Source organism: Solanum dulcamara, chromosome 4, assembly GCF_947179165.1.
Source record: "Solanum dulcamara chromosome 4, daSolDulc1.2, whole genome shotgun sequence".
In the NCBI taxonomy this organism is placed as follows: domain Eukaryota; kingdom Viridiplantae; phylum Streptophyta; class Magnoliopsida; order Solanales; family Solanaceae; genus Solanum; species Solanum dulcamara.
This window is the reverse complement of record NC_077240.1, coordinates 78,982,519-79,052,981: the sequence shown is the minus strand read 5'-3', so window position 1 is coordinate 79,052,981 and position 70,463 is coordinate 78,982,519. Positions and strand designations below refer to the sequence as shown.

The 70,463-nt window shown below is 34.1% G+C and overlaps 7 protein-coding genes and 1 pseudogene across 21 annotated transcripts; 2 read left to right on the top strand and 6 right to left on the bottom strand.

Moving 5' to 3' along the window:
* Positions 1-526: 526 nt before the first annotated feature.
* On the bottom strand, positions 527-4,104 carry LOC129887767 (FT-interacting protein 3-like). 3 transcript variants are annotated; one of them, XM_055962990.1, is made up of 4 exons: positions 4,080-4,096; positions 3,708-3,761; positions 3,392-3,465; positions 527-3,200 (listed from the first exon to the last, which is right to left on the bottom strand). In XM_055962990.1, exon 4 carries the CDS (start codon positions 2,963-2,965, stop codon positions 659-661), a length of 2,307 nt encoding a protein of 768 aa, XP_055818965.1. In that variant the 5' UTR covers positions 2,966-3,200; positions 3,392-3,465; positions 3,708-3,761; positions 4,080-4,096; the 3' UTR covers positions 527-658. The 3 variants fall into 3 exon arrangements, with proteins under 3 accessions (XP_055818965.1, XP_055818964.1, XP_055818963.1); XM_055962989.1 differs by lacking the exon at positions 3,392-3,465 and having other exon boundaries at positions 4,080-4,104; XM_055962988.1 differs by lacking the exons at positions 3,708-3,761; positions 4,080-4,096 and having other exon boundaries at positions 3,392-3,662.
* Positions 4,105-6,486: 2,382 nt separating this feature from the next.
* On the bottom strand, positions 6,487-16,501 carry LOC129887766 (uncharacterized). 2 transcript variants are annotated; one of them, XM_055962987.1, is made up of 12 exons: positions 16,207-16,485; positions 14,132-14,272; positions 12,678-12,726; positions 12,319-12,336; positions 10,968-11,083; positions 10,784-10,897; positions 10,024-10,074; positions 8,280-8,368; positions 8,131-8,191; positions 7,947-8,024; positions 7,721-7,831; positions 6,487-7,030 (listed from the first exon to the last, which is right to left on the bottom strand). In XM_055962987.1, the coding sequence occupies exons 1-12, from the start codon at positions 16,333-16,335 to the stop codon at positions 6,902-6,904; spliced, it is 1,086 nt and encodes a 361-aa protein (XP_055818962.1). In that variant the 5' UTR covers positions 16,336-16,485; the 3' UTR covers positions 6,487-6,901. The 2 variants fall into 2 exon arrangements, 1 of the variants encoding a protein (XP_055818962.1); XR_008766484.1 differs by having other exon boundaries at positions 6,891-7,030; positions 7,916-8,024; positions 16,207-16,501.
* A 14,847-nt stretch (positions 16,502-31,348) lies between these two features.
* On the top strand, positions 31,349-35,137 carry LOC129885164 (uncharacterized). Its single transcript, XM_055959364.1, has 2 exons — positions 31,349-31,910; positions 32,462-35,137. Exons 1-2 carry the CDS (start codon positions 31,365-31,367, stop codon positions 35,054-35,056), a joined length of 3,141 nt encoding a protein of 1,046 aa, XP_055815339.1. The 5' UTR covers positions 31,349-31,364; the 3' UTR covers positions 35,057-35,137.
* A 1,973-nt stretch (positions 35,138-37,110) lies between these two features.
* On the top strand, positions 37,111-43,800 carry LOC129887765 (ETHYLENE INSENSITIVE 3-like 3 protein). Of its 9 annotated transcripts, none has more exons than XR_008766479.1 (4): positions 37,111-37,311; positions 38,463-40,478; positions 40,572-40,641; positions 43,662-43,800. XR_008766479.1 is itself a non-coding variant. In XM_055962986.1 (3 exons), the coding sequence occupies exons 1-2, from the start codon at positions 37,277-37,279 to the stop codon at positions 40,444-40,446; spliced, it is 2,019 nt and encodes a 672-aa protein (XP_055818961.1). In that variant the 5' UTR covers positions 37,111-37,276; the 3' UTR covers positions 40,447-40,478; positions 40,572-40,943. The 9 variants fall into 9 exon arrangements, 2 of the variants coding, with proteins under 2 accessions (XP_055818961.1, XP_055818960.1); XR_008766480.1 differs by having other exon boundaries at positions 43,706-43,795; XR_008766483.1 differs by lacking the exon at positions 43,662-43,800 and adding an exon at positions 42,124-42,932.
* LOC129884397 (CO(2)-response secreted protease-like) lies at positions 42,932-48,200 on the bottom strand (annotated as a pseudogene).
* A 78-nt stretch (positions 48,201-48,278) lies between these two features.
* On the bottom strand, positions 48,279-50,060 carry LOC129887764 (UDP-glycosyltransferase 92A1-like). The gene has a single exon (XM_055962984.1). The coding sequence runs from the start codon at positions 49,968-49,970 to the stop codon at positions 48,507-48,509; it is 1,464 nt and encodes a 487-aa protein (XP_055818959.1). The 5' UTR covers positions 49,971-50,060; the 3' UTR covers positions 48,279-48,506.
* A 6,080-nt stretch (positions 50,061-56,140) lies between these two features.
* LOC129887762 (lysine-specific demethylase JMJ30) lies at positions 56,141-61,804 on the bottom strand. 4 transcript variants are annotated; one of them, XM_055962980.1, is made up of 7 exons: positions 61,246-61,804; positions 59,272-59,481; positions 58,057-58,191; positions 57,809-57,952; positions 57,524-57,616; positions 56,515-56,593; positions 56,141-56,393 (listed from the first exon to the last, which is right to left on the bottom strand). In XM_055962980.1, the coding sequence occupies exons 1-7, from the start codon at positions 61,729-61,731 to the stop codon at positions 56,233-56,235; spliced, it is 1,308 nt and encodes a 435-aa protein (XP_055818955.1). In that variant the 5' UTR covers positions 61,732-61,804; the 3' UTR covers positions 56,141-56,232. The 4 variants fall into 4 exon arrangements, with proteins under 4 accessions (XP_055818955.1, XP_055818956.1, XP_055818957.1 ...); XM_055962981.1 differs by having other exon boundaries at positions 59,272-59,475; XM_055962982.1 differs by having other exon boundaries at positions 59,272-59,472.
* Positions 61,805-65,199: 3,395 nt separating this feature from the next.
* Positions 65,200-69,463, bottom strand: LOC129887761 (IRK-interacting protein). The gene is made up of 2 exons (XM_055962979.1): positions 68,920-69,463; positions 65,200-66,869 (listed from the first exon to the last, which is right to left on the bottom strand). Exons 1-2 carry the CDS (start codon positions 69,190-69,192, stop codon positions 65,301-65,303), a joined length of 1,842 nt encoding a protein of 613 aa, XP_055818954.1. The 5' UTR covers positions 69,193-69,463; the 3' UTR covers positions 65,200-65,300.
* Between the last annotated feature and the right edge of the window lie 1,000 nt (positions 69,464-70,463).

Sequence of the window (70,463 nt, the reverse complement as noted above, 5' to 3'; positions counted from 1 at the left end):
GTCAGTTAGAATTTAATTTAATTAGTGTATAATTTGTACGAAATAATGGACCTGCTTTACCTATGCAACTTAGTTTTAAATTCATATTTTTTAATTTTAATTTATTGCTTCGAATTTTGCTAATATTTATGTAAATTCTGTAATTACTTTGAGTAAAAAATCAACAGTCGATGAAAAAAACTTTTGATTATGGATATCTCAACGAGAGAGATAGAGAGAGAAAGTAAACAAAAGGAAGAAAAAATCCATAAAGGTGATATCTATTAGTTGGAAATAGGTTTTAGAGTTGTTAGAAAACTTCTAATATACACGGCAAGAATTTCTTATTTGGACTGAGGCGTAATTATTGTTGTAATGTTATAGAAAAACAAGAGGCGTAATCGTTGTTGCAAGATAGGGATAAGGTCTGCTTACACTCTACCTCCCCATACCCTACTTGTGAATTTCACTGCGTATTCACTTTCTAAAAGATCATTGATAAAGTTAATCAAATTAATAAATACATTACATATTAGTAGTTTCAAAGAAGTCAAATTACAACAATAAAAAAAAATGCTAAGGTAGAAATAACAGATAACAGGACAATCTTTGTGATCTCAAGTTCATTTTTTGCTGCATTTTCTACCATGTTAAACCAAATATTTACTTAGATATAAGTCTATAACATGCAATCTGCTCTTGCAGGCAGCCTCTTGAAGAAACTAGTAGACAATGAAGGAAGTTTATGACGAAATCTCGGGTGCCTTAACAGGTAGATTCCAGTGAGAAACGCGACAAGTTGGAATGGTGTGACATACATGACTATTGCAGCAACTAAACAGAATGTCACGAACAAAGCCGATGCCCTTGGATCTCTCCAGCTCAACAATGAATGGAACCTTTCCCCTTGAGTCGCCAAGTCCCCTATCACAGTCTGAATCCTGCCTCCAACACTCCTCAAACGATCATATCTCATCCTCACCTTATCCGAGCCTCTTGATGTTGGGAATGTATCGAATTCTTCATCCAAATCATCGGGGAAAACAGCATGAGCATGTGAAATATGGATGTCCATGTGAGGTGGATGTCTTGGTTTCAATCTATAGTGCCAAATACCAATCAAGAATAGGTAAAGAAAGAATGTAGGAACAATCAATTCAGGGTAAAGGACTAATATTACAAAGAGTATGTGGATTAGAATTGTAGTGAGTGGATTCTTCCAATGACATATTTGATCAAACCATTTTCCAATTGCCATTATTGGACTCACAACATAGATTAATCTGAAAAAGTTCGCCTTAGCTCTCCTTACGCTCCATATGTGTGAACCAACATCTAGCATGTAGTCCACAACCTCTTTTTTCAATGGTGGCTCTGCTCGTCCTAGCCTCGTTGACAGTAATTGAATAGTTTGAAACCTGAGGAAATCTTGCTGACTGATAGACAATGGATGAACATAATGCATCTTTGGAAACAAAGGTTGAGAGTATTTAGACAACATATTGACATAAGACGTACACGAAAACCTCACAGCTAGTTGAACTTCTCCCATCTTTTTAACGCCCAATGGATGCAGGACAATAAGAGGGTAGGAATGTGTGTATACCTTCTCTGTTTCAAGGGTCGAGAGCCTAATCCTCACCTTTCCTATGCTCGTACATTTCCCCCCTTGTAGGTACCCGTTATCAAACACCCCTACTGTGATCATGGTACAAGGATCATGTACTTCCCAAGTGTACTGCTCATTCCATTGTGGTGACAAGCTATCAAGGATTGTCCTTGTACGAACCCATTTTGGCCCATACTTAGCTACACAATAAGCATCTGTCGTCCCTCGTCCGTCCTTGGACTTCATAGCTGACAGTCCTGTTGCACTGATTATCCCCAATTCAAGTAGTCCAATGCTGGATTTCCATAAAAGCTTCGACGTTGGCTTGAAATCGCTGCTGTAATGTATCGATTCATCCAACACGTGATATCCGCCATCCAAACTGAGCCTCAAATGAATCTTACTAGCAAACTTAGTCTCCCTTTTTTCCCCTTCTACAATTGTGTATTTCTCAAGATTGTGCCATTTAGAAGGAACAGGTTTGTTGTCAAGCCTTCTAGGGACAGTGCTTAAAGGAAGCACACATTTTCCCAAAACCTCGAACTTTGATCCAACTTTATCCTCAACATTTATAACTAAAGGCTCTTCAAATGGTTCAGCTACAACAAAAACCAAGTCCTCATTCCACATTGGATTGAAACTTTTTATCGGAGAAATTTTCGTTTTCAAGGCCTGATTTCCACATAAAACCTTCACACAGCACTCGGGTTGGCGATTCTTTTCATTTGGAAGCAAATCTTGGCATTCAATGACATTAACTCTTATATACCAAAGTCTAGGGGAAAGATATACCTTTCCTCTAATTCTTGAAATGCCCTCACTTCCCACAGCTGCAGCATCCGAATGCCACGCATCACAAAACGCCTCGTCTGCTTGAGTTCCTTTCCAAACAGCAAGCATGACTTCCCCCTTTTTCAACTTTTCACCTCTTTTATCCTCTAACCTATACCATTGTGGGGCTAATGAACTATCCGGGGGAACTCTTCTCGGTACATCAATGAGATCAAACATGACTCGTCCTATCGTATCATCCAATACAACATCCTTATCTTTCACACAAACTTCAATGTAAGAAGCTTGAAGCCGATCCTGAGAGAACGCAAACACATAATTCCATTCGGGGTTGGTTTTCTTCTCAAAATGCTTCGTGATGCCTTTGTAGTTCCCAACTTTGACTTCAACATAAGGATCACAGCTCCCTGTGACATCCTTTGTTAACTCTTTAGCCTTGACAACACGAACGTAGAGGTATTCCATTTGCTCAACGAGGTCATAGGCAACGGTTACCTTATCTCCTCCAATCATCAACCCTGATCCAACAATTTTTGGAGCTGTTTGCTTTAGAGCAAACTCTTCATGTATTGAACCTTTCTGCATTTTTCTTTTTTTCTATAGAAATATAGACAATTTTTTATCTTTTTCCCTATAGGAATATGAACAAATCCGTTCTAACTAGAAAAATCAAAAATTTTGCTCCACATTTCGTTTCACCTCTTGCTTCAAGGCTCACCTTCTATAGGTTTCCTCTGGACATCAGGCGCGAAATAACTACTCTGATAATCCCATCCACACCTATTATGATGATATAGAACTCCGAAACACCTTTCTGATGCTGCGATCACATAAACACATAAACTTTGAGGCTCAATACCTATAAGTTAACATATTTTTATATAACACAAAACTTAGGTACCACAAGAACAACTAAAAAAGAATTTTAGTAGGAAAAATTCTTGGAGATATAGATGAAAAGCTATTAAAAATTGATCAAACATAGGTACCATAAGAACAACGACAACATACACGGTGAAATCCCATAGGTGGAGTTTAGGGAGGGTAGCAGAGTCTAGGGAAGGTAGCGTGTACAGACTTTATCCCTGCCTCGTGAAGATAGAGAAGTTGTTTCAGAAAGATTATCAAGTAACGCATATCAAAGCAGTTTGAAAAGAGAATTATACAGAAGTAGAGAAAACATAGCAAATGATAGGGAAAACATTATATAGCATTTAACAAAAAAATAGAAACAACAACAAGTAAATAATGCAATAATCGAAGCACAAGAAACTTGTACCATAAGAAGAATTGATCAAGAATAGTAATCCTATTATATTATCAATACCTTTTCAAGATCAAATTGCTTCAATGATTACTGGATAGAAAATTGAGAAAAAATCTGCTAAAGGAAAAAAGGAAATAAAACAATCAACTATAATATTTTGCTTCTGCTTAAAACAAAGGAAAAAAACACAACAAAGCTAAAAAAATAATTGTTTTTTTCACTATTATAAGAAATAATATTGTTAAGTAACAAAAAGCAAATACCATTTGTTTCAAATTTCTTGAAAACCAACTATTGCATAAAGTTCAGAAATGTAAGGAAAATAATAAAAAGATTTGTTTTTTAAAAAAAAAAACTATATTTAGAAAAATAAAAAAAATCACAATTTTTGGTGATTAGGAAAAGAAGAAAATTGAAGAACTGATAACTTACTTCAAGAGGCAGTTGAAGAAAACAAAGTGAGTTGTTTTGGGTAGTTATAACTAAGAGTAGGATAGTAGAAGTTTTAAATTTGTATGGACTAATGTGTAATTAATAGAAAGTTCTGGGGTTGATATGTAAATAAAGAAAATGTACACAAAATATTCGTTGTAGAATAAGTCTTGGATTTGCATTGTTCGTATGATCTTTAGAAGATACAGAAAAAAAACTAACTTGATCCTTAATATTTTGCATATATCACACGTTCTATTTGAGGGAAAAAATTGATTGGTGGCTTCGGATCGGTGTTTTGAATGTTTTGATAGGTTCGTAATGTGTTTTCAGAGTGATTTGCATATTTAGGTTGTATCTCGAGAGAGGCACATGACGGATTTGAATTTCATCAAGAAACAATGATGAGATTGATGAAAAACTATGGATAGACTCTTTGATAATTGTCAATCAGAGGGGTTTTTTTTTATGTATATAAACTTAGATGGTATCTAATAAAAAATAGTCAAAAAATCCAGAAATTTTGACAGAAAATCCGTATTTTAATAAAAGGAACAAAATGTTGTTTTTTCCTAGTAGTAATATTTTCTCTTTTTTTCTTTGATCTAGGATAAAATGACAATTATATTTAGAAATAATAGTTGATATTGGATTAATTATGTGAAAGAAGGTTTAAATTATGTATAAAAGTCATTATCTTATTCAATGATATAGAAAACATTAAAATTTGACTAAAATAATGTTAACACACGCTATAATAATAAAGATATTATTGGTTCATTAGGTATACATATGACCCAAAAATTGAATTTATGATAAAAATAAAAAATAAAAACATCACCTAATTATTACTTTTCTTGGGTTTCACAATTTAACTATCAATTGTTTACTTTTAGAACATTAGATAGTTGGAGTGTGGAACTCATGAAAAAAGTGAAATAGTTTAAATGTGTTTTTCATCATTATCGCTCGTGTTATTAAAGATATTCCTTAAGAAATATCTCGATTTTTTGAGTTTCATACCTAGATTATTAGGTGTGCGAGTTTTCTATCTGAACTATCACCAAATGTTTATCGAAACACATTTCAACTATCAAGTTATTTCCTTTTTCTACCTGAACGGTGGTGATATTTTCGATAAGAAAAGGGAACAACTAATAGTTGAGATATGTTTCGATAAATATTTGGTAATAGTTTAGGTAGAAATCTCATAGACAATAATTCAGAGATAAAACTCAAAAACTTGAAATACTTTAAGTGTATTTTTTATCCTTCACTCTAAAAAGAATTGAGTCTAAAATAAGAATCCCTTGTTCCTAACAACTTTTCTTTTTCTCTATTTCATATCTTTCTTTTCTACCCACAAAAAAAAATGTCCAAACTGAAACTTAATTTTTTGAAGAAAGAATACAATTGGTCCAAACTTCCAATTTTCAACACCAATTTTTTTTTTTAATATGAGAGATTGCTTTCAAAATGGGTCCAAAATAAACTACTTGACTCAATTAGTAATGTGCTATTTGTTCATTTCTCAATAAATATTCTTCAATTTGGTCTGGTAAGAAAATTGTCTATAAGTTTCTCTATATGTCTCCCAAAATCACTTTCAAATACAAATCATAAAAATTATGAGGGAGAATTGATGTTAGGTGTGGTTGGTTTAAAATACTAAGTCATTTTTCTTCCCATCTACTCTCCTTTATTTATTTTCTTCTGGCAAGAAATTTTTTTTTCTCAAAAAAGATATCCTATATTTATTTATTTTCCTGAAATTGAATTTTCCTTTGCCAGTTTCGATAGAAGGAAAAGAGTAAGGTTTAGGCTTTATCTAATAGTTGTTGAACCCGAGGTTGGTAATAAACTGAAGCTGCTCAGTCTTCTAGCATAGCGGAGTGAGATATATAGAAGAATGAACTTAGCCTTCAGCCACAAATAGGGTTTGTTAGGCAGCTGATTGCCCGTTTGCTTCCACTGACTTACGTCATGAAAACTCGTCAATGAAATAATGAAATGAAGAAAAGGGCTTTTCCCATCTTATGAGCCTGCAAGCTCACGAGTCGTCAATCACTCAGAAGATTTAATTGACCGGAACGCAACAACGAAGGGCTTACCCCGACACCTAGCATCGTCAAAGGTCAAGCTTAGGTAACGTATAAAAGGGGGGAAATAAAGAATAAAAACCTAAAATTGAAAGGAAAAAAATAAAGAATAAAACCAATGAATATGGCCAAGTTGGTTTCAGGATCTCTCTCACACACACTCGATAGAAAAAGACCTATAAGAGTGGTCGAGTTGGAGTTCGTTGGGCGGGATCTCCCAAACAAGGGATCTCAGCTTCAAAACCCCTTGTGTGATTTATGAGCTATTATACTTGAACCGAGTTGACCTACACACACCAAAAGGGTAGTGGCTACAAATTTCTCTATCATAAGAAAAAACATTTAGAGAAAGCCATATGTTACACACAAATTGTATAATGAAGCATTTTACCAGACATGTAAAATATGATCAAAATTGTTTTTCATCAGTTTTTCTTCTGCTTCAACCAAGGTTAGGTAACTAAATTTCCAATACAAAAGGATCTCAATGAATTAAAATTCTCAACTTCACTATAGGGTCAAGACTAGTACAATGGTTCTGACCAAGAAATCGTCGAGTTTATAGACAATAAGAGGACGAAATCACTGATCGATCCTTCTCTCTTTCTTTTGTAGCCTCGGGTTATGAATCGTTTATTTCCAGTAGTGTATCCGTTTCATGGTAGAAGACGAAGCCTAATGTGGATCGATGACATATTTAAGGAGAGTAAGGCCTGAATAAAACTAGAACTTTTTTACTTGGACCAGAGCTCCTTGTCTCTTTCCTGATTCGAGCATCGCATCTAAGACAGCAACATCACGAGCACCTTCAGCAAATGAGAGACGAGGATCGATGTGGGAACTGTGGTCCTTCTGCACAAAAAAGGAAATCAATAGGCTGATCATGAAAACAAAAAACTTATAAAAGCTATTCTAGGACGTAAAAAGATTATTTTTTTTAAAGAAAGGCAGCCTGGCGCACGCAGGGTCCGGGGAAGGGCTGCACCCAAGGGGTGTGATGTAGACAGCCTATCCCAACGTAAGCATTAGTGACTGCTTTCATGGATCGAACCCATGACCTATAGGTCACACGCTATAGGTCACACGCAGACAATTTTAGCTCCAAGTAACAATAATTTGGAGTAGCAGTTTTCAGGGGTAAAAAGGGCTTTTTGTCTAATCCATAAAATCCCTAGGGGGGCAGTGGAGCATGGTTTGAAACTCTGTAGATAATCACCATGCCCTCTCTACCCTATCTCCACTTAATTACTATTTTGTCGGCAGCGGGGTTCGAACCCGTGAAGTATGTGGTGCCCCTAACTCACACATCAAGCGTTGCGCTCTAATTAATGGACCAAAGCCCGGAAGGCATGAAGAGTAAAAGGACTACAAGCATGGTTATGAACACAGGAAAATGACTGCTCATTTCCCAAGCCAAATTGGCATATCGAACAACTTGACTTAATAGATATGTATACTTCACAAGGCAGAAATCAATTCGACTAAGCTAATTAGTATGACACTAACAACTAAGCATATGAGAACTTATTGGAAGTGTTTTACCTTCAAGTCGGCCGCTGATATATCTGATAGAAATGCTCTCAGTTCATCAGTGACCCCACTAAATGGATAAAAGAAAGTCTGACTTTGACCATCAGCCATATGTAGGGAAACCTGGGACAGCAATTTAAAGACGAAAGATGGGTGAATTGTCCTTTGTGAAGAGAAAGAAGTTATAAAACATTAAATTTCATTCACATCGGAAATAAGAAGAGAGTATTCCAATTACTGAGTAGCCATGCTTTCCATCCTTGTAACCACGCTCAACTTGCAGCACTCCGTTCAAACCCACAACTCGCCAGATTATCTAGAGATGTGAAAAGCATAAATTAATCAACAATTACCGCTCTACATATATGTTGTCACATAAAATATTTTCTGGAGAAAACAGTTTAGCTAGTATATTTACTTGCCTTTGGTGACTTTGAAGATACCACCATCACAAAAACTCCTGAACACCCATTCTCCAGTTGACTAAATAGAAGAAAAGTTCATTGTGATTACATTCAACTTTGTTCAAATAAAATCCTTAGTATGATGAAGATAACATTTTTGAACTCACAATATCGACGAGATGTTATCCGGAGGCGGCAAAGTCTTATCTACATGAGAATTCATGGATGACAATGATGCAATCTCACATCCAACAAGCTGCTCATTTCGAGAGGACATTAGTTCTTATTAATAATCGAAGAAGCTTTGATTAGTAAGTGATGACTTTTTACAAATAAAATAAATTATTACATCGTGGGCAGGGGAAGGGGAAATGGCAGAGGGGATTACAGTGAAGAATCAAAACCCTCACCAACAAGGTGAAAGTTCAGGTAGCCAAGCCAACCAACTGAGCTACTAAGATCCCCGTAAGAGATGACCAAAATGTGAAGAATATACTTTTTTTAAAAGCTAAGATACGTAGACAGTATGAACCTTAATTGACAAAGGTACAAACAAAATGCAGACTGAATTCAATTGCTTTAAGGTTTGCATTAGCATTCTATTACTGGTTTAATCCTCACTGGGTGGATTGAGAGTGATTTTTTACCTGTGCCATCCCTTGGCTACAGTACAGGTGAAAGAAAGACATTATTACACAGAAGAAAATAAGATTGCCGTTTTTTGCTAAAACTGGTTCTGGAACCAATATCTTCTAAAATATTTGATTACTCTTAGTGTTTTTCTTTATAACCGTGGTGTCGGGGTCATCTTGTGCGTACCTCAACTAATTCCATATTGCACCTGTTGTTACCTCCCACCAGCACAAGCTGCATACCCCTTCGCACTAAAGCTTGGACAGATGGAAGAAATCACCTAGTGTTTTTGCCTCCGCAAGGATTTGAACCTGAGACCTCATAGTTCTCAACCCACTTCATTGACCACTAGGACACAGCCTCAGGTGCCAATACTCCTTGTATTTTTGACGTACCAGTAATACATTGATGAACAAAAATTTCCAGTATTTAGAAGATGGGGCACTATTCATTTTTTGTTCCCTTTGTGGTTTACATTTGGCTGATATGTTATCATGGAGCTCTATGGTAGCCTTTTCTCATGAACATGAAAGCTTCCGGCCAAGAGGAATGGATGGAAATTTACAGCACCTACCTATTTAGTCTTTGTTTTATAGGTCAAGAATCCTTGCTTTATTGTATTAGAAGTACATATTACACTATCAACAAGGATTAAGTGGTTGATTCACTATGTCCCTCTCCCCGTGTAATATCTTTTCATTATGAATAAGATATTCTACCAAGAGCTTATGAGGATTAGACATAGGTGGTTATTGAAAAATTGAAAAAGAACAAGCGCAAACATCAAAATATTAAGGGATCCTTAGAGTCGAAGGCCTATTGGTACTTTAGATATATGAAAGATACAATGTGTTTCAATTGAGATAATTGTGGCAAATCCGGATGGTTAGGCAACCATATTCTTCTTCGCCAGCTGAGCAATAACGGATGAATGATTCATTCCCTTGAGTGAAAGAAAGGCCTTATGTCAATGTCTAGCCTAGACAGCCAACAAAATTGTTGACCGTTCTGATGAGTTCATTGCATGAGCTCAAATATTGGAACATGAATTCGATCACCCATGCGAGAAGCTAGAATTAGTAATTTGATACTATTCAAGAGTGTTCACATCAGATTTCATGAATGATTATGTCAATTTAGTTTTTGGTGCACATTCAAGATTTAAAGAAATTTCAAATCAATTATGATACTGAAGAGCAAAAAAAATAAAAAATCAGAGAGATATCACCCAATAGTTATCGCTAGAGATCGGGAAGGTTGGAAGGATGAGAAGATTACCATCCTAAGTCCAGCTACAAAATGTACGCCCATGTCTAGAATGAAACCACCCTGAAGAAATCAAATGAGATTGTCAAAGAGCAAGTCAATGATTTTAAACCAAAAGAGAGTAGACAATGCGCAGAACATACTTAACAACTCACAAATGCTTCCATTGAACTTAAGACTACACAAAAGATCTTTGATTCCAGAACCGAATGACGCAAAAAAAAATAATCTGTAACGAATTCACAAAAATAATGTTAACACGTGAAATTCATGAGTTAAATGTGCCAAGTCTGACGTTCCAGGTTAACGGCAGTTAGGCCAAGTTTGACCAACTATATAACACATGAATTTTCAAAGTTATGTGAGTTCCAAGTATGGGTAGCAGGAGAATCTGGTCAATAATGCAGTCAGAAATAACTGAACATAACACATGAAATTCATGCATTATAGTTGGTCAAACTTGGCCTAACGGCCATTAATTTGGAACGTCAGTTATGTTTAGTTTTTGGCACTCATTTTCTTCATAAAAATAGTTATGGCGTCATTTTGGTTCCTGACTCCAACTATTCAACACTATACTAATTTGTGCCAAATGTTAGATTTAAAGTTATTTAGCATGAACTATGGCAGAAGAGCACATCAGGATCTACACTAAAAGAAGCCATTTCATATTAAAAGGAACATTTTCCTCATTGATATTCAAAAGTTAAGCCGATTCTTAATTTTTTTTATAAGATAGAGAAGCTAATATATCATTTAGTGAAATACTCACAACAAACTGGCGTCTCCAGGAGCTGGCGAAGTAAGGATTTGAACTGTTCATTGATCCTTCAATAATTACTTGGATATTCATCATTTCTCCAATTTCAGAAATTAGCTTCTTGCTCTGTAAAGACAATAATTAATTCCCAGCCTAGTCACATTGAAAATTAAAATCACAACACCATCAACATTACCTCAATGAAAGCAGGTTCGAAGCGATAATTTTCTGCAACTGCCCATATTGGTTGCTGAGTCAATGTGGCGCTAAGAGAATTATAGTGAGTCAATGCTTTTTCTGCCTCGTCCACAGCTGTATTAACAGACCAATCTCAGATATAAAGGCGAATTGCATTCAAATGAAGATCACAAAAAGAAAACATGATCTTTGGTTTTCCGTGACTTAATTCCAGATCTTTGGCTGAAGTGATAGGCTGAGGACTGAGGAGTAATTTTGAAATGAACCAACCAAATCCTATCTCACATAATGCATTCTAACCTAGAAAATGTACCAATTTTAATACAGCAGGCAAGAAAATGACTAAATTATGATTCAACAGACTTCTCTGTCAATTCTAGCGGCTTATATATGTGCGGTTTAACAAGAAAAGTAGCGATTTCTTAGTTGGTATCAAAGGACAGGATAGAGGAACATAGTCCAGAATCTATTTGGCTTCATCATAACTCGAGAATGTGAGCACTCTCAATGCAGCTCTTTCAAATGGATAGTTACAGAAGGAGCACGCCTAATTCTGGTAATATACAGAGGAGAGTGATAAATATCTTCAGTAGCTCTCTTTCTTGAGTGTAAATTTTTCTGAGTTCCCAGACCATTGTTTGTTGGTTGCAGATTTAGCTATTTGTGGATTATGGTATGTTTTTTAATCTTCAAGTAGTATAATGGCCACCAAGAACAGTGAAGGGAACTCTAGTTTTTTCGGCAAGGACAAAGGATCAACAAGAAACTCAAGACCCTATGGGAGCCATTCCTGCATGTATTATCTGGAATGTAAGGGAAGGAATGCAATCTCAGACGTTTCAAAGGAAAAATGGAGCTGTACACAACAAAACACATAGATTCTCACTTTTTCTTTTTCAGGTATAAGATAAACTAAGAAAATGACATTGGCTCCTTAGATTGTTAAGAGAGTACGCTCCTGCACCTCCTTGGTGCTTTTGTGAGTAAAATACACCCTATACTTGAGAAAAGTAGTATCGTCAGCGTGTCTTCCCACCACTAGCCTCAGTATAGTGATGAAGGATATTGCAGGTTTTAAGTTTAGATTTAACTCCAGAACAGCATATTATATGTAAGACATGGAAAGTCTTGATAGTTATGTTACTACGACTTATATCAGTCATGTCACTAGAACTTTAGTCAGTCTGTTGAAAAGTACTAGTAGAATACATGTAACGTTGAAAAGTCGAATAGAGCGATAGGAAAAATGCTAGAAGATGGTTAGTTAAATGCACTTCAAACAGAAATAAATTGATAAGAGAAACATTGTCATTTATAAGTTCAATGAACTAAAACTGCATCTTACTTACTTGCGGCGGCTGGTTTCTCTGAGTATCCCAATTTCGTCAAGTAAGAGAGGATATGCAAATACACACTTGTTAGTTAATTGCACGTCACACAGAAACAAGCATGAGTTATTTCAACTATTCATACAGCGCAAATGTAAGAGATAAGGAGAAAAAAAGAAGAAGATAAAAGCATGTGTCCTGCTTTATTGACAAGGTAAAAAAACATTGAAAATTTCTAGAAAATGAACTTCAAAAAAATGTATGGCCATTATCAAAATGCCCCACCCAACCTAATCAAGATAGCTTCATCCAAATATATAAGTACAAAAGAGAAGCGTTAAAAAAATTACACCATTTATTGCAACCTTTTATGCAATTACCTTGAAGGACATGCTTTCCTGCCTTAAGCAACCTCAGTGACATATCCACCTGAACAAATTAATGCAACTATCAAACACAATTTTCTGAAATAACTGCATTTCATTAATTGTAATACTGATAGTGAAGACATTTCCTCTTCCATGTAATAGAAAAATTTCTTGCGACTTTGGGTCTTCATTTAATAGATAGTAGAGTCTGTAATTATTCGGTAAAAAATTCCCTATCCCAGATATTGCCACTCTGACATCAATGATTTTTTAACTATGTTCTCTTTTGCTGTTTCTCTAAGTTCTTCACAATTTACTGTGATTCCTATAGTAATCTGCATAACCATCCAGTGACTTCCGATGCCATGAATCTGTAAAATCATTGTAGACAAAAAAGAAAAGAACTATGTTTGTTGATAGGTAAGTGTTACAACTTTATAAAGGTCCTGACCCGAATAACAACTAAGTCAACAAAATATATCATGAAAGTCAAAATAAGGAAAAAGAATTAAGTGAATTATTGTATGCAATTCATTGTCTTCTAGAAGCTCTTAATGAAAGCATGACACTTTCTTTCCTACTTCAAGCCTATGTTGCTCAGACTCCCCAAAAATGTTGCCACACCAGTTGATATTTTTGAAGAGTCCGGGCAACATAGCTTCAAGCAGATTGGGTTATCACTTTCAGGAAAAACTTTGAGGATTAGGTAATAGAGATTCAGCCAACTATTACAGAGACTCCAGAAAGTGAGCCTCACAGTATACTCCAGATTCACTTAAATGGAAATCACGAAGAGATGGTACATTCTCGGTGAAATAAACCTATAAGATATTTTTTAATCCCTCCTCCCAGCAATCATCTTGGCCATGGAAAATTATATGGAATTGCAATATCCCTCCAAGAGTGGTTGGTTTCTGCTGGAGAGCGACAGGCGAAGCTTGCTTGATGCAAAAAAAACAGAGAGGTTTTAAATTAGGCAGCAGGTGTTATATGAGTGAATTATCGAAGCTAATTATCTTTTGATACACTGAAGGGTGGCTTCACATATCTGGAATATGTTCTTGTGTACTTTTGGTTTGCATTGAATGAAGTCTTTAACAGTTCAGGAGCTTTTTCCAGGCTGGTATGGCAGGAAATTGAAGAAGGAATTCTATTCCAGACTCTATATTTTGGGTTATCTAGAGGGAGAAGAACAAAAGATGCTTTGAGCGGAAAGTTGAACCTGTGCTAGAACTAAACATAGATGCTTATATGAGTCGAGGTGTGCGAAAGCTGGCCCGGACACCATGGTTACAAAAAGAAACTTATTGATAAAAAAATGATACTTTTTTCCTACTCCATGATAACCGCTTCGACATGAAATAAAATAGAGAGGGTAATAAGATACAAGTGGCCAACATTAGTTACTTTGAGCATACGGAACTTTGATGATATATAAAAGCATACAGACAAGACAGAGGATATACCATTGTTTGTCCAGCAAGAACCACAGCAACACCAGTAATGGAACTATCCTTAATGATCTCCTCGAGCCCAGCATCTCCCCACTTACATTCCACATTTGGGAAATGCTTCTGTGCTATTTCAACAGCACTTCTGGCAGATTCCTAACAAGCAAATACACATTCTCATAACTCTTTAAAAGTAACAATGACGAGAAATAATAATTTTAGACAGACGAGGTACACAAAGAGATTCAGTTGCTATTATAACTGATTTTTTTCTTTCAAATAAGCCCACACTACACAAAGTTTTCATTTTCATATCCAGAAACAAACAACACCAAATAAGTATTCCGCATTTCCCAGACAACCCAATTACGCTTTCAAGAACAATGCAACACTAGACTGCATAAAAGTTACATCTTTATCAAATGTAGGCACGTAAATCCACTAACACGTGCAAACAGATAGTAGAAGCTTGTAACTTGTAGTTCCCAAACAATCCAATTATTGTGGTGGCCAGCATTAGCATACCCTTAATGCTGAGGAATACAAAGTTACCAATTTTCAGAAGAAAAAATAATAATCCAATTCTTGCTGTCAAGGACAACGCAACAACTAGACTACAGAAAGTTGGCACTTTTATCTTTCCCAGAACCTAACCCCTAGGAACAAAAGCATACAAATAATATATAACTTGTAATATCCAGACAAACAAACTCTTGCTTTCACAAACAATGCAAACAAAAAGAAAAAAGAACAATGCAGCAGCCAGACTACATAAAGTTCCTTTTTTAACCAAACCCAGAATCTAAAGTCCTCAAACAGGGATACAAACAGAGAAAAACAACCCAATGTTCTGCTTTGAAGAATACAACAACAACATACCCGGTGAAATCCCATAAGTGGGGTCTAGGGAGGGTAGAGTCTACCCATACCTTACCCCTACCTTGTAGAGGTAGAGAGGTTGTTTTCGAAAGACCCTCGATTCAAATGCAACAAATCAAAGTAGTTATGAAAAGGAAAAATGATAGTGAAGAAAATATAGCAACTAATAAGGAAAGCAGTGCACAGCATGTAGGAAAGGAATAGTAACAACAACAAAATAGTACAATAAAAGTGAAATATGATAAACAACACATGACGATAGATATCAAAAGCAAGGAACTAAAGAATAAGGCTAATACTATGACAGACACCACCAAGCCTAAAGAAGTCGAAAAGCAATAAACACTCCACTACCTACGAACCTTCTACCTATTATACCCGCACATCCATCTCAGCATACTCATTTCCGCAACTTGCATCTTTTGAACATGAGAGTTCTTGATTGGTTAACACTTTGACTCATACAATAAAGTCGGTCTAATCACCATGCCATAGCTAGACTACATAACGTTCCCATTTTAATTAAACCCAAAAACTATAAATCCACAAACAAATGTAGAAGATTTATTGTTTCCAGAGAAACCTGGTTCTTAGCTTTGAACAATGATTCAAGAAAAAGAACAATCCACATCTAGACTACATAAAGATCCCATTTTTATCAAACCCCAGAAGCTAAAATCACCAAACAAATGCAGAAGATATTTTCTTTCCACCAAAATCCCAGTTCATAGCTTTGAACAATGATTCAAGAAAATGAACAATTCCACAGCTAGACTACATAAAGATCCGAACTTTACCACACCCAAAAAACTAAAATCCCCAAACAAATGCAGAAGATCTTTTCTTTCCACCAAAAACCTAGTTCATAGCTTTGAACAATGATTCAAGAAAATGAACAATTCCACAGCTAGATTACATCCGAACTTTACCACACCCAAAAAACTAAAATCCCCAAACAAATGCAGAAGATCTTTTCTTTCCACCAAAAACCTAGTTCATAGCTTTGAACAATGATTCAAGAAAATGAACAATTCCACAGCTAGATTACATAAAGTTCCCATCTTTATCACACCCAAAAACTAAAATCACCACACAAATGCAGAAGATCTTTTCTTTTCACCAAAACCCCAATTCTTAGCTTTGAACAATGATTCAAGAAAATGGAAGAAATTTCAAAAAAAAAAAAAAGTGAGACAAACTTAAAAATTTACCTCAGTGCGACTCCAAATAGCTCTGAGAAGAAATAGATTAGGAATCTCAGCTAATCTGGGAATATATTGAGTTTTAACAAAAATGCCAGCTCCAAGAATGGCTATATGGGGAGGCTGAGGCTGAGCCATTGAAGATCTTAAGCACTGATTGATTTGAAATGTATTTACTATTTACTCAAAGATTGATTTGAACACCTACTACTCCTTCTAATTTGTTATCTTATTTTTATTTCAGTCAATTTTAATAAAAATGGATTATATGCAAGATGATCCTCACAACTTGTGCACGTGACAATTTTAGATTAATTCTAAGAATGTTATAAAATAAATTAACTTTGCAAATTAGAAAGAGATATAGTGAGAGAAAGAGAGAAAAGGGATAATTGTCGTATCAGTATATATTCTGCTATTGCCAAAATCTGGCAATTTATAGCGAGAAGAATGAATCAAAATATAGTGGGCAACTTGTCCACTTTAAGTGGGCCCCACATAAAAAGGAAAAATAATTGCAAGTGGACTCCAACTTTGTTCCACTTGCTGTTTAATACTCCCTCTTAGATGTCCACGCGAAATGTGCCTCATTAAAAATTGTACAAGAAATAATATACATAGTTATTCTGAACATCCATAGATGTTGTGCCTCATTAAAACCTTATTAGGAAAAACTCAATGGGAAAAAGCCTAGTGAAGAAAAAAGAGTACACACATCTGGTAATACGCCTTAAATGTTGCATCATTAAAAACCTTATCAGGAAAATCCAGCGGGACAAAATCTTGGCCAAGGAAAAAAGAGTACGGCGCGTATTTTACTCCCTCTGATGAAAACATCACTTAATATCTCGAAGACGACGCATTGCAATTTTGTATCTCATTTTCTCAAAGGTTGAAGTCGACAATGCCTTGGTAAACATATCTGCTAAATTATCACTTGAACGAACTTGTTGGACATCTATTTCACCATTCTTTTGAAGATCATGAGTAAAAAAAAATTGGTGAAATATGTTTTGTTCTGTCTCCTTTGATGTATCCTCCCTTCAGTTGAGCTATACATGCAGCGTTGTCTTCATACAATATTGTTGGAACGTCTCTTTTCAAAGAAATACCACATGTTTCTTGAATGTGTTGAGTTATTGATCTTAACCAAACACATCCTTGACTTGCTTCATGGATGGTTATTATCTCTACATGATTTGAGGAAGTGAAAGCTATAGTTTGCTTTGTTGAACGCCATGATATAATTGTACCACCATATGTAAATAAATAGCCTATTTGCGATCGATCTTTATGGAGATCAGACAAATATCCCGCATCGGCGTAACCAATCAATTGTGACATAGATTCATTTGAGTAAAACAATCTCATATCAATGGTCCCTCAGAGGTATCTGAATATATGCTTAATTTCATTCCAGTGTCTTCGTGTTGGAGAAGAACTAAATCTTGATAACAAGCTTATAGAGAAAGTTATATCTGGTCTAGAATTGTTGGCAAGATACATTAATGCACCAATTGCACTAAGATATGGTATTTCGGCACCAATAAGTTATTCATCATTTTCATAAGGTCGAAACAGATTTGTATTAATATCAAGAGATCTCACAGCCATTGGGGTATTCAATGAATGTGCTTTATCCATATAAAACCTCTTTAAAATATTTTCAGTATATGTTGATTGATGTACAAATATCCTATTTGTAAAATATTCAATTTGTAAAATATTCAATTTGTAGACCAAGACGAAATTTTATCTTTCCGAGGTCTTTTATTTCGAACTCTTTTATCAGACATTTTACTGCCTTTGAAAGTTCTTTCGGAATTCTAATAATATTCAAATTATCAGCATATACTGCTATTATGATAAATTCAGATCCAGACCTTTTCATAAAGACACAAAGGCAAATTGGATCATTTTTATATCTTTCTTTTAGCAAATATTTGCTAAGATGATTGTACCACATGCGCCCTGATTGTTTCAACCTGTATAAGAATTTCTGAAGCTTTATTGAGCAAGTTTCTTGAGAATCTTTGTATACTTCAGGCACTTTGAATCCTTCAAAAAATTTCATAAAAATGTCTTGGTCCAATAAGCCATATAAATAGGCAGTAACCACGTCCATTAGGTGCATTTCAAGCTTTTCATAAACTGTCAAATTCATTAGATACCTAAAGGTAATTGCATCCACCACAGGGGAATATGTTTCCATATAGTCAATGTCAGGCCTTTGCAAAAAATCTTGGGCTACAAGTCGTGCTTTATATCTTACGACTTCAGCTTTTTCATTTCGTTTACGCAAGAAAATCCATTTGTACCCTACTGGCTTGACACCTTCAGGTGTTTGAATTGTTGATCTGAAAACTTCACGTTTTTCAAGTATAGTTAACTCTGCTTGAATTGCATTCTTCCATTTTGGCCAATCATTTCTCTGTCTACATTCATCGACAGATTTTGGTTCAAGATCCTTATCTTGTTGCATTATTTCAATGGCAACATTATAAGCAAAAATATTATCGACTACAATATCATTTCGGTTCCACCATTTTTCTGTCAAGATATAACTTATTGAGATTTCTTCATTCTCATTATTTTTAGGTACTTGGACCTCCTCGGTGGTATCACCATTTGTTGTGTCTCTAGGCTCTTCTTGAGCAATTGCCACCAAATTATGATTATCTTGATCATTTATTCCTTTTCTTTTTCGAGGATTTTTATCTTTGGAACCAATTGGTCTTCCACGTTTTAAGTGTGGCCTAGACTCATTTGCCTGAACAAGTTGTCCTACCGGAACATCAACTCGAACTTGAGCATTAGCAGCTGGGATATGCGATTTAGTAACCCGTGGAAGGTTAGTAAATGCATCCGGCAATTTATTTGCAATATTCTGCAAATAAATCATCTTTTGAACTTCTAACTCACATTGATTTGTTCGAGGATCTAAATGAGATAGTGATAATGAATTCCAATCTATCTCATTTTCCAATTGCTTATGTTCTCCCCCTAATGTTGGATATACTGATTCATCAAAATGATAATTAGCAAATCTTGTCGTAAATAAATCTCCAGTCATATGTTCCAAATATTTTATAATAGAAGGAGATTCATACCCAACATATATTCTCAACCTTCTTTGGGGACCCATCTTCGTGCGGTGTGGTGGAGCAATTGAGACATATACCGCACACCCAAATATTCTAAGATAGGATATATTTGGCTCCCTTCCAAAAGACAACTGTAATGGGGAAAATTCATCAAAATGTATTGGCATTATGCTCACAAGTGCTGCTGCATACAAAATAGCATGCCCCCATACCGAAAGAGAATGTTTTGTCCTAAGTAGCAATAGTCTAGCTATCAATTGGAAGCGTTTAATCAATGATTCTGCTAGACCATTTTGAGTATAAACATGAGTGATCGGATGCTCAAGTTTTATTCCAACCGACATACAATAATCATTAAAGGTTTGAGATGTAAATTCACCAGCATTATCAAGACGAATTGTCTTTATTGCATAATCTGGAAATTGTGCTCTTAACCTTATAATTTGAGCTAACAATCTCGCAAAAGCCATATTGCGAGTTGATAATAAGCACACATGTGACCATCTTGTAGATGCATCTATCAAGACCATATAATATTTAAATGGTCCACATGAAGGATGAATTGACCTACATATATCACCCTGTATACGTTCCAGAAACGCAAGGGATTCTATCCCAACCTTAGTTGCTGATGGTTTAATAATCAATTTTTCTTGGAAACAAGCAACACAAGAGAATTTCTTAGATTGAAGAATTCTTTGATTCTTCAAAGTGTGTCCATGTGAATTCTCAATAATTCTGCGCATCATTTTATAACTGGGATGGCCCAACCGATCATGCCAAATGATAAAATCATTAGAATCAGTCAACCTTTTGTTTACTATGACATGTGATTAAACAGTACCAATATTTGTATGGTACAATCCAGAAAAAAGTGCAGGTAATTTTTCGTGCATAATTTTCTTCTCCGTATTTATTGTAGTAATATAAAGGTATTCAACCTTTCCTTCATTTGCAGTATCAATATGATAACCATTTTGGTGAATATCTTTAAACTTAACAAATTTCTTTGATACTTACTACAATACAATGGATTATCAATTACCAATATAGTTCCTCCAGGTAGTAATAAGGCCGCTCTTCCAGAGCCTTCGATCAATTTTGTACTATCGCATATTGTATTGACATAGGTCTTTTTTATAATCAAATGACAAAAATATTTCTTTTCTTTTAATATCGTATGAGTTGTGGCACTATCCAAAAGGCACATATCTCCATTACTCATCTTGGATCTAATTGAAGACTTGGAAATTTATTTATCTTCATAAAATAAAAATATATTATAAGAGATAAAATAAATAACAATATTGTTAGAAAAACATAAGTCCATTTTTTTCTTCTTTTCTTTTAAATAGATAAACGTAAAAACATGATAATCAGAAGTACATAAAAACGATAACATATTGTAAATCATATAATAAAATTTAACATAAATTATAATCCTTAAAGAAGTCTTCAACCTCCAAATGAGTAATATCATTGAGGTCATTAAAATCTCATCCTTCAAAGTCAGATTTGCTTTAATATTATCATTATGCGAAAGTCTTGCCTCAACATTATTTTCAAACGCCAAGTGTGACTCTATCCGAGCATTAGAAGAAGAGGCACCACCTCTATTTGCCTTTCTTTTGAAGAAATTTTGATAAAGCCTTACAAAATGCTCAAATGTCCGACATTCATTTTTTCAGTGGCCTTTCATGCCACAACGATGACAGTTACTTCTTGAAGGGCCACTTTGAGAACTCATATTGTTCTCCCTTTTATGTTGACCACCACCACGACGATTATTATATCGTCTTCTGCCATTGCCACGTCCACGCACATTATTGTGACCTTGATTTTTATTTTATTTTCTTTCAGACTGGCCATGTATTTCTATCATATTTGCTTCCGATAATGGAGTAGTTCCAGTGGAACGGACTTCATGAATTTTTATTAAAATAGCATTATGTTGCTCAGTCACCAGAAGGCATGAGATCAATTTAGAGTATTTTTGAAAACTTTTTTCACGGTATTGCGGTTGTAATATCAAATTAGAGGCATGAAAAGTAGTTAGTGTCTTTTCTAAAATGTCCTCATCATTTATAGTTTTCCCACATAATTTTAATTGGAAGTTGTTCTAAATACAACAGAATTATATTCAATTACAGTTTTAAAATCTTGAAACCGTAAGTGCATCCACTCATAACGAGCCCTTGGCAATACCGTTGTCCTGAGGTGGTCATACCTCCTTTTTAAATCTTTCCACAATTCAAGTGGATCTTTCACTGTCAAGTATTCAACCTTCAGGCTTTCATCTAAATGATGACGAAGGAAAATCATAGCTTTTGCTTTATCCTGACTTGATGCTTTATTTTCTTCGATTATAGCATCACCAAGACCCTTAGCGGTAAGGTGGATTTCAGCATCAAGTACCCATAACAAATAATTTTTTCCAGAAATATCAAGTGCCACAAACTCCAATTTTGACAAGTTTGACACTATGAAAATTAATTTAAAAATAACAAAGACAACTAAAATTAAATTTCTTCAGTAGATATACCTGATATAAAAGTTAAATTTTCTGAAAAAAATTAGAGCTTCGTGCTGATAACGTGTTATAAATAAACTATCTTTGCAAATTAGAAAGAGAGATAGTGAGAGAAAGAGAGAAAAAAGATAATTATTGTATTAGTATATATTCTGCTATTGGCAAAATCTAGACATTTATAGCTAGAAGAATGAAGCAAAATATACTGGGCAACTTGTCCACTTTAAGTGGGCCCCACACAAAAAGGAAAAATAATTGCAAGTGGACATCCAACTTTGTTCGACTTGTTGTTTAACAAAGAAGTCTTTCTTAGAATTAGCAGCCTTAATGCCGTAGTCACTAAATAAACTATAGTGACAATTTTAAATATATATAATAAATTAATTAATTTATAGTAAATATAATAATATTTTATTTATATAAAAAAATAGCCAAAAAATTATAGGAAATATATAGTGACTATACAATATAACTTGCCAAAAGTGATACAAAATATACATTGACTATAAAATATAGATTACTTATACATAAGTTATACACTGAATATACATTATGATACATTCTATACATGAAATATACATTAAATATACATAAATATACACCAAATATACATGAATATATACCGAATGATCATTTTTTGGTAATTAAAATGACCGAATGATCATCTACTATAATTATTCCTAAAATATACACAGTGTATATTCATGTATAGAATGTATCATAATGTATATTCAGTATATAGCTCATGTATAAGTAATCTATATTTTATAGTCAGTGTATACTTTCTATGACTTTTGGCAATCTATATTGTATAGTCATTGTATATGTCTTATATTTTTTTATTTTTTATGCAAATAAAATATAACTATATTTATTATAAACTAATTAGTTTATTGTATATATTTGAAATTGTCCCTTAACCATTTCCACTAATAGTGTGGGCGACTCAAACATTCAAGTAGAATTTATGTCGATTGTCCTTCTTCGAGATAGATGTTATAAATATTTCTCTTTCTCTTGTAATTTATGGACTTTTTAGATGACAATCAACTTCCTTTTGACTAAACTAAAAATCTTATAAATTACATACACTACTTATCTATCTTAAACATTTTCTTTTCAAAACATACTTATCCTATTATTAAATCAATATTATAATTCTTCTTCTTCTTTTTTTCAACTCCCTCACCCACAGCCCTTTGTAGATTTGCTAGAACTAATAACTTAAAAATATATTTATTGAAAGGGATAAAATCCAGGGGGGAAAAAGGAATAAAGATTCCTGTAATTTTTGTTTTTTTCTTCCTGTTTTTATATTTAAAGTTACTTCTACAAATGTTAGGTTTTTGTGTGTTGAAAATTTTGATGACAAATGCCGGCCCTTTTGTGACATAGTTAAGTGTGTCTAATTATGTCATCTTAAATTAATTTTATAATAATTGTTCCCCAATCATAAACCAAAACTTTGAAACTTTACTAATAAAAATATAAATTAGTTAAATTTAAGTATTAATAACAGAGTTTATTAGTCTAATAGTTAAGTAAATATTTTTAATAATCAAATACAACCAACAAGAATGTGGAATATCTGTAATTTTTTAGTGATTATAACCAAAGTTAGTTCAGAATCTGTTAAAATAGGTTGTCTCAAATTATTTGTCATTTTAGAAGTTTATCAAGAGAAAATTAATTATCTTTTTCCGTTTTATCCTTAGTAGTGATTGTTCTAGAGGACTATAAACACCTCAATAGAGTAAATATTTAATGGAGAGAGATTACATCTTAAGACATAAATGAGGATAACATAGTCAAAAATCCATTTTAATTAATGTTTTTTTAAGAAACGTGTAAAAAAAGAACCACAAAAAATAATTTGAGACGAAGGGAATACTTAATTACTTTTAAACTCTAAAATTATAGTACCTTTTTTTCCAGTGTTAAAAATTTAAACGGACTTCACAATGTTATAAGTGTGGCATAAGCTGGAATATCCCATAATAATAATATTCATGGTATAAAAATTATATATAAAAAAAAAGACAGTCAATAATTAATTATCGGAATTTACTAAGAAAAATAGATGACTATATATACACTTTGTCTGTTACCATTGTGAAATTAAGAAGCATATCTTTTGTGTTTCTAAATCATATACTATATACTCTCAAGTTGAATTAAAGTTGTCAAAGGTTTGATTATTTTTTTTGCCATTTGTCGTTTAAATGATTAATATGTGTATTTATTTAGTTGTTATAGATGTTTCAATGATTTGGTTTAATATTTTTGCTCTCATCACCTCTCAATTTCAAGTTAGTTTGAAAATATATATATATTTTGCAAAATCGTAAGACCACACATGCCGGCTAACGCGTGCCAGAAGGTTAAGAAAGTTGGTGAGCTGATGACAACAATCATGTGAATGGCAGTCGTAACTATATATGACGAATTTTTCACTAGTAACTCTTCTATAGGTGAATCTCAGATTTGAACTTTATGAGTTCTTGATTTCTAGGATAGTAACCTCTGAGTGTTAGTACCTGAGTTTTGAATTTGATTTTTGTACATATTTAACAAATCTTTTAACACATGTATATATAGGGTATGAGCTATAGTTACTGAATCCTGCTAAACTCGTGTATTAAGGTTTGCATCCGTGCTCGCCTATTTATATCACGGATAAAAACAAACTGAGAAAACACAAAGCAAGTTTGTGTTGGATGATGTGTGCCATATAGAGGCCGATCCAAGATTTAAGCTCTATAGATGCAATGTATAAGGTTTTTAGCATTGAGCGCATTAAGTTTTTTTTTTAAAAAAAAATTATTATGAATGCAAACCTTCTATTTGTTACTACAATTTTAGTGGATTTTTATACATAAATTTGTGAACCGTGTCGATCATACTAGGTTTAGATGAACTCAGCGCTATAACACTGCATCCGCCTCTAGTAAACATTTTTTTAATGAGGTCACAAATTTTCTTGTTTGAGCCTCAAAATTCGAACTATGTCATATAAATTGTTGGGAGGGAGGGACTAATAAAAATGCCAAATAACATACTTAGGAAGTGACAAACAGAAGAATATTATGTTGATTCTGTTTTTTGAACAATATCTTGTTGAGAACAGACTTTTCTCTTTGTTTCTTTCTTCTTCATTTTTTAAAAATTTATTTATATATTGGCTTTACATTGGCAAGTACATCCATATGAAAAATGATTGACTATTGTTTTCATCAATTGAATTTTCTTTTTATCAACAAGTTCTGTTCTATTCTTTTTGCTATATGTAGTTCTGATTATAGAAATATTCAGCATATTCTTTATGCTTAAAATAACAAGAATATTCTTTCTCACTTTGATCATCAAAATTCAAGATTTATACATCTTCTTGATTTTTTTTAGTTTTCATTAGAAACTTCGACTATAATGGAAGTTGAAGTTGGAGGCTAGAATTCTTAGTATATGTAGAGTTTATGATTTGTGCACCGACACTATAAAGAGCTATAACTGGTTAAATTTATCGTGTTAATATGAAAATTCTTCAAAGTTATTGTCTCATTTAAAATGGTTCAAGGACAAAATCGACCCTTTTCCCTTGTTCTGGAGGGACTGTTAGCGGGAAGGGTATTTTTGAGCTACTTGACTTGTGTGAAGGCATTTTTGTTCAAAAAAATGAAGCGGATGGGAGAGTTGTTCTATTACGAATAGTTCAGGGGTATTTTGGTCATTTTCCCTACTTAAGGTTAATAAGACAAGCTTGTGTTATTTCTCACTTTGATAATCAAAATTCAAGATTTACATCATATTGAATTCCTTTAGTTTTTCATTAGAAAATTAGAGCAAATGGAAGTTGAGTTAAAGGCTAGAATTCTTAGTATATGTAGAGTTTATGAGTTGTGCACTAACACTATCAAGAGCTATTAAATTTATCGTGTTACTATGAAAATTCTTCAAAGCTATTGTCTAGTTTCGAGTTGTTCAAGGGCAAAGTTGACCCTTTTTGAGCTATTTGGCTTGTGGGGAAGTCATTTTTGTGCCAAAAATGGAACAGATGGGAGAGTTGTTCTATTACGAATAGTTCAGGTGTATTTTGGTCATTTTCCTTACATAAAGTAATAATAATGCAGGCTTGTATTATTTCTCACTTTGATCATCAAAATTCAAGAATTTACATCTTCTTGAATTCCTATTGATTTCATTAGACAATTTTGGACCATAATGGAAGTTGAAGTTGTAGGCTAAAATTCTTAGTATTTTGTATCAGCCGATGGTGAAAAGTGCAATGGATGCTCAAAAATCTATTGAAGATAAATTCTCAAAGATACATCCATGTTTTCCAGTGAACACCAGAATAGCTATAGTAGGAGCAGGTCCAAGTGGGATATCAGCTGCTTATGCACTGTGTAATCTTGGCTACAACAATGTGACAGTAATTGAGAAACATCACTCAGTCGGTGGCATGTGTGAATCTGTTGATGTTGAAGGTACGCGAAAAATGTCTTATATAGAGTTCATGTTATGTGCACTGACAGTGTAATATAGAGTACTAAACTGCTATAGCCGGTTAAATTGCAATACTAGAGTCAATAATGTATATATAATACACAAATGTATATACAGAGTTTATTGACAGTGTAAAATAGAGTAACAAATCACTATAGCCGGTTAAATTGCACTACAGTATAGAATTTAAACTCGTTTTATATGTAGGTTGTTTTAGTTTGAGCTTATGTTATATGTAGAATATAGAGTTTATGTCTTGTGCACGCTGACAACGTAAAATAGAGTAGTAAACTGCTATAGCCGGTTAAGTTGTACTAGTAATGTAAAAATTATTTATATTGTTGGTGTATATAATTTAAACACGTTTTTTATGTAGGTTGTTTTAGTTTGAGGTTCAAGTGATGACATATCTTTTGTTTTAACAGGAAGAATTTATGATCTTGGAGGTCAAGTTCTTGCAGCAAATAGTGCTCCAACAATTTTCCATTTGGCAAAGGAAACAGGAAGTGAGCTTGTAGAATTAGACTCACACAAACTTGCATTAATTGATAGCCAAACAGGGAATTATCAGGACAATAAAGTTGCAGATGATTATGTAACTGTTATATCACTGACATTAGAACTCCAGGTCAGTTTCTGTCATGTCCAATAATTTTGTTGAAAAAAACAAACATAATTTAGCTTGTTTAAACTACAGTCAAACCGCTCTATAATTGCGTCGTTTGCCCAGATATTTTTTGGTTGCTATAAAGAATACATAAACAGACATTTATACTTGGCCTCAGCTAGTAAGTAAGCACTCAAACTTTTAGTGAGCACATCTAGACACCTCAACTGGCAACTAAACACTACAACTCATCTTCATTGTGTCTCGTGGTCACCTGACACTGACGTGACACATAAATTTTGGAGGTGTTAGATGTGCATACTCAATGTTGGGAGTTTTTGCTTGTCGGATGAGACCAAGTTTGAGTGTCCATTTATGTATTATGCCTATAATATAACATAACATGAACAATCAGTTCCTACAAGAATTTGGGCCGTTATAGTAAAATGTTGTTATAAGGGACGGCTGTTATAGAGAGGTATGACTTAAGATTTTATTTACAGGACAAAGCGAAGGATTCAGGTAGAATTGGAATTCATGCTGTGAGTGATCTTGCTTCTGATATGACATCTGCATTTCTTGAAAGCCGCGGATTCAAGTCCGTTCCAAAATCTGTTGCATATGGCTACACTGCTTCTGGATATGGATTTGTTCAAGACATGCCTTATGCATATATTCACGAGTTCACTCGAACATCTATGGCTGGGAAAATTCGACGTTTCAAAGATGGATACACGAGCCTGTGGAAGAAAGTCAGTGAATCTTTGCCAATAACTGTCATGTGCCAAACAGAAGTGCTTTCAGTCAGACGTGACAGTACAGGCGTTGAAATTGATGTCAAAAACAGCAGTAGTGATTTAGAAAGCATGAAGTTTGATAAAGTGATATTATCCGGGGCATTTCCTTTTAGGAGTGGGAGGACTTATAGATCACCATCTTCCATTTCAGAAGGTATGACAAGCTATGTTGCTCGGACTCTTCAAAAATGTCAGCGGTTGCATGTATGATCCTCCAAAAGTAGTGCATTTTTGGAGGATTTGACACGCGTGCTGCAGCATTTTAAAAGTGTTCAAGCAACATAGATGACAAACTATATATCAAGATTATGCAGCCTTGTTCATGTTTGAGTTTCCGCTACCTTTTATGCTAATGTTAGTTTAATCCAACAGATCTTGAAAATGAAGTACTGCAATTGAGTGAACTTGAAAAGCAGTTGTTCAGTCAAGTACAGACCATCGACTATTACACAACGGTACTGAAGATTAAAGGACTAGAACATATGCCAATTGGATTTTATTACTTTGAGGAATTTATGGATGATCCTGCAACAATTGGAAATCCAGTCGCCATGCAGAGATTCTATTCCGATACAAACGTCTTCTTGTTCTGGTCTTATGGTAACTCAGCCAACATTGAGGGTTCAACAGTTTTACAGCTTGCGGTTGATGCTGTCAAAAGGATTGGAGGTGAAGTTGAAATGGTCATCCTGCAACGACGATTCAAGTATTTTCCTCATGTAAATAGCCAAGGTATATACAGATTATTACTAAAAACCTATGTTGCTCGTACACTCCAAAAATGCTCCCACACCCCTGTTGGATCCTTCAAAAATGCATGCACCTGGTGGAATTTTTGAGGAGTCCGAGCAACATAGCTAAAAACAAGTCCTTCCTGTCGAAAATTAACTCTAGAGATTAGGTGTAACTAACTTTTTTTGGGAACTCGAACACAGATATGAAGGACGGTTTCTATGGAAAAATAGAAAACCAGCTTCAAGGTCAGAAAAACACTTATTATGTAGGTGGATTAATGGCATTTGAGCTTACTGAAAGAAATTCATCCTATTCCATGGCCTTAATTTCCAAGCAATTTGCAAATACTGATCCACAACCGGGATTTCCTTACATTAAGGTACTTGAAACAGAAAATGACTTAAATACTGCTGATTAAGTTGCATTTGAAGTGTGGCATGTAAAATAATTCAATTCAAAAATCATTGATTTTTCAGAGATTATTTCCGCTCTTATCTGATTGCTTGGATAAGAATCCGAAAGCTCTGAAAGAATCTCAGCAAGTGGAATTCCCGGAATTGTCTAGCCTTGATGGTTATTTGAGGCACTGGGCTACTCATAACATCACCTGCAAGAAGACATTGTACAAATGGATTAGTGAAGAAGGACAAGTAGTTAACGAGAGGACGTATGAAGAACTTAATGCTAATGCTTCTTGTATTGCTCAGAAGCTGTTGTCCAGTCGAAAACCAGTGACGAAGCAAGGTGACAGAGTTCTCCTAGTTTATGTCCCTGGGCTTGACTTTATTGATGCCTTCTTTGGGTGCTTAAGAGCTGGAGTATTGCCTGTCCCGGTACTTCCATCAGATCCAATGCAAAGAGGAGGACAAGCACTACTCAAGATTGAAAACATTGCTAAACTGTGCAACGCAGTGGCTATTTTGTCGACTGCTGGTTATCATGCAGCTGTTCGAGCAGGCTCTGTGAAGAATCTGATATCACTGAACCGTAAAAATGGAACTAGCTCCTCTTGCTGGCCTAATCTTCCATGGATGCATACAGACACTTGGGTTAAGAATGCCAAAGAAATGCATTCTCATAGCAATGACAAGTTTGAGCCCCAACCGGACAATGTATGCTTTCTACAATTTACATCAGGTTCAACAGGAGATGCCAAAGGAGTTATGATAACTCATGGTGGCTTAATCCATAATGTGAAGTTAATGCGGGGAGTTTACAAAAGCACATCAAACACGGTACTAATAAGCTGGCTTCCTCAGTACCATGATATGGGACTTATCGGTGGCCTTTTCACAGCTCTAGTAAGTGGAGGATCAGCAATTTTGTTTTCTCCTATGACATTCATCAGGAACCCTCTCATGTGGCTCGAAACGATGAGCAAGTACAAAGCAACTCACAGTGCTGGCCCAAACTTTGCATTTGAGCTCGTCGTCCGGAGGTTGGAGGCTAGCAAAGAGAAGCAATGGAAGTATGATCTTTCATCACTCGAATTTCTAATGGTTGCTGCTGAACCAGTAAGGCAGAAAACTCTCAAGAATTTTATTGAGCTCACGAGACCTTTCGGTCTTTCTCAAAGAGTGATGGCTCCTGGCTATGGATTGGCAGAAAACTGTGTGTTTGTAAGCTGTGCTTATGGAGAAGGAAGACCGATCTTGGTGGATTGGCAAGGAAGAGTCAGTTGTGGCTACGTGAATCAAAATAAGGCAGATGTTGATATCAAAATAGTTGATCCAGAAAGTGGCGAGGAGCATGATGAATCCGGAAGGGAAGGAGAAATATGGATCAGCAGTCCTAGTGCAGGCAGTGGATACTGGGGCAGGGAGGAACTGACTGAGAAAACTTTCAGAAACAAGCTCGGTTCACATTCTGAAAAGGTATACACAAGAACTGGAGACCTTGGAAGGATAATTGATGGGAATTTGTTTATAACTGGAAGAATCAAGGACCTCATTATAGTTGCTGGAAGAAATATTTACCCGTCAGACATAGAAAAGACTGTCGAAAGCTCATCTGAAGTCCTCCGCCCGGGCTGTTGTGCTGTTATTGGAGTTCCAGAAGAGACCTTATCCAGCAAAGGAGTGTCAGTACCTGATCACTCTGACCAGGTTGGCTTAGTTGTCATTGCAGAAGTAAGAGATGGTAAACCTGTTAGCAAAGACGTGGCCGAGGAAATTAAGGCAAGAGTTGCTGAAGAACATGGTGTCACTTTGGCTTCTGTTAAGCTGATCAAGCCAAGAACTATCAGCAAAACAACATCTGGAAAGATAAAGAGATTTGATTGCTTGAAACAATTCATTGATGGAACACTGGATGTGGTTCCAGATCAAATCTTGTCAAAGCGGAAGCTGCTTAGATCTTTTACCACAGGTTCTTGCAAGGAGGGAAATACACCAAGGCCACATTTGAATACAACATCCCTTTCACCAACTCCAAGACTGAATAAAAAGGAAATTGTCGAGTTCCTGAAGGGACTCGTATCAGAGCAGACAGGAATCTCTATTAGCAAGATTACTACTACTGAAAGTTTAGTATCTTATGGTATTGATTCTATTGGAGTAGTCAGGGCAGCTCAAAAACTTTCAGATTTTTTTGGAGTGCAAGTTGGTGCAATCGATATCTTCACAGCAACTTGCATTGAGGACTTGGCAAGCTTCACAGAGGATTTGATTATAAAGTCTCGACCTCACGATGCAGAAAATCCTTCTTATCTTCTTGACTACTCAGAGGATGACTCTTGTAATTTGGTGGCTGAAGAAGTTTCCCCATCTCATCGATTCGGTATCATGCTATTGCAACTTCTTTCTCTTATCTATGCCATTTTCATGCTAGTCCTTCCTGCATATTCATCCATATCTGTCTTTAAGAACTTGTTTTTAACAAGTCCAACTCTAATGACATCATTTCCTTGGGCTGGTTATGCAATTCCCGTGGTGTTTGCACCATTTGCTTGGCTTCTATGCATATCTACCACCTGCATATGCATCGGTACTCTTGGAAATTTAGTACTTCAACCAAATTATTCCCTGACCCCAGAGGTGTCCATCTGGTCATTGGATTTCGTTAAGTGGTGGGCGCTATACAAGGCACAAGAAATTTCATCTAAAGTTATGGCAGTGCATTTGAGAGGAACAGTATTTCTGAAATACTGGTTTCAAGTATTCGGCGCAAGGATAGGATCATCGGTTGTACTGGATACTATAGATATCAGTGATCCAGCACTTGTGTCAATAGGAGATGGAGCTGTTATTGCGGAAGGAGCTTTAATTCAAGGCCATGAAGTGAAGAATGGAATCCTGAGTTTTCTTCCAGTTAGAATTGGCAAAAACTGTTCGATTGGTCCTTACGCCGTACTCCAGAAAGGAAGCGTTTTGACAGAAGGAACTGAGGTAGCATCTTTACAAAAGACAGCAACATCTAAATCAAACAGTAGTAAGAAGGTGAGGACTTTGATCTCAAATGTTAAATTCATCTGATTGATAAGCTTCTTATAATCTTAAATAATAGGTTGATGTACACAAATGTCCCCTTTTTAGGCCCTCAGTTATACTGTTTCCCTATTTAAAAATTTTGTGCAAATATAGCCTTCAGAAATTGCCCTTCCGGACAGCTTTAGACTCTGGTCTAATGCTTGCTTATATTTTCTTAACCTTACAACAAAATATTAGACTGTCGCCTAACGTTTGCAATAACTTACAAAATTTTAGACTTTCTTAACTTTTTCTCATAAGATTTTCAGTTTTTCTCAAAAGACATCTTTAGATTGTGGCCTAAAAGGTCCATAAGTTGCAAGAGAAATAAAAAGAATGTCAGTTACTAAACAGTTGTCGCAAAGAGGGACAACTGGTGAAAATTTCTCTAAATAGTATCACTATGTCTCTTTCTCTTTATCTACAACAAGAGTTCATTATTCAATTGTTCTACTGGTTTATAACAACATCCTGTGAACTTTATTTGAATAGAGTGAAATGCATTTCGATTGTATTTTCAGGTCACTGAACCGGCAAAAGAAACAGAACATGGTCTCAGTACAGCTATGTATCACTTGATGGGAATCTACATTGTCGGATTCATAAACACTCTCTCAGGAGCTATCCTTTATTTCTTGTACATACTATTAACTCAAAAATCTCCATCTCTTGAACACTTCTCCTTACTCTGTTTGTGTGGAGCATTCCACTGGTTTCCATTCACTATCATTGCTTACATTACCATTATCTCAAGTACCTCTTCAAGTTCAATAATCTTCGCTATCTCAGTTGCAACTGCTTACTTGGCTCATGGCTTGATTTTGAGCATCCTTACTGTATTTGTAAACAATTTTGCCTTGCAAAACACAGATGATACACTGAGTATATGGCTGAAACATAGAATTAACATTGCCTGTCATCTCAGATTTGCTAAACTCCTTTCTGGAACTGAAGCTTTCTGCATATACTTGAGGCTCTTGGGTGCAAAAGTTGGAAAACATTGTTCTATCCGAGCCATCAATGCTGTTTCTGATCCGAAATTGATGTCACTAGGTGACGGTGTCCATCTAGGTGACTTCAGCAGGATTATAACCGGTTTCTACTCCATGAGTGGATTCACGAGTGGGGTGGTTGAGGTACAAGAGAATTCAGTTGTTGGGAGCCAAAGTGTTGTCCTTCCAAGATCACTTATCCAAGAAAATGTTATTCTTGGTGCACTTTCAGTTGCTCCAATGAATTCTGTTCTTCATAGTGGTGGAATTTACGTTGGATCTCAAGCCCTGGTCATGATAAAGAACACACGACACGCGATGGATGAAAGGATAGAAGAGATGGATATGAAATACAAGAAGATAGTTGGCAATCTAGCTGCAAATTTGGCTGCAACTACTCTCAAGGTCAAAACAAGGTACTTCCATAGAATTGGTGTTAGTGGAAAGGGAATGCTCAAAATATATGACAACATAAAAGGATTTCCAGACCATAAAATCTTTGGATCTGGCAAACAATATCCTGTCATAGTCCGGCACAGCAACAGCTTAAGTGCCGATGATGATGCAAGGCTCGATGCTCGTGGTGCTGCATTGAGAATACTCTCTGATCATACAAGTTTAGATGATGAAAAACCAATTCTAGATTTGACATTGAAGACAGGGGAAGCATTCTATGCTCGAACTATCTCTGACTTCGCGACATGGCTTGTTTGTGGCTTAGCAGCAAGGGAGGAGCACGTGAAACGTGTTCCACATGTTCGCGATGCAGTATGGACTTCACTACGTGATTCTAACTCATATACAGAGATGCATTATTACTCAAATATATGCAGGCTTTTCAGGTTCACAGATGGACAAGAAATGTATGTGAAGTTCAAGTTGAGGCCTTGTGATGAAAACATTGGAAAAGATTCTGGTAAAGTTGAGCCTATTGGAATACTTCCTCCAGAAACAGGTGCAATTCCTAGGAAAGATAATGACACACGCCCGTTACTTTTTCTTGTTGATGATTTCAAGAAAAGGGTAAGTTCACAAGGCGGCGTTCGCTACATTTTCCAACTACAATTCAGGACAGTGCCTAAGGATGAAGCAACACAAGACATTGCACTTGACTGCACTAGGCCATGGGATGAAGCAGAATTCCCATATGTTGATGTTGGAGAAATTTTCATTGATCAGAACCTCACCAAAGAACAATCAGAGCAGCTGGAATTCAACCCCTTTCTTCGATGCCACGAGATTGATGTTGTGAAGGCAACATCAGCCTCTCAAAGTGCATCCATCGATCATGGTCGTTCATTGATCTATGAAATTTGCCAACATTTGAGAAATGGTGAACCACTTCCAGAAGCCTGGAAGAACTTCATTGAACAATCTGATGTGAAAGTTGATCTCTCTGGCTGTCCAATTGCATCAGCAGCACTACAAGTGAAACAAGAAACTAGTCATCAAGAAGTAGCTCTATCAAGAACATGTTATCAAACTTCTTGGTCCACTTTTGCTCAGCCAATACTCCAAACATTCTTGCCATACTTTTTCTTAGCATATTCAATTCATGGTCCTCTAAATTGGCTCATTTTCTTAACAACAAATCATCCACTATACTGGTTTTTTCCATTCTTTTGGATATCCTCAGGGCTGGTAGCAGCATTGGCTTGTGTGTTAGCAAAACTAGTCTTCACAACAAGAAAGAAAGATGGAGGAAAATCACTCATATGGAGCAAAGGACTACTAATTGAAACATTATGGCAAGCATTTAGGACACTTGTTAGTGACTATTTCATGGAAATGACAACAGGATCATTCTTGTTTGTCATTTGGATGAAACTCATGGGATCAGAAGTTGAATTAAGTCATCAAGGGGTTTATGTAGATAGTAATGGAGTTTTGTTGAATCCTGAAATGATAGAGATTGAAAGAGGTGGATGTATAGGCAAAGAAGCATTGTTATTTGGACATATATATGAAGGTGAAGGGGAAGTGAAGTTTGGAAAAGTTAGAATAGGTGAAGGAAGTTTTGTGGGGAGTAGAGCTGTGGCAATGCCTGGTGTAGTAGTAGAAAGTGGTTGTTGTTTAAATGCTCTTTCACTTGCCATGAAAGAAGAAATTATTAAGTCAAAGTGAAAAATGGTTGTTATTGTTGTCTTTGACCTTGAATAAATTACTATCTCTATAGTTTTTGTATGGTTTTTGAAAGAAAAAAAGAGGTGAAAATGAAGGGAAATTGATATGTTTTCCCTTTTTTTAAGTCTTTCTTTTCGCATTGAATTTTAGTATATAATTACGTTTCAGTTTCAAACAAGTTAGATCAATTATATGAATATTCAATGTTCATACTGTTTCATTTAAATTTGTTTGTGTCCAATAGTATATATGAATCCAACGACGGAGCTAGGAGGTACAAGGGGGCTCATTTCTATTATCGAAAATTATAATATATATATGGTCAAAATTGTTTATTCGTATTTATTAGATGTTAAATTCGCTTAGCTTTTTTGTGTGTTTACTTCCTTGTAAAATAAACAATCTTGATAAGTCTATTGTGTTATGTTCATGAATGGTCTTTAGTGATCATTGTGCTCATACCACCTATTGTGTTATGTTCATGAATGGTCTTTAGTGATCATTGTGCTCATACCACCTCTTGACAAAGTAGGTTGATGGGCGAGCCCCCTTTGTAGAATGTGTCAAAGGGGCTAAAGTTCAACGCATAGCTTTTGAATTGTTAAGTTATAGCAGAACTAAAAACTTTTACTATATAAATTTAATAATTTTTTTAAAAAATTGATTACATTTTCTTGGGAAAGAGGAAATTAATATTTTCCTACTACATTCCCTTGAGGGGAAAAAAAGGATCTCAAAGAAAATAATAACTTCAAATAATAAAGAAAAAGGAAAAAAGTATTCACAAGTTCATTGAATCTGGATGCATTCATAAATTCATTGTATTTGGACATTTTCACATGTTTCCAAGCTTCCTTTTTGTTTTTTTGTTCTATCTGAAAATAAGACAAAAGATAGGATTATTGTCAAACTTGCCTCCTCCTTTGCCACATCATATGCATTTACTTTAAGATCACATACTCGAGTCGTGAAATCAAAATTAATTATATGTTAAAAGCACGTAACTACTTACATCATATCTAATAATTAAAGTATGACTTTTTTTTATAATTTACATGAATATGAGATATTTCATATTTTCGACTTATCCTTTTTTTTATATTCTTCCTATTTCATTTTATACGATATTATTTTTGTACTTACTCAAAGCTACAAGTTTCAAAATGTTTATAAACATACAAGCGTTATGACACATTAACACCTTGTTTGGATGGTTGTTACTCGTTGTATTGTATTGTATTATTAGTTTTAATACAATTTTTGTTTTGATTATTACTTAAATTGTTTTTTATCATATCGTTTAAATCTATCATTAACTAACGACGAAAAGACTGATTTTATGTAACGACCGATTTGGTGTGATTGCGTTATTACCTTAATATTTTCTTCTCATTTTGTCTTTATTTTTTATTTAATAATTATATTTCATCTTTTACTTTATCTTTTCATAGAAACTCTACCCCGTACCCTACTTTTCTTGTAAGTTTATCCTTCAAGTCATGAATGTGTGAGATTATATAACGATGGAGAACGATACAATATATTCAAACACTGTATTCATTAAAATAATACAATACAATATAATATAACACAATATAATACAATACGATACATTATGAAACAATAACAATACGTAACAACCATCCAAACAAAGTGTAAGATCACAACCATACAAATTCATTTCTTTTTCAAACTATTTAGACCGTCAAACTTAATCATACAAAATATAACTAACAATACGAGAAGTGATAAATTAAACAATATAATCTATTGTAAAAACTAAGGATAATTATTTTCCTCTATTATTAAAAAGTTATATATACATAATAAGTTATTAAATTTCCTAATGTAATGATAATAAAGATTAAATTTATATATATATATATATATATATAACCGACTAAGCATTGATGATTTTCCGCCTCTTCTTTTTTGTACCTTTAGAAGAAATTTTTTTCTTTACTTTTTTTTATATAAAAAAAGTCTCTCCTTTTCAATCTTTTTAGCCATTTTTAATCTTTATCTGTGTCCCATTTCTGTGTTTTTTTTCCTCTGAAATTCTGAGTCTTCACTGTTTCTGTTTTATGAAATTTTCACAATTAATACATTTAAATATTCTTGATTTTAAACCTTTTTAATTTCATTTTAAGAGATAAAAAGGAATAAAATCTGATACCCTTTTTAGGGTTGAATCTATCTTGCTGCAATTGTTGTATAGATATGGCTGTGATGGATGAGATTGGAATTGATGTCAGGTATAAACCCTTTTGAATTATTTGTTTTTTATTTTGTGTTTTCTTGTTTTGAGGTTGTGTTGTTGTTGTTGTTTCATCAAAATGCCTAAAGCTTTGTTCTTTATAATCTTGAAGGGTTTTATGAATTGTGATCATTTGTATATGTTGATTAAATCTTTTTTTATTATTATTTGAGAATTTGGGTATGTGAGACAAGAGGGGTTGCTTGGATGTTAAGTACCCTCCACCTCTAATCCTGAGGTTGTGGGTTCGAGTCATCGAGCTCGTATAGAGGGGTTAAAACAAAGAAGAAAAAAATTAACTTGAAAGGGGAGATTTTGCTTAATTGTTGGAAATGAGCAAGGTTCCTGGATTAGCAATCATAAAAATTGAATCTTGAATTTATTTTATTTGCTCTCTTATAATTTGTGTGGTCTCTTTGGGGTTGTGATGTTTTTTGGGCTTTGTGTAAACCCAATGTAAAATCTTTTTTTTTTCTTTTGGATGATCGTGGTGTCCGGGCCAGCTTGTAGGCACCTTTAATTCCACGGGATACATGCCCAATGTAAAATCTTGGATGGTTGTGACCAATTGTTTTCATCAATTTAACAGAAATGTGATTTGGGTAAGCTGTATTCTTATCAATCTTGAAGGGTTTTACGAGTTTTGATCGTTTTGTTTATGTTGATTAATTTATTTTATTTTATAATATTTGAGAATTTGGGTATGTGGGAACTAACTTGAAAGAGGAGTTTTTGGTGGTGAGTTTTGTTCAATTGCTGGAAATTGAGCAAGGTTCCTGCATTAGCAGCTTAAAAATTGAATCTTGGATTTGAAGGAATGAGTCCTTTTGTGTTTTTCAGTGTGAGTTTGTTGCTTTCTGTGTCTAACTTGGTGGACAGAATTAGTCGAGATACGTGCAAAAGCCTGCCGTGACTCCACGGTTATAAAAAATAAGTTGTTTTTTGTGGTCACTTTGAAATTGCTTTAGTCATTGATGTTTGCAAGTCTGAATTGTGTCTTCTTTGACATTGAACTTTGCTGGTTTTACGAATAAAAAAAGATTTGGTGTTTGGATAATGTATCTCTGTTGGATAGATAGATATAGTTTTACTGCCATTTTGCTTTTAAATTGAGTGATGTATGCTTGATGCTGATGAGTTTGGGAACAGCTCGGACATTGAAATTGATGACATAAGGTGCGACAACATAGACGAAAAGGATGTCAGTGATGAAGAAATTGAGCCAGATGAATTGGAGAGACGGATGTGGAAGGACCGTGTCAAGCTCAAACGGCTCAAGGAAAAACAGAAGCTTGCAGCCCGACAAGCCGCAGAGAAGCAGGACCATAAACAAGTTACTGATCAGGCTACACGGAAAAAGATGTCAAGAGCTCAAGATGGGATTTTGAAGTACATGTTGAAGCTCATGGAGGTCTGCAATGCTCGAGGATTTGTTTATGGAATCATTCCTGATAAGGGTAAACCTGTGAGCGGTTCGTCAGATAACATAAGAGCTTGGTGGAAGGAGAAGGTGAAGTTTGATAAGAACGGTCTTGCTGCAATAGCCAAGTATGAAGCAGAATGTCTTGCAAGAGAAGGTGTAGGCAGCCAAAATGGGAACCCGCAAAGTGTTCTGCAAGACTTGCAAGATGCTACCTTGGGGTCTCTTTTGTCTTCTTTAATGCAACACTGTGATCCGCCTCAACGGAAGTACCCTCTGGAGAAAGGTGTCTCTCCACCGTGGTGGCCAACTGGGTATGAGGGATGGTGGGCTAAAATAGGACTACCTAAGGGTCAGAAACCGCCGTACAGAAAGCCGCATGATTTGAAGAAGATGTGGAAAGTTGGTGTTCTAACTGCTGTCATAAAGCATATGTCACCTGATATTGCAAAGATCAGGAGATTAATCCGCAAATCGAAGAGTCTGCAGGACAAGATGACAGCAAAGGAGAGCTCAATTTGGTTGGCTGTTTTAAGCAGAGAGGAAGCAAGCCTCCAACAAGCAGGCAGTGAGAATGGATCATCAAGCATAGAGGAACCAGCTGGAAGCCGTGGTGAAAAGAAGAAACCTTCAATTAGCAGTGACAGTGACTATGATGTTGATGGCACCGATGATGGTATTGGCTCTGTATCGTCCAGAGATGAGAGGAGAAATCAACCGTTGGATGTTCATCCTTTAAATACCATTCCTCAATCTCACCAAAGTACGGAGCAAGGAGATGGACATCATCGAAGGAGAAAACGTGCTAGGTCAAACCCTACTATGAGACAGACTCAACCATCTCTGCTACATGGTGACGAGCATAGTAACACATTACCTGATATAAACAGTTTAGAAACACTATTGGCTGGACACATAATGAGTGACAGCCCACTGGGAAATGACAAGATCGAATCATCAAAGCCTGTCGAGAACAACACAGAGAGTCAATCAGAGTTACCGTTACAAGACTCAAACCTATCATTGGTTCCGTCAGCTAATATAGTCTCTATAGGGGATGCATATATAGGTGCTGGGCCATCACTTTATCCGATGTCTCAAAATTCTGCAGTTGTCCCTTATGAATCAGAGGTGCATCTTGAAAATCAAGATTCTATTGTTCAGCATCAATTTCAAGACGCTCAGTTCCATGGTCGCCAGAAGATTTCAGGGGTGAATGATGGACGACAAATTTCCCTATCGCATTTTGGACCCCCAGAAAATGGGTTGCTATATGGACCTCACAATTCCATCGTACACACTGAACTGCAGGTTTCTGAATTTGCTCATGGATCTCAATTTTCTAACTTCAGTCAACCTCCTGTATATCATTCTTATTCTTCATCTGAATTTGGGTCGACACATGAGGAACCACAGTCCCACTTGGCATGCAATGAACTTCAGATAAGGCCAAGGGATTCTGGAGTTGGTCCATTGCTTCACGGAAGTGGAAATGATATCTCTAGAGACAATCACCATTATGGAAAAGATATGTTTCAGAATAAACATGACAGACATATTGAGATGCCTTTGGCATCTCCACTCACTATTGACTCGTCTTATACTACACTCGACAGCCCAATTGACTTGGGGCTTGATGTCCAAAGTTATTTTGATAATTCTGATTATGATTTAGATTTTGACAAAGAATTGATGTCATTCTTTGCCTCATAGACAAGTATAAGTGGAAGGACAACATTTAGAATGTGAGTGTTACTAAACTGAACTACTTTTCCCTCTTTCATTTGTTCGAAATGTAAGTTCGTTCTTATTTTCTCATTACAAGAGCTTCTCTGCAGGAGAGTGACAAAGGTGGAACCCTTTTCAAGGTGGAACAGATCTTTCTATCATAAAATCAGAAGTTCGAGTGTAAGTTATCAACTTAGTTTTCTTGTCAAGAAGTCAAATGTAAATCCAGTGACAGGAAACTCAATTTTTTCCTATGTTGGCCGACCCTTTACATGTTTAGGAAAAGTGTCTCATGAAATTGAGTTAGTTTCATGAGTAGTAAAGGCAGGAAACATAGAGTTCTAGTCATCTTCTTTAGAAGTTGTAAACTTGCACATCGTGCTCAAAACATTCTTGACTATGCTGCACAAGCGATGCTTCTTGGTTCTTTCTCCCTATAAAAAGTGAAGGCCTAACTGATGGCCCAATTTATTACATTTCAACCGTTCTTGCCACCTATTAATATTGTTGTTGTTCGTTAACTTATCATTTGATTTTCCTTTATCATAGCACATTGTAATTTAGCATTAGTTTGAGCTAACTTGTTCACATTTCTCGAAATGCAACCTCTACAATTTGTAGGGAACTCCCAGTTATGGTGTTTATATATTCACCTTCACCCTCCTGTTTGATCAATGACCTATACATGATATTGGAGTATGAGTTTCTAAAAGATTCTTCTAGCATGCTAAATAGATTAGTTTTTAAACTTTAAAAAGGTAGGGGTAAGGTCTGCATACGTCTACCCTCGCCAGACCCCAATTGTGGGATTACATTAGATATATTGTTGTTGCTGCTTCATTTAACATTACTTGACATACGACAGAGGTTTACATATTAGTTTAAACTGAAAATTTGAAATAGAAAAACTAGTAGTCTTATTATTACTCTAGGCAGTAAAAAGTAAGTTTTAACTTTTAGGTACTTTCTCAAAGCATATTTTCTCCAGAAAATAATCAAATTAACTTATGTAAAGGGGAGAACAAGCTCCTTTTTCAGGCAGGGGCAGAAAAGATTGCTAAATGCCTTTTATTGGAAAATAGATAAATATTATAAACATTACCCTTCTCATAAAGAGATATGATCAGAAAATATATTTTGTGAAGAGGACATCGACAATTGACCAGATACTAATATGCACTAGTAAGTACTTCCTCTGTCCCAATTTATGTGGCAGTGTTTGACTAGGTACGAAGTTAAAAAGAAAAAGAAAAGGAAGACTGAAACCTTATGGTGTAAAACAAATCATAGAAATTTCTGTGGCTATAAATCATAAGGTAAAATGAAAATTTGAAGTTAAATTGTTTCTGAATAAGGAAGTATGAGATTTTTTGTGGGACAGACTAAAAAAGGAGTGGAACATGTGAAGATGACACAAAATATTTACTTTCTGCAATCTCCACAATTTACAAGCATTAGAATCAAGGTCAAAACAACTGCATTTTTGTCCAATCATCCTTCATCAGTTGCTTCATCTCTGGATTTTGATTGATAGAGCTTTAATTTCAGAGCCAGACTTAAGATTTTGAGTTTATGTTTTCTAGATTCTAACACAAATTAGTTACTCGGTTCACGATAATTATTTATACATATTAAGTAGATTTTTTTTTAATACAAATATAGGATTTACGCCAGAGCTATTGGGTTCTGCCTAATCCGTAATCGGCATGCTAGCTCCGCCCCCGTTTCATTTAACGCACAACATGTGACTATATTTTGAACAACTTTGCACCACTCATGTACGTCTCATTTCTGTTCATTACATAATACTCCCTCCCTTTCAATTTGTTTGTCTTAGTTTGATTCGACAGAAAGTGTAAGTAAATAACAAAGACTTTTGAATCTTGTGGGCTTAAACTTAAAATGTGTGTAATGTACCAGAATTTCCTTTGAATCTTGTGGTCTTAAATATGCCAAGTATAATATTAGGGGTAAAGAATTACTAAATATCGAAAGTGACATTCTTATTTAAACAGACCAAAAAGGAAACTAAGACAAACAAATTGAAATGGAGGGAGTATATGTTATGGCGTTTTGTGTGCTTTGAGACTGAAAGAAATGCGAGCACGTAGTTGGAATCCAATAGCTCTACTGCACTATGATTGTTTCCATACTATGGTGAATCCAAAATTTAGATGTTAGGGGTGTCACAGTATTTCTAAACATAGATATTACCAGTGATACCTCGTAAATGTTTATTAATCCGGGTGCCATTGTTAGTGTATATGCAATTTCTTCAATATATACATAGAATATATGAGTTTTGTCAGAGGTTTGTGCGTGCCGAGGCACCTCCCTTGGTTGATCCGCCCCTGGCTGCACACGGTAACTATATGTATCGTGAAAATAAATACTTACAAAACAAGAATATCATGAGATAAATACAGTTTCTCTATTGAGAACCTTTTATTCAGGATTCATATGAGTGTTTTAGACTGGTTAAGTAGCAGATTGATGAAAATGTTACCAAAAGGAGGCAACAAATGTACTTCGAGCCTTGTACTTACCATTGGTCCATGTAATTGATCCAAAAAATTCTCTCTCTATAGACATTGCTTTGAAAGTCACTTGATAGCTCAGTTTCTTCCTGTCACTTGTAAATTTCAATTTCTTTGGACTCACTTCGACTCTCAAAGCATCTGGTGTTGTTATAGTTGCCGTATATTCTGATTCTTCTTCACCAATTCTAGTTAGCGTTCTGGTAACTTTCTTGGTTTCTCTTACCTTGGACAGAGAAACGGCTATTGACGGGTAGTTCATGTTAGACACCAACTCATCACTCGAGTTGGCATGGCATGAAAAGTTGTTTGGAAGTGTCTTTAAGATGAGTTTTATTGTTGATGTGTTATAACCTGTAGAGCAGAGGAATTGCAGGTAGTCTGTGATCTCAGTCTCGTAAACCAAACCTGGTCTCAATGGACCAGACATAGTTGCTACTCCTGCACCAAAGTCATATGGCGTGGCAAGGAATTCTCCATATGCACTATTGACTAGCATTGGACTCTTCGAGTTGCTTGCTGAAAAGCTATTGAAAAAGATACGAGGGGGATCGAAAAAATGATATTTGTTTTCTTAAGAGCCATAAATTGGAGGCACTGATATACTTAAACTATGATCAGGATCCTACCTGTGGTCATTATAGCTGATCTGATTGCTGACAGCCTCCAGGTGGGATTCTGAGACTTCAGTGTTGCAACAATTGCAGAAACATGAGGACAAGATATGGAAGTACCTGAATCGATGTTAAATAGCGGTGGTTCTTGGCCAGACCGGGTCAATTCTGTGTCGTTTGCGGACCAAGCTGCAAGTACATGTCAGAAACTATCTGGTATGTGATCTACTGTTAATCTTGCATGAAACATATGTTCTTTTTTATAACATAAGTATGTAAGTAATCGCGAGTCCTTACTGTTCCTTCGGAAGAATACTATCACGGCACTGTGCAAGGGGCACAGATCGAGCAACAACAGCAACATACCCAGTGTAGTCCGACAAGTATGGTCAGGGAAGGGTAGTGTGTATGCAGTCCTTACCCCTAAATTTGAAAGAAATAAAATTAGAATGAGTGCTTACTTTTAGGATGTTTCGAGTGTTATATGTAGGGCCTCTTGATGAGAAGAAAGCCACAACAGGAGCCGGTTTGAAATTATCTACACTAACAGTTGGTAGAATTGTTGCCACCGGGTTCCTTTAGAAAATATGAAGGTACAATTAGCAATTTTCTATGTTTCCCCATAAGTTCTTATTGAGAAGTAAAGTGAGTACCTCGTTGAGTTGATGTAAGAAAGAATCTTTATGCCGTCTCCTTGAGTGATTACTGCCCCCGGAAATGATCCTATTTTGGGTGCTGTTATGAGCTCATCATCGGGAATAATTAATATAAATCTGATGCCACCCTTTTTCTTTAGTTCATCTAGCCTATCTTCGAGTGAATAGTCATCGTCGAGATGTTCACAAACAATAATTTTTCGCCTGACTTTGTGTTCGTCTAGTGTATCTGGTTCACAGTCTCTTTAACATTGCTCAAGTTAGTTGCAAGTATGTAAAAAATTTATTTCCTAGTGAATCAGCAGAAATGGAAACTGCTACACTTATCAATTTCCAATTTCCTTGCATCACCGTCACAAACAAATTCCCCGTGTAATTTGACAGTTAAACTGTCCACCAACGGATAAACTGGAGATTTGTTGAGATCGGAAAAGCTAATACCACCACCCTGAAAATCAACAAGGGTATTAAAAGATGGTCTTGAAAAGATAGATGGCTAGTGGCTATATAGAATAACTGTATTTTTTTCTTTTAAATACCTTAATTAGCTTGTTCCCGGCCAAGGGAATATGCATCTCAATGTTTCTGTCAATAGTTGTTGCAGCAACTGTGAAAATCCAAGGAGCAACATTGACAACAGATTCCCGTGCAGGGCCATCGTTTCCAGCAGAGGCGACCACAAAAATGCCCTTCTGTACAGCATGGAAGGCACCAATGGCGATAGGATTTCTTGAAAACTCGAACTCTGTTCCAGCTGGTTGACCAAATGATAAGTTGATGATATCGACACCGTCTGCAATAGCATCATCAAATGCTTTCATAATAGCCGATCCACTGCATCCAGCATAAGGGTTGCATGTACGATACACTGCAATCCTAGACCCTGGAGACCCGCCCTTGGCTGTTCCTCCTGCTAAGCCATAATAGGATGCTCCTGCCACTGGATTCCCTGCTGCTATGGCTGCAACGTGAGTACCATGTCCATCGTGATCCGTAGATGTGCCCTTAAAAGATGTTTTAGCTTCATCAGGTTCGTCATAAAACCTTTCTCCGATCAGTTTCCTGATACAAGTACATGAATAAAAAAAATAAAATTTCTATCATAAAATAACTTCTCCAAGACCACTTACAAAATCTTCGAATAGTCCATATTGGACACACTGAGACGGGTGATTTACAAGAACGACCTCGGAGGTGGGTGGTCTTGAACTTTTGACCTTGCTTGCCTCATAAGAAAAACTTCAAGTTTTGACTTTTGACCTTGAAGATTTGTTCATAGGGCAAGCAGAGGTCGAAAGTTCAAGATCGACCACCCATTTTCAAGGTCATTGGGTGTGATTTCCCGCACCAAAAGCTACTAAGTTCCCGTGGACTCAGAGCTAACACACTGGATCCGCCACTCAGGACGTATAAAAAGACTCACCTGTTGCAGTTGGAAGAATTGAAATCATAACCACTTGTGCATGTTCCTTTCCATCCCGATGGGACTGGACCGATACCTTTGTCATTGAAACTCTCTGATTCAGGCCATATTCCTAAAACATAATACAGGAAGTTAATACTAGTAAAGAATGGACAAAGTACAATGAGATTTTTTTGGCAGTTTGATTCCTAGCTACCAGTGTCAAAAATTCCAATTGTGGTATCTGCTCCATTTGAGGTTGAATTTGGATGAGAACTGCAAGGGAAATTGTGTACAAGATTGTATTGATCCCTCAGAAAATCCCATGATCGCGTCGTGTGGAGTTGAAATACTGGATCTGGAAAAACAGAGAACTCCGGGATGTTGAGCAATCGATTGAGCTTCGTCGTCTGATAAACGTGCAGCAAATCCTGAGGAACTCTTTATGTAGCTGTGTACAACTGCATTCTTTCTCCTACTGCATTATATACACAATGGTATACTAGTTATGAAGTCTCATTATGTGTTGAATGTAAATTGCTCTTCAATTGTATAGGAAGTTATTTCTCAGAAATATTAGTAGAAGAAGCTCTTCTTTATCCAATGCAAAAGAAAGATGTAACAACAATCTCATCTATATTGCTCGAACTTGGGTTTGGGTATCCTAAAACATGTGTGGATCTAGAGGTCGGATTCTTCAACACAGGATTTGGGAGTGTAAATACGAGAGTGTTGAGATAAAATATAAACTTTTTTTTATTGCTGTCTTCCTAATCTGTTTCCCATTCATCATTTATAGGCCTTATTTTATTTTATTAAAATCAAAGATGTTTGATTTTTTTTTTTTTTTTTTTTTTTTTTTTTTATGGGAACAGACCCTACACGAGGCTCCCACCTCTCGTGCACAGTCAGGGGTTAAGCAACACCCCCAAGCCTTAACATAAATAATCAAAGTAAAAATACAAGGAGGGGGACATAAACCTTACCTCCGATCCTATGGTGGTTCATAAGTCGGCTAACCTATTAAAGGTCGGCTAACTCATCCCCGATACAGAGAAGATACTAACTATAACTAGAAAGCATTAAACCTGTGAGAGGACTCCTCCCGGTACAATTCAACTATGAAAGCATAAATGAGGGAGACTCTCCCCTTCCATGAGAAAAAAGAAAAGAAAAGTACACTAGTCCTATTCCAACTATGCTACGTACCAGACATAGCTACATTGAAGAAGAACAAGTATACGAAACTTCTATCTCGCATGGGATGGGAAAATTCTTTTCATCTTTGCTCTTTTTAGTCTTGTCGTACCAAGTAAATCTCAATACAAGGTTTTATTAAGATTTAGATATCTGAGCTTAAATATTAAGTTACTATATTAAAATTTTAGTACTAAAATTAAGACACTGTTATTTCAACAACTGAATGTATAAAAGTAGTATTTATTTAAAAATTAATAAAAATAAAATTCAAATAAGGAACTAAATTAATTTATATTATAGCAATAAAATATTATTAAAAAATAATCTGACTGTTGGTGATAATGATGGCTATTAGTGATAGTTGTGAGTGTTGATCGTGGATAGTCCTGACTGTTGGTGATGGTTGTGGGCAGTAGATGGTGGCGACTGACAGTAACGATTAGTGGTGATAGTCGATGGTAGTGATTTATAATTATGCTAGATGATAATGATAGCTAATGAAATAGTAAATAATGAGAGTAGTTGACAACATATAGATAACTGATTGTGGTAATTATTGGTTATTGATGTGGTAAATGGTGATGATAATTACAAATAATGGCTAGCGGTGCCGATGGTTCGATTGTATTGATTGGCAATAGTGACGATCTATGATGGAGGATGGTAGCTGAGGATATTGATAATGAGTGGTTATAGTTGATAATGGTGAATGAAAATAGTACTGCTAAAATGAATGGATAGAATAACACTGATTTAGTAAACTGATATTCTTATGAATTTTTTTTGAATATATATTTTATATATTCCGATTATAAGAAAATAGTAATTTTTTAATATGTGTGCTTTTGTCACTTGGTTGGTTCCCACTAATATCACGTGTTTACGAACATTGTGAAAGCTTATAATATCTTTTTACAAATATGAATTTCAACATGTAAATATTCAAAACTTATCTTTATTAGCTAAAATTTAAAATTAAATATTAATAAAATATTTTTATAACAATATATGACGATTAGTGGTGGTGATTTTGAAAATCTATTGGTAATGGTGTTGGCTAATAATGTTGGTTGTTGATAGTGAAGATTCCCACATCGGCCATATATTTTGGAAATCCATGGAAACATTTTCAATAATTGTAGTTAGAACATAAAAGTTTGCCCAAGAATAGAAACTTATAACTTAACAATGAACTCAACACACTCTTTAAACCAATTACAAATCATTTCATTATCCACAAATTTTCTTTTCCATCTATCATAATGGACATTTTCTTTTGATTTCTAAGCGTTTGATACTGGCTTTAAGATTCTGACCAATCCGTATTCATGTCGCATAAAGCTCATTTGAGGGCTCTTACCTGATGTTCGATATCCGGATTAATAGAGTTTACGTTACACAAGGCTCATTCAAAAGAGAAAACACTCCCTATTAGGATTTTCACATATTCAGAACTTGAACAGTTAAACTACTCGAGACTCCTGAATAAAAATGAAAAGGCTCTTATGTATCTCACTACAACCTTGATCATTTCTTTTTCAAAAGTAAAGAAAAACTTGAAACATCCAAAAAAGTTCATAAAAAAGGTAAAAGAAAGAAGTTGAACTTCTCTTCTAGATTTCTCTTTCGAAGTCAATTATTGTGAGCCAATCCTTTCTTTCATCATCAAATTAAAAAATTCATCCATAGCTCTAACAGAAGATCCTTTGTAATCATCTTCATCTCTAGCAGCATCTTTAATCATTTCTTTAACTTCACAAGCTTTACCCCTTAATCTTTTCCCCTTTTCACTTTCACTACCCATAACTAACTCAATCTTTTCAATTATGTCCCCATAACTTACATCAAATGTTGTCCCTCTAGCCATTTCTACACAAACACCAATTTCTTCAACCAAAAACTTAGCATTAAAAAACTGATCAGCTGCCATTGGCCATCCAATTAATGGAACCCCATTAATAAGTGATTCAAGAACTGAATTCCAACCACAATTACTCAAAAATCCACCTATTGATTCATGAGCCAAGATTTCAACTTGTGGTGCCCAATTTACTACTATTAGTCCATTTTCTTGATTTCTTTCAATAAACCCTTCTGGTAACCATTCTTCTGGTTTGAAATCAGCATTTACATCAAATCCTAAAGGTGGTCTAATTACCCAAATGAAGTTTACTTCATCAACACCATCCAATGCTTTTGCTAATTTCATCATTTGTGATGCTGAAATTGTGTTTTGTGAACCAAAACATATGTAAAGAACTGATTTTTCCTCTTTTTCATCCAACCATTCTTTACATTTATCCAAGTGAATACCTGCTTCTTTCCTAGGAATATTTTCTTGAAAAAGTACTGGTCCTATTGCCCATATTGGTATACATAACTTTCTTGTAAAATACATCAATCCACTCTTTTCAAACTCCTCAACTGTATTAAACAAAACCCCATCTGAGTTTTTCCATAATGGAAGATTTTTCAGCTGAAAAACTGAATAAGGGTCATTTCCATCAGCTATAACAAGACTAGGTGACAATTGTGTAACATGAAATTTCCCAGCTTCTTGAAAATCAGGCAGTAAAAACTCGAGTTTATCGCTATGTCTATGAGGTAAATTCATCCATATAGAGTAATAACAAGCTAATCCAAAACCACCAGCACCACAAAATATAGAATGTAAAATACCAAATTCATGAGTTACCTCAGCTGACCATCCAAAAAAGAAATCTGATATAACACAAATTGGGGGTTTCTTGAAAAATCCAATCGTTACATCAAAAAGATCAGTAAGAATCTTTCTGAAGTTGGATTTAAGTGAAGGGGATACTTCAAGAAGTTTAAGGGCAAGATTATAAGGTAAAGAATCAGTAATTTCAGCATCTAGTGGAAGACCATGTTCAGTACTGTCAAAGGGTATTTCAAGAAAGTGAATTAAAGAAGGGTTTTCTTTTGTTGATGATTTGAGTTTCTTGATGTTTAATGGTGTGTTTATGAAAGTGATTTGATAACCCTTTTGTGTAATTTTGGTAGCTAAGGCTAAGAAAGGGATTATATGACCTTGTGCCATGAAAGGGAAGAGGACTATGTGACCTTTGACACCTTCCATGGTGGAAAGAAGAAAGGAGAGAAAGGGAGAAAAAAAATTCTAAATAGGAAATGGAAGATGTTATTGAAATCTTGTCTTGTTGGATTATTAATTTTCTATAGGGACTATTGACTTTCATGTCCTTTTTTTGTTTCTAATTTGTTGTACAAAATCCGTGGAATTTTGATTAAATTTGAATTGAGTTACTGCAGGATCAAATGATTCATTTGATGGTGACATTTTCAATAGAATTTTTTTTATACTATGACTCGAATATGAGACTTCTGGTCAAGGGTGAAACAGTATCACTACTGTAACACAACTCATGTTGGTACTGACTTTCATGTATTATTGCATAGTCAATACTTATTCGCATTGAGTATTTATATTAAATTATATAAATTTTATTAGATAATAATTTAATAAAATAAAAATGTATATTAATTAATCATGATTAAGTGTGAAAAGTTATTTTTTATTTCAAAATAGTTATCATATTTTGCTTTTTATTAGTTAATTTTATTAACTTTCAAAGTGAAGTTTGATTAGATGAATTTGATAAAATATTAGTCAAAGTTTATATTTGACTCTCGAAAAGAAAATTATTACAAGTAAAATAAAATGAAGGAAATATGTGCAAATACATAGCATGTATGTATTAATTTGATGTAAACATTAGTGCAAATAAGTTTTCACCATTGGACCATCAAACCTTTTCTTTGTTCCCAAATAAATGTTTTTTTAAAGAAATAAATGTCAAAAACACACTTAAACTATCCATTTTTTGTAGTTTCATACCTAAACTATTGAGAGTGTAAGTTTCATATTTAAATTATCACTTATTAGTTTGAGGAACACACCTCTCTCTTTTATTCCACTCTCATCGTGATGTGTGTTTCTCAAACTGAGAAGTAATAGTTTAGGTATGAAATTCATACTCTCAATAGTTTAGGTATGAAAAAAAGATGGATAGTTTAAGTGTGTTTTTGACACTTATCTCTTTTTTAAATGCTAAGAAAAAGTGGTGTGGATCCTCTTGAGGCTATAAATATGATTCACTAGATCATTATAGATGATTCTAAATATTTTTGAATTAAAAAAATTCAATCAGTAATATTTACCGAAGTTCATGGACTAACAATGAACACGAAAAGCTAAGATAATCTAGAATTCTTGTTTCATGATCTCAAAACTCTAAAAAAGTGATGTCAAATCATGCAAAGGTAAAAGCATTGTTCACTATGTCGTCACAAATGATCTCATAAAATTTGGGGTCAAACAAAGTTGGTTAGTCATATTTTGAAAAAGTTATGAACTAATACACATGAAAAAAGTGTGATAATCCTAAATTATTATTTCGTGATCTGAAAATTCTATTAAAAAACATTGAATCTTGAGAAAGAATGAGTATTGTTCAATAGGTTGTTTCGAATGACCCACAAAATTTGAATTCAAACAGAATCAGTCAGTCATATTTCAAAAAAATAATAAATTGATACACACAAAAATATTGGAAAATCCCGAATTTGTGTTTTGAGATCCCAAAACTTCAAAAATGTGACTCCAATCCTGCAAAGGTAATGCATATTGTTCACTAAGTCGTCAAGAATGGACCCAGTAAATTTGGAGTGAAAGAGTCAATCAAAAGTATCCTAGAAAATTTATAGATTAATATACACAAAAATTATCTATTTCGCAACTCCAAAACTTTCAATGAATAACGTCAATCATATAGAAGCAATGAGTATCGTTCACTAGATCATCACAAATAACTCACAAAATTTAAAGTCAAATAAAATTGATCAATCATATTTTAAAAAATTATAAACTAATACACAAAAAATATTGAGATAATCATAAATTCTATTCCATAACCGGAAAACTCCAACAAAAAAAGAGACGATCCTTACAAAAATCAGTATAGATGGACCAACAAAATTTGGGGACAAATAATATTGACAAGTCATATTCTGCAAAACACATGGATTACTTATATCAACCAATAAATATAATACATATGTTTCAAAACTATCAAATTTTGTGGATTTGATACCTCAATTATATAGGACTCCATTTTACCTATTTAAACTATCATATTATTACTCTTTTTGAATTAAAATAATCCTTCATATTGGGTTAGCCTACACATACATCTTGCCGAGTGAGCCATATTTGGCCAACTTAACATTGAAGTATGTTTTAATCCAAAAAAGTGATAATTTAAATAGGTAAAAAAAAAACAATGCTAGTTGAAGTATGAAACTCGTAAAACCAACAATCCTCAACCTTTTCTCATTTCATCTTTACCCTACAACAATAACTACGTCTCAATTCCAAATAAGCCAAATTTCATTTTCACCTTATTTACCAAATCTATATATATTATAAAGAAAAGTAGTTTGCAATGTGGTTGAGACGAGTGACAAGCTATTGAAAAATAACTAGGCAAATTTAGGTCAAAGTTAATAAATATTATAATAAAAAAAATTAATTGAAGGATTAAAACTCTATTAATTTTAAAATATTAATTTTTTAGAAAAATAAAAATTTATTTACTTAATTAAAACTAGAAACCCACAGTTTTAGAGTTCTATTTGAACTCTTACTATTTCATAAACTTATCTTTTTAGATATTATAGAATATATTTAGTTTAAAAATTAAATTAAATATATATAAATAATAATAATAATAATAATAATAATAATAATATATTTTAATGGAGCCATAAACCTCCAATATTTTGCATATTAGTAGAATTTTTATTACTAAACATTAAGATAACTAATTTATTTTTACGAGACATTTATACACTGATAAATATCAATATTTTAAATGTCACTTAATAAATTTTAATTTAAATAATAAATAAAATTGTAATTTACAATTTGCATTTAGAATTTATGAGAAGCTTGATCCTCTTCAACTCAAACATTATATTCCATGCTTATGAATTTGAAAACAAAATTTCAGTTTTAAGCGTGTCGTTAAATTTTTAATTGATAATTTAAATCTCCGGCAATTAAATTTTAAGTAGACTTCATAATCCGAAGCAACCTCTGTGGGGTTCCATTCAAATTAAATTAATCCTTATCTAATTTTTTGAATTTAAATTTTTTTAACCGTGTGGTAAAATATTTGAATTGAAATGGACATTTGGCCTCTTATATATACCCCTTTAATAACATATAAATTATTGTTAGACTTTTATCTTCTTCTATTTTAATTATTAACTTTATTTTTCTTTATCAATTTTTCATTATAAATACGTAGCAATAAGAATTGAAGATTTATTTTGTCAATTATTAACTCTGATTTTTCATTTTTATTTTAGGATTTACAGTTTTGATTTTTACATAAATGATGATGATAATCTCTTGAAATCATCAAGAACGAAAGATAAGTATATAGTTCAACTCTTGAAAACCGTTTACAATCAATTTGACTATTAAAATTTAACGAAGGATAAAATGTTGATGAATTTTCTCATCTTTAAAGTTTGGGATCAATTTTATTTTTTTATGAGATATATTTTAATGACTTTTGAGTAGAAAATAAAATTAGATAGACATTCATTTCTTGGCAATAATCTGGGCTTCAACATTAAAAGTTGTTCTCTATTCATTTATTTTAATCTAATTCAATTTTTATTGTTATAAAATTTAAAATATCTATAAGTTGGAATTTATAATTTATATAAAAAGATTTATAATTATTGATATAAAATACTAATGTATCATGTACGAATTTAGAGACTTAAATGCTAAATGAAAGAAAAATGAGAGTAAGGAAAAGACTAATCAATAGCTATTATTACTGTTGGTTAATCTTTAATTCAATAAAAAAATAAATATTTATTTGAATTTGAATTTTACACCACAATCACTTTTAGAGGTGAAAGTGTTTATTACCTATTTGAATTTGAATTTTACACCATAACCACTTTTAACAGATCTAGATTATATTGAAGTCTTTTTTTTTAATATATATTTTATTTTATCATTTCTCTTATGCATAATAAAACTTATTAATTTTAATTTCACGTTATACAAAATTTACCCATTATAAAATGTAGGTAGATAAATAGTCAATCAATATCTCCATTTATATGTTACAGTAATACAAAATTATAATTTAAAATAAATAATCAACCAACTCTATTTATATTTTGTAATAATACAAAGTTATCATTTAAACTAAAATATAATAGATAAATTTAAATAATGAAAAAAATTTGAGCAAAGAAATAAAAGTTTAGAAATAAATTTAATTCCAGGAATAAGAAAATGGACAAAAATGGAGAGTGGAAATGAGGGTGGGAAGATAATATTATTGAAGTAATTTTAATAATGTTATGAAGTATTTAGATAATACACATATTATTGTCTTTAAATTTAAAATTGAAGAGATGCATGTGAACAATTAAATAATTTTTTTTTTTTATAGTAAACAAAATAAATTTATCTATTTTATATTAATAAAAAGAGCTCTTGATTATATAAAGCCAAGTGATAAACTAATAACAATTAATATTAGAGATCTAATAACTTAAAATAGTGAACAATGTGAAAACGAAAAATATGAAACATAAAAATTATTTGACTTATATGATTCGTTGTCTCTATATAATATTTGATTATGAAGGGATAGAGCGTTACATTTCATTGAGGAGCAATATAATAATTGCACTTTTTAAAAGTAATATTCCTTCCGTCTTATTTTATATGACACTCTTTGACTTGACACGATTTTAAAAAAACCCATCAAATAACATATAAGATAAAATTATATATATATTTTTAGAAAGTGTTTAACTTAAAATTTAAATTATAAACACTTCTAACACAATAGAATATTTTGGAGTCTTTTTCTAATCTATATTTCATTTATTTTATCATGCATAAGAAAATTATCTATTCTAATTTCTATATTTTGATATAAGAGAAAAGAAAACTCAACAGATTATTCTTTGAACATAAAAAAAAAATTAATTCAAAGTTAAATTAGAGAAAAGTGAAGTAATTAAAATACAATAGAAAAAATGTCAACGGGGTGGGGTGGGGGGTGAACTATTTTTGGTAATTTAACGATGTAATTAGATAATACACATATTATTATTTATAAATTTTAAACGGGAGAAATGGGAGAAAAGTAGAATAAAAATTTAAATTATTTTTGATAATCAAAAATATTTATATTGTAAATAATATAATAAGAAAAAATATTAAATGCAAAAGTTTTATTGTTAATTACATAATTATTTTCACTTATATAGATTTTGATTAGAGGTAGGGTAAGGGAGGGAGATATTAACAATCTAATATGTTTAGATTTTGAATAATTTAATAAAAAATATGAAGAATAAAAGTTTTTTTTTTACGATTACATGAATATTTTTTCCGTATAAATTGGATTAGAGGTTGGGATATTAGAGTCAAAGTTAAATTAGAGAAAAGTAAAGTAATTAAAATACAATAGAAAAAATGTAAACGGGGGTTGGGGTTGGGGGTGGGGAGGATGAACTATTTTTGATAATATAACGATGTAATTAGATAATACACATATTATTATTTATGACTTAAAACAGGAGAAATGGGAGAAAAGTAGAATAAAAATTTAAATTATTTTTAACAATCAAAAATCTTTATTGTAAATAATATAATAAGAAAAAATATTAAACACAAAAGTTTTATTGTTAATTACATAATTATTTTCACTCATAAATTTTGATTAGAGGTAGGGTAAGGAACGAGGGGGGAGGGAGATATTAACAATCTAATATGTTTAGATTTTGAATAATATAATTTAAAAATATGAAGAATAAACATCTTTTCTTTTTACGATTATATGAATATCTTTTTCGTATAAATTGGATTAGAGGTCGGCATATTAGGGGTGAGCGCAGACATCGTAGGTGTGGAGGTGTGGGGAGAGTAGAGCAATTTTTTTAAAAAAAAATAAAAAATATTGAGGAGTGGGGGTGGGGTGTAGGGGTGAGAGCAGACATTTCCCCCTCCTGTATTTTATTGAGAAATATGATGATAGTTGAATTTTTTTTTCAAGGTTAAGATTTTAACATGCTCAAACGAGATATTTCAATATAAAATGATAAAAAAATATTAGTTTAATATTATCGGCGCATCGCGCGGGGTACGTATACTAGTTCCTGAAAATGATCAGACAAACCTTCAAGTAATAAAGCAAGATTGGCACTTTTTGTAAAAATCATCATCAAAGTCTCGAAGACAACAAAGGCTAGTTGGAGCTGAAACAATCACAGTGATTCTACTTTCCAAAACTGGGTGAGTCACCAACGTACAAATCATAAGCAAGAAGTTTTTCTTCCAATACATTTAGTAATGGTGAAATCCACATTGATATCTGCAGAAGAATGATGGTTGAACTAGTTCCTTTGTATACACGAGACGAGAAAAGGATATGGATGCCTGAAACCAACCGATCAGCCATCTAATTTTTCAGCACCACTCCACCAAAAGCTAACTGAAAAGCTTGTTGTGAGAGAGCGGACGTAGTGCCACCATTTAGGGGGAATGTAAAGCATCTCACCTTCCTCTAAAATACAGTCCTGAAAATCCAGGTCTAATATGTTTGGGAACTCTTTCTCGTCAATGTTGTCTAGATCAACCTTCAAACAAGATTTCAAAGGTGTAAGACGAAAAGCTGTGGGTTATATCAACCATCTAAAGAAAGCAACAACCATAAAATTAGAAGGGTAAAACGATATCGTAAGTTCATCAAAGAGGGGTATGATAATATAAGTGGAACCCTCAGATATGTAAGAGAAACAGAGCATGTGTTGTCGTGTGCAGTTATGTTCAGTAGAGTAAGTATGGTAAAAGAAATCGGTAACTTTTTCCCTAAAAAATATAGTATTCACTATTCACTATGGCCTAGAAGTATAGTCTGACTTTCCTTTTCAGGTCATCCCAAAATTTTGATAACCTAAAAAGAGATAATTTCATAAAACTCAATAACTTTTCCTTTGTCCTGCTCTCTGAGAACACTAGTAATAGGTTGGATCATCTCCAATTGTTAGATACCCAGAGAAATTCCACAAGTAGTGTCTGAAGGAGGATAGAATGTACGCAGACCTTACCCCTACCCCGTAGAGGTAGAGAGGCAATAGGTTGGATCATCTCCCTTTTACCCAATTGAGGACACTGTCTATGTTGGAACATTGTAAACTTCTTGATACAGTGCCATCTCTATATAAGATCCACAGCTTTTCAGGAAGAATTTGTAGTATATAAACTGCACAAATTTTAATTTGAACTTCTCAACCATCACTAATCTATTCTTTCTGATGTGCAAGTCAAATGAGCATCTTAAAACTCCGTGTCTAGCCAAATATCATCATAAAACACGACATGTAAGGACTAGTAATTACTAAACAACTAACAGTTTCAACTCTTCTTTTAAATACTATGCCGAGTAAAACAAAGCCACTAACATAAATGGAGTTAGTAACAACTACCAAAGGCTAAAAATACTGAATAACCGACCATTGAAATGGCAATTCTGGTGAACGCAATTAAAAATATGGAGAAGCATATACCTGGCTGGAATTGCTAAGCATGGCTTCACTATGTGGGTGAAGCTCATCCAAAAGTGACGCCGGGTAAAGCCGTACGTACTTTTTGCCAACAACCTGTAAATTGAAATGCAGAAGATCACAAGTAATAGAAATGAAACATATCAACATACACACAATAACAGTAACTTTTCCCCCTAAAAAAATATTTAATCAAAGCAATCACCAATGGTTCAACTTGATTTACTTTTTGTTAAGCTCAGGAAGCTTATTGTAAAAATTTGTCTGCTATATAGCTGTATGCCATACCTGAGCAAGTATATTATGGTGAGGATCATGATGCAAAGGCGTCACAGTCCCGGCTGGACCAAACCAAGCATTAAGAGACCTGATCTCCCCATCTCCAGTAAAACAATAATCAGGAATAACAATATCTTGTCGTAGCTCTTGTATCTGTCATTTAGCTACAGAGCTAAGCCACTAATTCCAAAAAAATAAGTTCAAGGTAAAAGTGTTTACACAAATATACAGAAATAAATGTAGAGGAAAAATTATGCCTGATCAAATAATTGATGCTGAGCTAAGTACGTAGTTTCCACAGAGGCAGTATCACTGGACCGGATTCTCTCAAGAAATTCAGAAAATGTGATCAGCTCTTGCTTCCATTCTGGGCACAAATAGTTCTTTCCAACCTGGAAGATGGTTAAGTCAATATCAAGTTTTGAGTGAAGGTAGAATATGCTGGTTGGAAATAATTCACACATTGATTGCATTAGAGTTGACATCGCACAGAAGAGACACTTTTTTAATACGAAACAGTTATATCATATTCCACTGAGAACATGGAAAGCTTGCTACAAATTTGGACTCGGTAATAATATTGTGAAAACTAAGCCCTGAGCTTGTTGATTCTCTTTTCACATGCTATACATATACATTTCAAGATTTATTGATCAACTCTTTATACCATTAAATGATGGTAAGATTTTTAAAGTAGGACATATCTTTGTTGTCTACACAATTCATTAGTTGTAAAACCTAGGTTACAACATATACAGACGTATTAGCTTATATATGTTTCCATATATTTCAGCTTATCATACTTCGTGTTCTTCCAACAGGAAAATATTCAGCATTGGATCTTTGACTGAACTGGAAAGAAAAACCTAATCTTTCTTGTGAGTGCATGTATATGCTAGACACATAAATTGGCTTTGATGACTTGGGTGGTGAGTGTATATATATCTTGGGATAGCTTTCACCAAAAGAGTCTGCCGGTCTGTCCTTGATTAGCTTCTGGAGATGAAGGTAATTTGGTTAATAATGACTAGCTTCTGGAGTTGAAGGTAATTTGGTTAATAACATTCTCCCAAATGCAAAAAAAGGGCAGCCCGGTGCACTTAAGCTCCCGCTATGCGCAGGGTCCGGGGAAGGGCCCGACCACAAGGGTCTATTGTACGCAGCCTTACCTTGCATTTCTGCCAGAGGCTGTTTCCAAGGCTTGAACCCGTGACCTCCTGGTCACATGGCAGCAACTTTACCAGTTACTCCAAGGCTCCCCTTATTCTCCCAAATGCAAGCATGTTAAATAAAATGGGACAGAATAAACGTACGAGCAATTTCCTATTTTGCCAAGAAGAAGAAGAAGAAAGACTTGGATTCTTGTCATTTGCTTAAAAAAGGACTTATCTTCCGGATATGGCTAGAAATCTGCTGATCAATTAATGTTGGAATATGCAACAGATATAGAGTTCAGTTATAAATATAATCACCTCAACGGGGACTGTACGGAAGCCAGCAACCCTTCTAAGATAATTCACGTCATTCCACTTACTCTTAGCAGGCCAGTGATTCATGGAATCTCTGATTACCACCGGAGATCCTGATAAATAATGGTCTCTCAGGAATGCCTCCAACGATAAGGCTGACAATTTCCCTACTATCTTACAAGACAGTGACTTAATAGGTAACGACTGCTGCACCTGCAAAAGTCAAAACAAAAGATAAGTAACCACACTTCTCATCTCAAATACACTATTAGCACTCAAGTAAATGCTAGACCATCTCAACTATTTGAAAGCTTAGAGGGCACTCACTGATGAGCTCACCTAGAAAACATGTATCATTGATGTAATTCGTAAAATGATTTCAAATTTTTCAACAGACAGCTGGAACAAATAGACAAAAATGCTATAACTGATGATTTGAGGATTGCAAAAATGGAGACTTTATCCTATAACTAGCTAAAATGGATGTGAAACTATAAAACATTTCTAGATTTAGAAAATCTCGCTAGTAAGATTCAGAATGTAGATTCCTTCACCTAAAAAGACTCAGAAAGTATATTAACAAACCCAAAGTTATGTTTTTTACCTGAGCTTAAGCAAGGAAAGAATCTTATGACTTCCTTCCCCGCTCAACAGTTATTCATTCATATTATACCACATAGCACAAAACATGAAGAGAGGGGTTAACACTGACTGAAGCGTGAACAGGGATATAATAAAATAGAAATGAAATATTTTTGTATTAGTTCATTAAACGGGAATGAGAAAAGTATGAAACTTTACTAGGAAGCCATACGAATCCTTGAGTATTGGAGTTAAGAGAATTACAATCAAACATTTCTTTTTCCTTTTAAGTATACAAACGAACTGCTCCTTCTTTTATTTCAAATTGATCTAATTCCACGTTTAAAACCAGCAATAATATGAGCTAGCTTCCAATTCTAATATATCAGTTCCACCATTAGCATATTTCCCAAAAGAAGAAAACACAACACAGACAGAGCAAAGTCATACAAGATTTCACCAAAATTCTGAATAGAGCACAGGAGCAATGCTCCTTTTGAAAAAGACTTGACCGTAACTATTAATGTTTCTCAAGTTCAGTAAATTCTAAAAAGACTTTAAAAAGACACAATTTCTCCTGCCGTTCCAACCCTGGGGCTTCAGTCTAGTGGTAAGAGCTCAAGCTTGTGATGTTGTACCTGGTGTGTGTTAGGCACACATCACAGGTTAACTAAAATCTGTCCACCGAGTTTTGAACCATGACCTACTTGCCCTCGAAGATTTCCAAATTATCAAAACAGAAATTCTTCCTCCTTCCGAATTTTTTTGTTCGGTTCTAAGAAGAATGATCTTTTCTAAGTTTGGAAACAGTTTAACTTAGAAAATGCTAAAGAATATACCATTAACCTTCATAACCACAAAAATATAATGACATATTCAAAACCATAACTATCAAAAGTCTTACTCCCTGTTTCCCGATTAAAAAAGAATATCTCTCTCTTTTTGTCTAACTCTTTAATTTTAAGCACATCTAAGATTACAAGATTAAATGTTATTTTGATACAGTCTATGTATCTTTAAATCTTTAATTTAAGACTACCAAATTCAAAAGCCGGAACCATTTCTTTTACTCTTCTATGCCTATTAAGTGTTTTGATCCTTACGATTCTTGTCTTTCATCCTTTCTTTTGTGTGTGGAGCGAGTTTGGAAAAAAAAGGTTCCTGGTTAGCTTTGTATGAAGAATACTATATTTTTTTACTTTCTTAAAGTCTATTCCAAACAAGCAAATTGAAACGGAGATATTAAACACTCAATCTAATCACATAGAATCAGGTAAACTGAATGGAAGGGAGTAAAATTGATTACTATCAAAATCACATTTTTTAAATTCAAATAAAGCTTATTAGAGAGCTGAATAACACAACAAACCGTAAATTGCGAGTGACGAACCTCACCTCCGCCACGTTAATTTCTTGAGAAACAAATTTAATCTCGGATTCACCTTTTTCTCCGAGATCACTCCTCGCTTTCTCCTTCTCCGACGCTTTTCGAATCGCGAGGTTCAATTCATCCTTAAGCATCATTCCTCCCATAATAATTCCCATATCTAAAGCTTTAATCGCCTGAGTAAACTCACCATTAGCATAATGAAGTTTCGCCAAATGTATACACGCCATTGAATACGCATCTCTCCATATAGGCACAACAGAATTCCATGGACCTGAATGTAACTGTTCCCACGCCATATCCTTCGCCGCTTCCGCTGCTCGTATATCTCCGGCCGCCGCGAGCGACGTCATGGTTGCGTATGCATAGCCGCCTTCCTCCGCTATACGCTGGAGGAGTTCCGAACGTTCCGAGTCTAGGAATGGAGTTTCTAGAACGCCTTCGTCGGAACCGGCGATTTCTCCGGTCACGGCGTCGGTTGCTGACGTAGACATAGTGTGTCTAGAAGGTTTGTTGAGTAAAAGAAGATATTTTTGTTGTTGCTTTTTGGGGGCCCTTTAAATATGGCAAAAAGTGCATTGCATTGATGGAAATATCTTAAGTGAAAAAGATCCAAAGTATCTAAGATTATATTAAAATATCTTAGATATATTACAATTTTATTAAATTACAATTTTGTAATTTTTTAATAAAAATATTAAAAACCTAATTTTGATATATTAAAACTAAAACTTGAAATATTTTGTTGATTAAAAAGATCTTAGTATTTAGAGAGAAAAAAACAAAAGACATTTTCATAGTAGTGGTGAGCGAAATGAGAGCAATCAAAATCGTAAAAACACAAATAAATTATCATTATATAACTTAGAAATTTTCAAGGTAAATAACGCGCATATGAAATTCATTAGATAATGACTCCTTGAACTTGAAACATGTTATGTACACGTCTAACTCGTGTAATTTTCACAAGTTATAGACTTGAATCTAGCTTTTTATATGCTCAATTAATGCAATCTCAGATGATTTATTTTAATTCTCAATTCTAGTATTATTAAGCGAAAAGTTACAATCGGAGGTTCTTTGAAAAGATAATTTCTTAAACGTTATATTTGTACAACTCTTAAAAATAAAGACAAAATCTAATTAATACTAAATAATTCTACATTTTATGTGAAGTTATAATATCAAATGAGCAATAAAAATTTTCATTTACTTTTTGTACAAGTTTAGTTTTCAATGATACACGTATACAATTCCAGCATGGACTTATTTTAAATATAATAATTATTGGGACTCATGATTCATGAACGTGGATAAGTATGGACCAATTGTTGTACAAGTACTATCAATATTTATCATACATTATTGGCTAGATTTGATTAATATTGGATATTTGTTTTGAGGTTCGAATATATAGAGTTTAGAAAATTCACTTTAAAAGTATTTAGCCTATCATAGAAGACGATTTCAAATCTAAAATCTTTACTGAAAGATGGATGCGTACTTATCATTTTATTATAATCTTTGGCTATATTTCTCTTTCTATTATTGGAATAAGGACAGGTCCGTAGTATGACATGTAAGTTCACGAGAATCTATTAATTTTTTTTGGTAACTAATAGTTTTTATTAATCACCAAGAGATATTTACATAATCATAATAAACTACATCACAGTTTGTTATCCAACAAGAGAAAAAACTCGAACTAAGACCTCGGAGATACAACTAACGTCAGAAGAGGAAAAATTGTTGTAGTCGAGTACTAATCATCAAAGGAGCTCTCAAACTGCATATATATGCTATTTCCTTAGTTATTTCTTCATAGTTTCTTCTTTTTCCTTCAAATGTTCTCTGATTTCTTTCCATCCATACTGCATAAGAACACTCAGCATATTTCAATTTGAGGAACTGCATCATCATCAAAGGAGCTCTCAAACTGCACATATATGCTATTTCCTTAGTTATTTCTTCATAGTTTCTTCTTTTTCCTTCAAATGTTTTCTGATTTCTTTTCATCCATACTGCATAAGAGCACTCAGCATATATCAATTTGAGGAACTGCGCATTGTGAGACTTGCCTTTAGAGTGTTTCAGAGTCCATTCCAAATGCATATCCCATGTATCAGCTTGAAAGAGTGGCCATTTAATCCAGGTAAGGAGTCTCTTCCAAATAGCTTTAGTAAATTCACATTGAGTAAACAGATGATCTCTATTCTCCAGATCTTGCTGACAGAGTTTACATTGTTGGTTGACAGCCATTCCCCAGGAGGTTAATCTATCTGTAGTTGGGAGTTGGTTCTGCAGCAAGATCCACATTGTAACAATAGCCTTTGGTCTTGCATTGTTGTTAAACATCATACTTTTTCAGGGGACTGTTGGTTTGTTACCCAACAGGTTCACATAAAAGTTAGCAATAGTTGGTGAGGCTCTTTGAATATGTATCTGTTAATTTTTTTAGACATTATATATGTATTAAGAAATATCTTATTAAATATTTATGAATATTTAATTATTATTATATAATAATAACATAAAATTTTATATAAATCTTATAAATTTTAAATTTTGAATTCATCCCGCGTAAGAATATCTATGGGTTGATTCTTTGCTCTAGGTACTTTTTTGGAGTTATCGATTAATATAAATTTTGGAAGTGTAAATCATTTTAAACTATAAATAGACATATTACCAATAATCTTGTACTCCCAACAACATCCAATTAATTATGAAATCAAATGTGGTGATTCATTTGGAATAAAATAAGATATTTCATTGTGCAATAAGTAATTTTATTTTTATTTTAAGTAGGGGACAAACACAAGTTATTATGTCATAAATTATAACGTATACTTGACCACTTGGCCAACCTTTACGCTTGAAAATGCAATAGAGGTCATTTAGCCTTCTTCGTCTCCCTTTGATCTCACCTAGGTAAGTAAATGATCCATATGCTTACGATATCTATTTTTTCATCGCAAACTCAATTTTTAACTATAGAAACATGGAAGGCAAGCCTAATTTTCATAAATTACGAATAGGCTCAATCACTTAGGTCGACTTTTGGTAGGTACCTTTTTGAAGCGCATTAGATGTCATTCCATCAAAGTATGATTTACTTGATCAAACATTGACCCAGTCAAACTACATCCATAGGAGTATGATTTACTTGATCAAACATTGACCCAGTCAAACTACATCCATAGGCCCGAGATAATATTGGGCGTAACCCGAAAAGACATAAACTTGAAATTCTTCTAGGCTAATGTACACAAATGTTTCCTTTTTTGGTCATCACTTACTTTTTTTAAAAGAAAAAAATTGTGCAAATATAGCCGACTCTTCCAAATAACAATAGACCTGGTATAATATTTACTCATATATTGACCAACCTCATAAACAAAATATTAGACTATCGTCTAACGTTTGCATACCTTATGAAGTTTTAGATTGTGGTCTAACATTTTGTCACAAATTTTTTAGTTTGTTCAAAAAGGATCTTTAGACCATCATCTGAAAGGTCCATAAGTTGCAACAGAAATAAAAAGGTCATTACTAAACAGTTATCCGAGAAATGGAAAACTCGTGAAATTTTCACTTTCTTAACTCAATAGCCCAGCCCAAAAAGTATAGTTTTTCTCTTCACAACTTCTTTAGCCCACAAGATTTCACTTTCTGGCCCACTAACATAATCTTCCTCCAAACTGAAGATAATTATTTGCCACATATTATTTGATAATTTTTTTTTTTAAAATCACAGCCGCTACTCTTCGAATGCGCACTTGGTAAACCTGCTCCGTGCAATAGTTTGCAAACCACATAGGAGATGAGATGTAAACCACACTAGGCAAGCCTCGTGCGACAAGGCATTGACAGGGGAATCATCCGCCTCTCTTATAAGATACCACATGTTGCACCAACTCAGTCACACTTACGGATTTATTTGATCACAATATGGAAACTAGTTTATAGAACTCACTCAAATCAAATAATCAGCAAGAAACCACTATTATAAGTTAGATTACTAAAGAAGAAAAAGGAAAAAAGTGATGAAAAGAGAACCTAACTATGATACATTTTTGTACCTGCATATTACCTTACACCTAAGTACTCTATCATGCACATAAAAGCCAGGCATAACCATTACCTTAACCTTGCTAGGACCTTGTGATCTTTGCCTATCCGCGAAAACGTCCTCCATGTAATGCATATCGAAAGTCCTATTCTCTTCCACTCGTAGAATCACGAGGGAAGGACTGAACGAAAACGCCAACAAATGCAGCAACCAAATGCACTTAGCAGCAACAAAGAACGCTTGGAGGAGTTGTTCGGGCCATGGCCTTGTCCAATTAAGCGTTGAGATAATGCAACTCATTTTCTGATCACAGAACTTGCTGAAGTCTTCACTATAATACTTTGTACCCTTCCTCAACACCTCGTTCCAACTTAGGTTCCTCAACGCGACAAAGGATGAGAACTGAGCGTGGCGATCTTGTTGAGGGTCTAGGTGTTTTGCTGAACCATTCTTTTGGAACACACAGTTTTCGAAATCTTGGAAAAGTGATTGGTTTATGATGGATTCAATGTGGTATAGAACTGCTTTCGAGTACTTCGAGTTGAGAGATAGTTTGTAAGGTTGAAGCAAAAGGTTCAAGTTATCGGTTAACAAATTGTCTGTTTCTTCAATCTGTCCGATTAGAGTCTTGCAGAATTGTTTCACCGATAATCTTGATTCCGATACCATCTGTAAGAACCCTTCTAGCATAACTTCATCACTAACCGGGATCACATTTTCTCCGTCCCCATCAATGGATTTTCCGTTTCTAGGAAAATTTCTAAGCTTGGAGGATACAGGGGACTCTGTTGCTTGAATTGCTTGCCTCAACGCCTTTTTCAGCTCTTCACAATAAGTTTCTAAGTACTCTAACTTTTGCTTTAGCTCACCTAAAGACGACTTCATTCCCGAGACTTCAATCAAAGCTGCATCTCTGCTCTCATTCGCTTCCATTAGCTCTTTCTTCAAAGTCTCGATTGAAACCATCCCTATATGATCCTTTAAGACCTGAGAAACCTCATCGGATTGATCTGTTCGGTTTGGTGAATTTTCAACTTTGTGTTTCTTCTTTAGCTTAGGGAACAGCCACGACAAGTTCAGTCCGGCTTTACTCTTTGGCTGCGATTGAACGGAAATGTGAGAATCCGTCAATGGCACGATGACATTCGAGTTCTTCCCACTCTTGCTAGTACTACTACCACCACCATCAACCTCAGTACTAATTGTTGCAGGCTTACACTTGTTGCAAGAAGAAACCGATTTCAAGTCCCCTAGTGAGTTTCTTCGAGACTTGTTGTAACGAGCGATGGGAGAAGCTTTACGCGTAGTGACTTGATCAGTACACGAGCTCGTGACCGATCTCTGATCATCAGCTGGACAAATGTGGGGTTCTAAGTTGATCAGACTATTAGTAAATCCATTTTTTAAGGAGGAATTCGCCTTTCTGTAATCGGATAAAATGGATTCATTGTTGCCATTTCCTAATCCTCCAAAGCCATATTCATCCCAAGTTTCAGCATAGTTTTGATTGTGATCTAACTGTAGTTGTTTGTATCCTGGCAATGGTTCATCCTCATAGCTCTGCACACAAAATGTTGATTCAAAGATCATCAAAAATGAAGGCAAAACAAAGTAGAAATACACCTATGTGATGAGTGATCACAACCTATGTTGCTCGGACTCTTCAGAAATGCTGCAAACATCTGTGTTGGATCTTCCAAAAATGCACCTTTTTTGGAGGATCCGACATGCAGCCGTCTGCTTTTTCTGAAGAGTATGAGTAACACAGATCACAACTAGTCTTGCTAAAAAAATGTTATGATTCAAAGATCATCAAAAATGGAAAAAATAAATAAATAGAGATTTTAACCATTTCTATAAAAGCTATACACCTATGTGATTGAGTGATCACAACCTATGTTGCTCGTACTCTCCAGAAATGTTGCAACACCTGTGTCGGATCCTCCAAACTCTTCCAAATCCAACATGCACCTGTCGGCCTTTTAGAAGATTTTGGAGGATACGAAAAGGGTGTTGCAGCATTATTGCAGAGTCCGAGCAACATAGATCACAATTAATCTTAATCTCAAGACTTGTTTTGGTACTGTGAAATCTGATGTTAATTTCACATATAGACACTGATCTTTGTCCGTATAATAGTAAGTCACGAAATTATTTTTTGTGACATTAAAATGACCGAAACTACAATAGTAAAGTCACTAAACTTTACCTAATATAATACTAAAGTCGTAAAACTACTACTGTCACATCAAACTAACTGAACTTTACTCACTATAACAGTAAAGTCGCTAAAAGTTATAGGTTAGTAATTGTACTGTTATATAGTTATAAAAAGTTGTAATCTGCAATATATAAAGAACTTCATGTACATTAAATACATGAATTATTAATTATATCATCTTATTTCAGGTTTGACATTTAATTCCTTCATTTAGAAGCAATATCTAGATAGGATTGTGTAAGCTTGAAGTTAAGATTATTTAATATTTGGTCAAACACATAAGAAGTGCAATTTGTACCAAATAAAGAGAAAACTCATGAGAATTTACTAAAAAATCCAACACTATGGTATGGACTGTGAAACTAGAATGAACCTATAATAAAAAAAAAGATTAAACCATTTAAATATTTTACCATTTTGACTTTATAATAATGTATAGCAAGATTTTACCTTCACAAATACCAAAGACAGATGCAGCCTATAATAAAAAATTAAACAATATTTTCGATGCAAAACATAATTATATTGGTAAAACAAAATCATTAGAATTACTATGTGTTACAGACTTATAGTGTTACAAAGAACTTTAAAGGTCGAGTCTTTAAATTCTGAATCTATTTCTATCAGAAATCAAAAATAAGAATAATAATTATTTATAATTAAAATTGAGTGTTTTGATCTTCATACCCTGAGCCCCGTCAAATAAATTGGGACAAAAGAACTGTATGTTACAGTGTTAAAATTGTAAATGATAAAATATTTAAATTCTAAATTCGTCTATAATAAAAATTTAATAAAAAATATTTATTTATTTATTTAAAAAAGAACAAGAAAAAGGAAGAAAAGGGACTTACTAGTGTGAAAATGAGATAATCTTGAGCAGAAAAATGGTGGGAATGAAAGAGAAACAAAAAATTACTGTTTATGGTATTAAGCTATGTTGTTTGAAAATTTTAAAATGTTAGTACTACACTTTTATCGAATTTTTAAAAATGCATTATTTTTGAAAGATTCTATAATACTTTTAAAAAATTCGAGCCACATAGATACAAAAAGAGCTTAAAGATTGAATCTTTACAATAATTTAATATATTCAATGTAATCTAATACGTGGAATTTAGGTAAATTATCTATTTTCGATAGCACTCAACTTAAATAAAGCATATTAAAATTAATAACTTTAAAAGGTTGAATCTTTACAAACAAAAAAAATAACATAGTCGATGTAATCTCACGAGTGAAATCTGTGTCGTAGATACAGTCTTAGCCAAGTGAGAGCTTGTTTCCGACATATCAAAATTAGTATCTTTAAAGATCTAATCTTTAAATTCTGAATATATCTCTACACGAAACTCAATAATTTAAAGGAAAAAAAAAAAAAGGACTTACTGGTGTGAAAATAGGATAATCTTGAGCAGAAAAATGATGAGAATGAAGAGAAACAGTTGGAGAAGCAGAAGAAGGGAATTTTTTAACAGGACTATTCCCTTGTTGTTGTTGTAAAAGGGCAGCATGTAAAGCTCTTAATTCAATTGCTTTAGCAATTGCACCTTTAATTTCTTGTCTATTAACAATTCCACCATTCTTGTTTTTGTAACTTGTAACTTCATCATCATCATATTCTTGAATTTTTTGTGTTGATGAAGTAGTAGCACTTGCCATTAGTGAAAAAAGAAAAAAAAAACTACTAATGTTTTTTTTTTTGTTTCTGTGTGTTGTTATATATATCTACATTCTTGGAATCCAATGGTTGGATTTGGGATGGTTGTTTTTTTGAGGAGGAAGGGAGATGATGGATTTGTATGATATCTAATGAAAGAATTTTGGAGGACCAAAGAAAAAGAGAGGGGACAAAGGAGAACAAATGGGGTTTGTTTTTGTGGGGTTTGGTTTGGGGGTGGGGGAGTTAAGGGAGTGGGTGGGGAGTGGGAAGAGCCTATTTTGTCTTGGTTCTTAAGAGTATTTAATGGGAATATGAGTGCATGTGAAGCAAAGAGGGAAATGTGAGAAAGCAAGAAGAGCGGAGGGTAAAATGGTCATTTTAAATATTTTGTGAGGATTTTGATTATTTTTCATTCAGTGTTTAGTATTTGTTTTAGGGTTTCGACTAATTCAGAGTTTAGAAATAAGATCACGATTAAAAGATCTCATTTGAGCAAATTGAAAATCAACGTAGTAAGTTATGGTTTCTTTGTTACTATATTTTTTTTACTATTTTGAATATGCATTATTTGAGTCGATGATATATCGGAAATAGACTTTCTCCCTTCACAAGATAAGAGTAAGACTCCGTACACATCACTTTTTCTCAACCTCACTTAAAAAATTTCATTAAATAAATTATTATTACAAATGTTAGACGATAATATTTTAATTTGCTCATAAGATTGTGCAATTTATAAACAAATAATAGATTAATATTTTTGTGTTGATGTAGCAGCACTTGTAGTAGTTGTCATTAGTGGAGAAGAAAAAGAAATAGGCAAATAACTAATGTTATAGTGCTGTTATATCTATCTACATTCTTGGATTCCAATGGTTGGATTTGGAGTTTTTTCATTTTTCCTTTTTGAGGAATAGATGATAAAATATGTGATATGGTGGTGAAAGAATTTTGGATGGCAAAAAAAGAGAGGGACAGAAGAGAACACGTGCTTCTTCTTGTTTTTTTTTTCTTCTATTTTTTATTAATATGGATTATCGTGGATGGTTAGAATCTTTCATTCTTAATTAGAGGACTCGACTTTGAGTCCTCAAAATGAAAAATACTTTTTTGGGAGCGTAACCTTCAGAAATAGGCCCTATATTATACGAATTCGAATTTAATCAAATTTTAATATGAATAACTGATATCGATTGATTTTTTTTCTTTTTTATGTGTGGTGGGGTTGAGGAGAGTGGAAGATACCTAAAACCTAATATTATGAGCTCTC

What these genes read in the sequence shown, in the direction of transcription:
- LOC129887767 (XM_055962989.1), bottom strand. Translation starts at nt 2,965, where the DNA reads ATGCAGAAAGGTTCAATACATGAAGAGTTTGCTCTAAAGCAAACAGCT.
- LOC129887766 (XM_055962987.1), bottom strand. Translation starts at nt 16,335, where the DNA reads ATGGCTCAGCCTCAGCCTCCCCATATAGCCATTCTTGGAGCTGGCATT. An exon ending in TCGAACCTGCTTTCATTGAG is followed by an intron (nt 10,898 to 10,967) that starts GTAATGTTGATG and finishes TTGTCTTTACAG; the next exon opens with AGCAAGAAGCTAATTTCTGA. An exon ending in GATAACATCTCGTCGATATT is followed by an intron (nt 8,192 to 8,279) that starts GTGAGTTCAAAA and finishes TCTTCTATTTAG; the next exon opens with TCAACTGGAGAATGGGTGTT.
- LOC129885164 (XM_055959364.1), top strand. Translation starts at nt 31,365, where the DNA reads ATGACATCATTTCCTTGGGCTGGTTATGCAATTCCCGTGGTGTTTGCA. An exon ending in AATCAAACAGTAGTAAGAAG is followed by an intron (nt 31,911 to 32,461) that starts GTGAGGACTTTG and finishes TTGTATTTTCAG; the next exon opens with GTCACTGAACCGGCAAAAGA.
- LOC129887765 (XM_055962986.1), top strand. Translation starts at nt 37,277, where the DNA reads ATGGCTGTGATGGATGAGATTGGAATTGATGTCAG. An exon ending in GAGATTGGAATTGATGTCAG is followed by an intron (nt 37,312 to 38,462) that starts GTATAAACCCTT and finishes GTTTGGGAACAG; the next exon opens with CTCGGACATTGAAATTGATG.
- LOC129887764 (XM_055962984.1), bottom strand. Translation starts at nt 49,970, where the DNA reads ATGGAAGGTGTCAAAGGTCACATAGTCCTCTTCCCTTTCATGGCACAA.
- LOC129887762 (XM_055962980.1), bottom strand. Translation starts at nt 61,731, where the DNA reads ATGTCTACGTCAGCAACCGACGCCGTGACCGGAGAAATCGCCGGTTCC. An exon ending in AGCATCAATTATTTGATCAG is followed by an intron (nt 57,953 to 58,056) that starts GCATAATTTTTC and finishes GCTAAATGACAG; the next exon opens with ATACAAGAGCTACGACAAGA. An exon ending in TGCTTAGCAATTCCAGCCAG is followed by an intron (nt 56,594 to 57,523) that starts GTATATGCTTCT and finishes TCTTGTTTGAAG; the next exon opens with GTTGATCTAGACAACATTGA.
- LOC129887761 (XM_055962979.1), bottom strand. Translation starts at nt 69,192, where the DNA reads ATGGCAAGTGCTACTACTTCATCAACACAAAAAATTCAAGAATATGAT. An exon ending in ATTATCCTATTTTCACACCA is followed by an intron (nt 66,870 to 68,919) that starts GTAAGTCCTTTT and finishes TTTTGTGTGCAG; the next exon opens with AGCTATGAGGATGAACCATT.